Below are 71,805 nucleotides of genomic sequence, written 5' to 3' on the forward strand. Positions count from 1 at the left end.
ATGCTCAATCTTAGGGTATGGCTTGAAGGCACAAGGCGGTTTGGACCTAGTCAATGCTTGGATGAGTGGCTACTTTGGAACTCCCTATATTTTCACTTGAATTCCAGGAGAGAAAAGTGGGATATATATATGAATAAAATAAAAACATATGTGCAGGATTGATGCTGTTATTTTTGCAACATTGCACACAGTGTACTGAATTCCTGCATTGTGCAAAACAGCATCATACAATGTAGCATAAAGCAAGGCAGTGTTACTCAATGCAACCTTCTTCATGAGTTTTCCCTTAGCCTTCTTTGCCATTTCTTTTGTTTGTAGCACATGTAAAAATTCCAGACACAACCCCCATGTCAAAAGAAACCAACCGTATTTTCTCTGGCAAATTAGTCTATTGGATTTCATTGCAAATCCTGCCCTGCATGATCTTCCTGCTATAGGACAGAATGTAAATCCTCAGATGCCTTGCAAGGAAAGCAAACAAAAGCCAACGAGCTTTCAACGTGGGACAAATGAGAATGTGCGTGTTCCAGGGTCTGTTGCGCATTTCATCAAAACACAACTTTCAAGGTGAACAATCCTGACACCACTATGTCATGCATGAGGCAGTGCAATGCAGCACAGTAACAAGGCAGCAGTGCAGAGCATTACAGAATGCAACGTGGAGCACATATGGAATCACTGGATGTAACCCACGCCAGTTAATATTAGCCCATGCAACAAAGCACTGTTGTCAGGATGTTCAACATGGCGCAGTGCTGGGGAAGCCATGGAATTTAAAGCAACTATCATCCATTGTAAAAGGACAGTGCTCCGGAAAAACTGCAAATGTCTATTTATTTTTATAAAAAGGGAGAGGAACAGACCCTGTGAAGAGGCTGCTGCTGCACTGTTGTTGAGGCTGGTCAAGGGTAAACATGATCAGCTCTACTGAATGGAAGATTATTGGGAGGGGGAAGGGGAGGTACCCCTCCAAATAAAGGAGCCAAAATCAAAATGGTAGCCCAACAAAAATGACAGTAAAAGAGTATGCATGTGTATGTATGTATATACATTTGTATGTGTGTGTGGAGAGAGATGCTGAAGTGCATAAAAAAAAAAGATATTAAATCCAGTTCTAATCAAAAGAGGGAACTGTAAAACTACTAAACAGTTGTAATACAAAAGTTCTGATTGTCTAAAGGATATAATTATCCTCCTCTCTAATACACATAATACACTGGAGTGCATTGGAGCATGCTTATGGAGCATCATGTTTGAAGATAATGTTGTTGTCTTTTGGATACATTAGGCTGTCTGTAGTTTACCGGGTTCTTGTACCCTGCCAAATGTGCATTTACCTTTAAATGCATCCTAAAGTCAGTAGCCACAATGGATCCCATCTCTTTGGTCTGTCTTCCTTGCCTACCTGCAGTTGAGCCAATGTGAAGAAGGGGAAACAAAAGGACCAGGACAGGAATGGGTGTGAGCAGTCACATTTTCTTCACCTCCAACTTCATGGTTGCAGTTAAAGCTAAATATTAGGATCTCCAAGTTGCAACCTGGCAACCCCAGTCCTCAGAATTCACTCTGTGGTGAATTCAGAATATTTCTCAAGGCTTGTTTCCAGGGCTTTTCACTGAGGGCCCTTCCCAGCAACCCAAGGGAACAATCCCTTTACCTTTTAAAAACATTCTTATTTTAATTTTCTTCTCCTGGCTTTTCCCACATATTTCCCCTGGGGATGAGGCAGGATAGCTGGGGTGGGAATCTTTTTTTTTTTAGCAGAGGAGGAAAAGTTAAAAAGAGCCCGCAGCACATAAATTCGCAGCATGCTAGTTTTCTACTTTAGATTGCAGCCCCCACAGCTGCATATATAACTTGGCCATCAGCTTCTAGTCCTCATTTTTAAAGTTCTTAATTTCTCAGTAGTTTCCCATCACTTCTTACATCTATCACAAATTCCTTGTCCATACCGCTACAGTTCTTCACAGGCTTGCCTCCACCCTATCTTCCAGCCCTTATTTCTCATTATCACCCTGCCCCTTGCCTTTGCTCCTCCAAACTCTACCACCCTCTGTTGCCTAGAAGTGTTCTGCTTACCTACATGACTTCTCTCTTCTTCCCCCATGCCTGTAACTCCTTCCCAGAACACCAACATGATGCCACCTCTTCCTCTTCATTCAAATCCCTCAAGTCCCCCAACCCCCGCTACCAGGAAGCTTGTGTGCAACTACATTTGCTCATTTGCAAATGCAAGTGTACAAAGGTGCAAGTGTTCGATTGCATTTACTCATATCCATCCTTTTTACCCTTTCCTCTTTCTTTTGTTTTCACAGCTCTCAAAATTTTGATGGTAAGATCCTTGGGGAAAGGGAACTGTCTACTTCTTCTCACTCGCTTGTGGCTTATCTTACACGTGGGCACTTAAGAAATAAAGATACTAACTCTAAAAATAAAAACAATAATCTGCCCACCCCCTATGATGGATCACTCCCTTTTCATTCGATTGTGTTCTTGAACAAGTTCATCTGCTATCTGTCCCCTTTGTCTCATCCCACACCCACCTCTTGCCTTCTGCCAGGCTGGTGACTATGCCTGAAACAGCCTCCCCCTCTGTTTACAAAGCCCTGTTCCTCCAAGTCCCCCCCCTCCCCGCAAGACCTGTATAGTCTCTCCCAGCCCACTTTATTCACATGTTACCTAAATCTCAGTGGTCTCTTCTCTCTCTTTCTCCCCCCACCCCCTGCCTTTCCCAGGTCTTCCATAGATTTGTCAATCTTTTGTTCTCTGGCCTCCGTCTCTGCCTTGTCCATCTAACATAGATTGAAGGATCCTTGGGCAGGGACTTCTGGGCAATATCCGATGGTGTCAAATAGTGCTAGCAGATAGAGCCCTACCTAATCTTTCCATTGTGCAATCACTTGCATGTTACACTTGCGCAAGTGATTGTGAAATTGTTTGTGCAACCAAGTATGCAACCGGTTGCACAACTGCCTGCATAAACACACTTGCACCAACATAACTTGCTCATAGTTCAGGACCTCATTTCCGCTAGCACGTTATTTGCACTAGCAGAATGACACAGTTAGATACTGCTCTCCGTGTCAGCAGGCTGGTAGAATGGTTAAGAGTTAAGGACTGGAGAGACCCAGGTTTGAATCTCTGGTCAGCCATGAAACTCACTCAGCAACTTTGGGGCCTGTCACCATTTCTCAGCCCAACCTACCTTGCAGGGTTGTTGGATAAAAATGAGGGAGGACCATATATGCCGCTCTGATTGCTTTGGAGAAAAAGTGAGATAGAGATGTAATAATAAATATCTGTATACCAGTCCTCTGAGCTTCTCTCTGGACTCAGCTCTGAATCTTTGTGTTGGAGCTGGCTGGAGACACTTTATTAGAGAGCAAATGACTGTGATTTTAAACATCATGGGAAACTGTGTGGTTCTTATATCCTATTCAAATGAATGGGACATGCTGCGCTATCCCAAACACGTTTACTCAGAAATAAGCCTCACTGAATCCAATGGGACTTACTCTCCCGTGTGTTTAGCACTGCAGCCTTAGTGACAAATAACTTGTCTCATTCATTTCAGAGGGTCTTAAAACACAGCTTTCTCCAGATTATGGCCCAAATTCCCCCACCCTTCCGATGAGGAAGAGAGATGTCATGTTTTGTCATGTGATTTATGGATGTTAAAGTAATTATCACTGTCTATACTTTTTGCTTTTCAGTGCCTTCTGACCACACAGGTTAAATGCCTCCCTCCCCAGCATGTGTACATAAATCTAACACTTTGAAGTTAACACTTCATGCATTTGGTGAAGTGGATAGTGCCCACGAAAACTTATGGCTGAATCAATTTGTTTGTCTTTAAGGTACCGCAAGAGGCTTGATTTACTGAGCAATTCACATTTCTAAAGGGTGCTGAAATTGTGTTGAAAAGGTCCGTCAAATTTTGAATTCATCAGATTTGCAAGTCCTTGAAATTTCACAAAATAATGTTGCAGTTCCAAGGCAAGTGGCCAAAAAGTCAGCCCAGTCCTAGGTAGAGGAGACAGGGCCCAGGATGTCTGTACCCCCTTCCCCATAAGCTGTGTCAGGATGAAAAACGTAGTCATCTTAAGTTCCTTTGTTCAACACCACACCCTGAGCTAGCGCTCCATATGCACTGTGAAGCATGCATGGAGCTTCAGCAGGTGAAAGCAAAATATTCCTATTCAAATCAGTGGAAGGGGCAGCAGTCTCCAGGATGGTCAGAAAAGCCCTGTCTCTGGGTCAGGGCACAAATATTCCGAGTCTCCTTCATGCCAAAGGAGAGAGAGAGAGAGAGAGAGAGAGCCATGTCAGTGATGTCTGGCGGGATTTTCTGGGGGCTGCAATATTCCAAAGGGTAATGGTCAAATTCTTGAATTTCCCAAGTACTGAAATTCGATTTTTTCAAAAGCAGTCTGGCCAAATGAAACTGCAATCTGATCCAGCAAGACAGTTTTTTAAAAATGGCTTCTCTCCCCCCCCCCCCCCGGTCTCTATCTAGGAATCTCTCAGATGTGTCTGGCCGGGGGGAAAGGGGAGGAGGATGCTTGCCAGGGCACTTTTCACATTTCCCGGGGACTCTTTTTCTCCCCCCTCCACGTGGCTGAGGTCGGCCGACAGCGGAGTGGCGCAGCGGTTACGCACCTGCCCCTCGGTTTTCGCCCGCCGCCGGCCCGCCTCCGAGTCCCCCAGCCCCTCCCCAAACACAGAGCCAGGCATCCACCCGCTTCGCGTTCCCGCTCCTCTCCTCCCGAAATGTTTTATTTAACATGCTGTACCGGAAGGAGAAGCCATATTCCCTCTCCCCAGCCCTGAGACGCCGCCGCTGCCACCCAGGCTGCAGGGCGGCCCAGCCCCCGGCGCGCGGGGGTGGCCAGAGGAGGAGCGCGCGGGAGGGTGCGTAGGGGGGCGCCGGCCACCCCGTGCGGTGTGGGGCGCCCTGGGACAAAGCCCTGTTGCGTGCCGGGGCCGGCTGCATAAAGAGCCGAGCGGACGAGGGGCCGCAGCGGCAGCGGCGGCGCGATCGACCCCCCCGCCCGACACACGCGCGCAGTCCCCGATCAAGGCAGGCGGGGTTGGACCCGCCCGCGGGACTCGACCGCCTGAGCGAGCGGAGATGCGGCTTCCCCAGGCTCGGCGGCGCGGCTGCGGGAGGGAGCGGACATGCCCGTAGCTCTGCAGACAAAAGAGCCGCCTGCGATTGCAGCTGCCCAGCCAGACCCCCGAGGGGAGGCGGCGGCGCCGGAGGAGGAGGAGACGGGCCCTGGTGCCGCCGCGGGCGCTGCAGGTCCTGGACGCTCGTAGCCGCCACCCCCGGGCTTCTTTGTGGCCGGCAGGAGGGGGGGAAGACCGGGCAGAAGAGGCGCAGCCCGCTTTTGCAGCGCGGCGCCGGGCTCCTCCGCCCTCTCCCTCCGCGCGGGCGATCGCAGGCCCCGGCCGCCGGAAAAGCTCTCCTCCCCGCTGCTCCCTGCGCCCCCGGCTGATCGCAATGGCCCGAGGCGGAGATCGGGACGCGGACTCTCCGCGGCGGCGCCAGGAGGGACCCGCGCAACGCGCCGCGTCCTAGGGGAGAGCCACCGCACGCAGGGCGGGAGGGAGGTGAGCGCGCCGCTCCCGCCGCCGCCGCGCTCCCCGCTGCAGCCGCACCTGAGCCTCTGATCAGGTCCGCCGAGCGGCACCCCCTAATCGCCACCCTCGGACCGCTGGCTGTGTGACCCCGACCTCTCCCGTTAACCCCTTGCTGTCGCCTGTCTATACCGGCCCCCTCCCACTCCAAAGGGCCTGGATTTTCGCCATTCCGTTCCTGCACCCCTTCATCTCTTGCACCCCCCACCACACACACCTGTAAACACGCCGCCTTTCTTCCTTTCACCGCCGACTTTTCTTCCACCTTCACGGTTCGAAATGTGGGTCCCGGATCTGGCGCCCCGCGCGCCCCTCTGCGGCCCCCAGCGCTCCCCCTTGCGGCTCCCCTCCTCCCCGTCCCCCGATGCGGGCCAGGGGCACAGCTAAGCGCCCTGGCCCCCCTGCCCCACCTCTTCGCTCCCCCCCCACACCGAAAGCTAAACGCTGCCGTCGTTATCGCCGCCGCTGCTACTGCCGCCGCCCGGGGAGGTAAATGATGTTCAAGTACCGGATCCGCATGTTCTTCAACGAGCTGAAGCTGTTGGTGTTGATGCGGCGGGGCCGCCCGGAGCCCGAGCCTGGAGCCGGGGGCAGCCGGGGGGCGCTCGGAGGCAGCGGCTGCGGATGGCCCCCCTTCGCCGATTGCTCGGCCCGGCAGGACGATGAGGCTGAATATTACGGCGGGGGAGGCGCCGAGACCCGGCCCCGGAGCCTGGCCCTGGAAGAGAAGGACCCCCGACCTCAGCCCCCCGGGCACCAGCCAGGGCAGCAGCCCGGAGCGGCCGGGGCGGGAGGAGCTTTGGACTCGGTGTCGCTCAGCAGCAGCTTGGACAGTGGCATGAGGACCCCGCAGTGCCGGATTTGCTTCCAGGGACCCGAGCAGGTCAGTAGGCAGAAGCGCTGGGCAGGTGCGGGGGAAGGGTGGGTGGCAGTCGGGGATCTGGAGCAAGGCGCGCCGAGGGGCTTGGGGTGTGGCTGGACATCAGGGGAGAACCTCCTGCACCTGGTGGCCCCATGGTCAAGTGGTAACAACTGTTCAGGCATATGTGTGGCCGTGGGGCGCCACATTATCTGGGTGCCAGGGGAGGACAGGCTGGATGTCATTTGGCTGCCAAAGACTAGACTGTGTTGCCTCCTTGTCACTTAGCTGGGCTTATGGTTTCTGAGGCTCTGGGTATAAGGGGAGGTGGGAATTGAGGCTAAGGTGTGGCAGGGGTGTTGGATGTCAGCACAGCCAAGTAGCAGTGAAGTTACCAAGGTGTGGACCAGGCATTCAGCTTATAAACTGGTGGTCAAGACTGCAGGTGATTTGGGTGTAGGAGTGGTTGAGCCCAGGGAGGAGGATATTGCTGTTGGCAACATGCGTTGTATCCAGTATTAGTCCTACTTGGAATAGACCCATTGAAATGAATGGACTTAAATTAGACTAACGCTGGATACAACCCTATGCCTGGGTGTTCCGGAGGACCGTGGCTAGGTGTTGCTGAAGGTGCCAAGGGGTGGGCCTGGCCATCTACTTGCAACTTATCTGCCAGGATGTTCAGGGCTCTGGCCAGGAGAAAGTGTTGTGTGTGTGTGTGTGTGTGAGAGAGAGAGAGAGAGATTGGGCATCAGATGGTGCCTTATCTCACCTGGTAGCATGACCAAGGTGAGGCCCAAGACATCTCCTTGTAACTCAGTTTGCAAGATTCTAGGTGATTTTAGAGACAGACAGGGGCATAAACTGGGTGATGTGTGCCAAGATGTGTCCCAAACGGTTTGGAGTGTGCCATGGGGTGGGGTAGGATTGATGGTGCTATTGTAACATTGGCCAGAGAGACAATTTGTCTGGTGGCATTGCATCCTCTTAGGAAATGCTGTATACCCAGGTGATGAGGGTTCTTAACTGCTTGGGCACAGGATCTGTGTGTGTGGGGAACCTGGATACATGTAGAAGCTTCACCCTTTCCTGCCCTGCGCCCCAAGTCCCAGACATGTGTCTGCTTCCTCCATTCTCTTTTCAAGGGAAACAAATCTCGATGATAGAGCATTCCGTGGGAGTTGAGGAGGGACTAGATTATTTTGGTAGTGGGGATGCGGATGGCCTGTACATCCCCATGAGCGTACACCTACTTAGCAGACTACAGGAAAATGCCACCTGTGGAGATGGGTTGCATTGGCATTTGGGGAAGCGGAGGGGACTTTGAGTTTGTAAACAAGGCCTCTGTTTACATGAGCCATAGGATATGCTATTTGAGATGCTTGAAAAGATTGCCTCTCTGAGCAGGTAGGACCAGAGCTTGAGGCTACAATTTTAAATCCACTTCCCTGGGAGTAAGCCCCATTAAGTGCAGCAGGATATACTTCTTAGTAAACATGCATAGGATTGCACTGTGCATCTTTTTGCTTGCATGGAGCATGGACCTTTTATTGTGTCTTCTTTGCTTATGCTGAAGGGATGTCTCCAGGAATTTGTCCTCCCTCCTCCCCCAAGCAGCTGCCTTTGGGAGCTCAGAGTGATGGGGCTTTATGCTGTAAGATAAAGAAGGAGACTTAGCCTTCGAATAGTGCAAAGGAGAGTGGGGGTAGGGGTGCTAAAAAGACAAGACTGTAATTAGCTGCTGGAACAGCAGGATGGAGAATGTGGGGTTCCGGCAGACAAGAAGCGGCAGGGTGCTTATAGAAGCAGAACCTGGCAAAGGGCCCCTCCGAGTTGTATGTCAGTGGGAGGAAGACCACCCCTCCAGGAGTAGTCTGGTTGGCTCTGAGAAATGCTACCTATTGATCTCCGTTCCCACTTCTTACAGCAAAGTGGTGTTTTCCTGCAATCACCAGGCTCTTTCAGACATTCAGCAAGGGTCACCAATTGCCTGGGCTGAAGCTTCGAAATGCTCAAGCAAGGCATGGTTTGCAAAGGGACCAATTGTGCCTGCTTCTGCCCTCCCCACGCCCCCCTCCCTGTGCCTGAGATACCATAGCATAGACAATGGGCGTGTCTTCCTTAGGGTCCCTGTGTCCTCGTTAAAGGAGCTAGAATCTATGAAGCTGATACAGCTCAGAGCATTTTTGGCAGATAAAAGGAAGGTGGGCATTGTTCACCTTTGAAATCCTTAGGGGCTTCTGGATGTGCGAGGCAATACCCTATCCTCATGCTGGGCTGCCTTATCCTTCCCTCATGGGGACTCATTTAAATAAAGACAGACACTGGAGTGGAGATTAATTTTGTGTGTGTGTGTGTTGGAATCCGTAATTAATCATGTTCTTCGAGATCAGGCAGCCACAGTGTTTAATACTGGACAATTCCCCATGCAGGTTGCCTAGGACAAGGAAGGTGTATTCAGAATGTGTCTTGACTGCTTTGTCTGGAGAAGTCTGGGGAATTTGCGTTTTGAATTCTTAGTGCCAGAACTGGAGGTTAAAGTCCTTTTGGGAAGAAAAAGTAAAGCGAAGGGAGTGACTTCATGCACAATATCCTATAAGGAGATAATAGCCATGTTGGGGGAAACGTCATGTGTGAAGTCGCCTGAGAAATACACAAAACATGGCAACAGTGGAGATTATACCAGGGGAAGGTGAACTCTTTAGGCAAAAGGAGTAAAAAAAAGAAAGTAGTTATGGAGCCAGACAAAACTGCACTCTTTTTATCTCAGTTAATCTAGAACAACCATCACCCTGATTCCAAACTCGTGATTGCTAACGTAGAAGAGAATTGCAGTCCATTATGAGCAGTCATGGCAAGGGTTGATTTAGGAGTATGTAGGAACAAAGGCCCCTTCTGGGTTTGAGTATTTGTCCATCTAGTCCTGTGTTGCCTATTCTGATTGGCTGCGGCTCTCCAGGGTCTCTGGCAGAGACAAGTCTTCCCCCATCCCCTGCTACCTGATCCTGTTAAGTAGAGAAACCAGGGATTGAATTGGGGACCTTCTTTCTGCATGCAAAGCGGGTGCTCTGCCAATTAGCAATGGCCCTTCCCCAATAGGGTGGCTGAAGTGTGTTAAGAAGTTACTAAGCTGTGTTTAGTGATGTGTGTGTTCAAGAGAGAAGAGATGAAGCCCAGCAAGTGAACGGCTTGATGCTGTGTGCTGGAGAGAGGCAGCTGAATCTCCTTTATGTGGGATGTCTGTTTACACTTTGCAGCTGAGATGAAGAATCAGGGATTCTTCCTGGGGTGTTGGTGGGTGGCGCTGCATGCAGAAAACCATTGTTCAGATCCCGCACCTTGCACACCTGTGCCATACCAGGGTCTACTTTGACGAAGAGAGTCTATTGAAGGGGTCCCCAACCTTTCTGGACCCATGGGCACATTTTGCAGTTTGAGAAACTGCTGTGGGCACCATCACAAAATGGCTCCCATGGAGGATGTGAGTAATCACATAATGGCTGCTGTGGGGGCCTCCCTAGTCAAAAGTGAGCTAAAGGGGGGGGAGAGAAGGAGGAAGGCTGCGGGGGGAGAAACAGCAAGTTAAAGAGGTGGGGAGAGAAATAGAAGCTAGAGGCTGGAAGGGAGGGGAGACAGCAAAGTACAGGGGTAGAGAAAGAGCAAGGCTAGAGGCTAGGAGGGGGAGAAACAGTGAGCTAAAGAGGAGGGGGAAATAGTGAGGCTAGGGGCTGGAAGGGAAGGGGAAACAGCAAGGCAAAGGGGAAGAGGGGAGAGAAAGAGCAAGGCTAGAGGCTAGGAAGGGACAGAAAGACTTGCCCTAACATTTTCCAAGGTTGTTCTTAAAGCAATTTTTCTAAAAAGGGGCAGGGATGGGAGAGCTTTGTGGATGCAGTTGGAGGTATCCACGTGGGCCATGGCACCCAAGGGGAACCACGTTGGGGACCCCTGGTCTGTTGTGCAGAAGATGCATTGACTTAATATGCCATCAGCATATTGAGTGAATGGAAACTATGGAAAGCCAGATGACTGTGCTGGTGTGTTTGTAGGGTGTGGTTGGTTTTATGTTTCTGTGCTTATATACGCTTGTGAAAAAGTACCCAGATTTTTTTCAAATTGAAGGTAAATGAACAAATAGGTGTGTACGTATGACTCTGTGTGCATATTGTTCATACACATAGCGCTAAGTGAGCTTGTGCAAACATTTGCTTATGTTTGGAACTTTCTATCTATCCACAGGTTCCAAAAGGATGTTCATAAGGCTTTCATGCACCAAGGCATACATTTTCCTTTGTGTGCCCATTTGTGTGTGTCTAGATTTGGGAAATGTTTGAGTACTTGCACATCTGTATTTGTACTCATACAGATGCGTGCAAGTTTATATGCACACACGTACTATGCTCGTGGATGTGTGCGTGTTTATATGCGCATATGTACTGTGCTCATGTGGATGCATGCATGCTTATATGCAGACATGTACCGTGATCATGTGGAGACATATGTATTTATATGCACACATGTACTGTAGTGGTGGCTGTCACTTCATGCTTGCTTCTCTGTGTGTTGCACATTCACTCAAGCTGGTGCATATACATGTCTATATGTGTGTGTGTGCAGTTGAATTCACATTCGCACGCATATGTGTGCGTGTGTGTCCATTCCTATGTGTTACTTATGTAAAAATAGCCCTAACCTGGGGGAAGGGTGGAGAGTGTAGATGTGGTTTCTGATGAGTGTGTGTGTATACTATCAATCGACTTTTGTGTGTGTATCTCTGTGCGTGCTCATTCGCTCATACTTCCATGTCGCCATTTATTAGTATGAATATGCACTTATTGCGAACAAACTGTGAGTTGATACTCCCTTGCTCTTGGTCTGCGGTGACCTGGATGTCATCTCTGTGGCTTAATTTGAGACAGGATTAGCCCCTAGACCTATTAACAATGCTAAATCTATTACATGGGAAGTAATGATACAGGGTCAGTTCAAGACATTTTGGTGCATGAACTGGATAGGCACCAAGTGGCACCTTCTGCCTAACCCCTGTACACACATGTACACAAAGTAACAAGGAGTAGAATCAGTTGAAGGGGAGCTACACAAGGGAACAGTAGCACTCTTTTGCAGATCCCCTTCATTTCAATGGGGGTTGTGCAGGAGAACGTCCCTGATGGATTGTGCTACAGAGGTCAGAACGATCTGTCTCTAATTCTGTTACAGCCCAATCCTAATTATCTTTACAGCATAGAAAGTCCCAGGGTTCAGTTGGGCTTACTCCCCAGTAAGCATGGACAGGCTTGCACTGAAGTGGTCTTGCACGGTAGAGTTCATCGGTGTTGTTTTTATTTCACATATTACGTTATTTAGATGCACACCTAAATGTATAAAGTGTGAATGCAACAAACAGGTGTTTTGCAAACACACACACACGCGCACGCACAAAGACACACACACACACAGAGCCAGGCTTGTGAGGGAGCTGTGATTGGCTGCAGGCTCCCTGTCGAAGACACACTGAGCGGTGAACCTGGGTTTGCCTCTGCATAATGTGCAAACCATCACTCCCGCTTAGCAGTGAGGCTAAATGAAAGGGGGATGGGCCTGCCCTGAGCTCTAGGATTGACTGTGATTGGTTCAGGACAGGAGTTTGCAATAGGGGAGGCCTGCTGGCGTCATGGGAGGGCCAGAAGAGGGAGCGTATTGTGAGTAGCAAGTGGCAGGAGTGTTACAAATGGTTTGGAAGTTGATGTTTCTGAACAAACACCTTGTTCGCTGCACAGCTCAAAAGATGCGGCCTGAGGATGCTGAGGCCCTAGTTAGCTGGCTTGGACAGCAAAATAGATGGATTTGTTTTATATGGCAGCTACTTTTTTAGGATTATTATTATTATCGAATTAGGGACAGCTTAGAGACACATGGTGCATATTAGCACCCAGTACAGTTTAGGGGGGAGACCATCGCTCAGCATATCTCAGCTTCAGTCTTTGGCATTTCTAGTTAAAAGGGCCAAGTGGCAGTTGATGGGAAAGACCCCTCTTAGCCTGAGACCCTGGGGAGAGCCTTTGCCAGTCAGAGGAGACAATCCCCACACAACCTATTCCCAAAGAAATCACCCATCCCCTGCAAAGAAATAATTTATCCCCTACAGCCCTGCCTGCAAAGAAATCACTCATCCCCTGCACACCTCTCCTGCAAAGAAATCACCCATCCTTTGCACACTTGTGCCTACATTCGCACCAACCGTCTGTTTCCCCTTTCTGTCCAAGTTCTTCTTACTGATGGTGGAAATCTTTGTTTTTATTTTTATTTATTATTTTATTTATTATTGCATTTATATCCCGCTTTTTTTCCTCTTGCAAGGAACCCAAGGCGGCTTACATTATCCTCCTCCTCTCCATTGTATCCTCACAACAACAACCCTGTGAGGTAGGTTGGGCTGAGAGTCTGTGACTGGCCCAAAGTCACCCAGTGAGCTTCCATGGCCAAGTGGGGACTAGAACCCGGATCTCCCGGCTCCCAGTCTGTCACTCTCACCACTACAGCCTTCCCCAACTTGGGGCCCTCCAGATGTTTTTGCCTACAACTTGCATCAGCACTAGCCAGTGTGGCCATTGGAGCCACGGGCCACGCTGGCTGGGAATGATGGGGGCTGTAGGTCCAACACATCTGGATGGCATCCAGTTGGGGAAGGGTGCCACAGACGCAGGAATTGTGGCCCAAATGCTTGTGGCCATATGGGTTTTTGTTTGTGGGTTCTTGTTTTCCCCCAGTCACCAGAGCACTAGCAAAGGCCAGGCTTCCTCTGGTGTGGCTGTTGAGACCTTTCCAGTGGCCAGTGCTTTTCAGAGGTATTGGGATCAGGCAGGCTGCTAGTTTGGGGTCTGTCTGCCGCAGCCTTAAAACACCTTGGTTTGCCCAGTCGTTTCTCTGGCCGCTAGCGTTGTCAGCTCCCCATGGTTATTTTAATGAGATTTTATTCGCTTATCACTATTGTTTTAATGATTGGTTGTATTGTCTTTTATCATGGTTTCATCTTGTAAACTACTTTGGAGGGCTGGGTGTTTTTTCTCATCAGAAGTGGTATAGAAATACTCTGAAATAAAATAAATTTAAAAATAAAGAGGCGCAGGGCTCCTGAGGTATGAGTTAGGCACAATGTGGAGTCCAGGTTTCTGAGGGCCCTTGAGCAAGACACCCTCAATGGCCCCCTCCCTCAGCGAGTCTCCCTTCTCACCACCATTCTCACCGGCTGCTCTTGCCGCTCCTCCACTTTCTCAGCATTGCTCCCATGTGCTGGCTTGACAGGCAGAGAGCCAGGGAGCAAGGAAGCCGTGGTGTCTCCTGCTCCTCCTTCTCATCACCATCGTTGTCTGGGACAGAGCGAGAGGCAGGTGAGCAAGCGGGCTGCAATGGTGAAGAGGGGGAGCAACTCCATGGGGCTCTGGTGAGTGGGCCCCCAGCGAGTGCCCAACCATTCCTGTCCTTGATGCTGGCTCTGGTTAGGCACATCAGGGCTCTGCATGCCTCAAAATACTTATTGCGGCTCTGTGGTGCACCATCATTTTTAGTGCACTTTCAGTGTTCTCACTCAGAGTCTCTGATAGGGAAGAAGAGGAACCCTTTCCCGGCCTCCTCAGCCATTGCTCTTCAGAGTGTAGACTGCTTGGAGTTTCACTGCTTGTGTGTCCCGCTGAAAGTGTCTTGAACCACTGTTGGAGACATTTCCGGTCTGAAATGGGGCTCAAACCCTTGAACCTTTGGGGCTTGCCCGAAGCCAGCACCCATCCTCCCTCCCACCAGAGAATCCAGGTGGGGAAGGGCACCTGCCAATGGAGAGAGTGCTAGGAATGGGCAGAGCTATGTGCCTCCTTTCATAAGCTCCATCTTTGGCACCTGGAAGGAACGAGGAGAACATACCTTCATTTATTTATGACAAACATTTCTATCCTGCCATTCTAGAATCACAGAGATGGAAGGGGCCTTGCAGATCATCTTGTCCAACCCCCTGGCCAGTGCTGGATGCAACTACAGCAGCCTCCCCCAACCTGGTGCCTTGCAGATGTGTTGGATTACAACTCCCAGCACCCCAGCCAACATGGTCATGCTGGCTGGGGATGATTGGCATTGTAGTCCAAGTCCTGGCAGGCGCCCTGTTGGGTGAACTATAGCATCCCTGGCAGAGGGCCATCCAGCCTCTCCTTAAATACCTCCAGCAAAGGAGAACCCACCACTTCCCAAATCCACCTGTTCCATAGTTGAACGGCTCTTGCCATTAGGAAGTTCCTGCTAATGTTCAGCCAAAAGCGACTTCTCTGCAATTCTACATTGTTCTAAAAATGATAGAAATGCAGTTAAAACTAAAATACCACATATATTTTTTTTTTAAATATTGGGCTGGTAGAATAAATTGGCTATTAATATCTTGGCTGTTTTGTCAACTCTGAATATATTTTGATTTATTGTCTTTTTCTCTTTTTTAACCAAAGTTCATTAGCCATCTTGGGAGTGTGTGTCTGTCCTTAAAAAAAAAAAAAAAGACAGAAAGGTAGGATTTAAAGGTTTTTAAAAAAATCAATCAATATAAATATAAAGAAAATGTGGAATATCAGAGAGACTGAGGCTGCTGTCAGAGTTTGCATAATTATTTCTTTGTTCGCTGAGATTTCTACCAGACCCTGTTGGCAGCCATGATTTCTTTAACTCAGTCTTGGTCGGCAGCAGAACCTGGTGAGATAGGAAATCCCTTGCCTCCATTTTCCAGACGGAGTTTGAGAGATAGTGACTTGCTCAAGGCTGATAAGGGATCTTGTCTGAAGCTAGAGCTAGAACCGGGAACCTTTGTATTGCTGCCCCATGTGGTGAACCACCCAGACTGCATATGGGAGAGTTCTCTGAGCAGTGAAGTATTACTAGGCTCTGGCATGACGCTGCCTATCCAAGCCTGCCATTGGCTCCTCTTGACCTGAAAGGACTATAAGGAGTTCTAGGTCAACCCACAGCAACACCAGACTCCACTGTGCCCTACCTGGTTGCAAGACCTAATTCTTGACTCTTGTGGGGCCTTGCACAGTTCCTACTGAGCAGCGACAGATTTGAACCCAGGTCTCCCAGGCTGACATCGAACAAAGCGGCGTCTTCAAACTCACATTCAAAAGAAGGATAAAGTCTGGCCAGGACAGGTGCAGAGGAGAGCAACTAGAATGGTTAGAGGAATGATCAATTTATCTCAGAAGGAGAGATTAAATGAGGATGTTGTGTCTGAGAGAAGACACAAGTGCATCTATCAGAAAGGTTAAGACGGTCAAGGAAGAGTTGTTTAGATTAAAGAAAGCTGTGAATACAAGATACATTGAGGACAAAATGGACAGCAAATAAATTTAAATCCCCAATTCAGCACAAAACTAGGCCTATGAACAAACCTGAGCATGGCCTAAAGGTGGGAAATCAGAACTATAAAACCCTGCAAAGAATCATGGCTGCAGAGGACCTAATTGGTTCGGTTTATTTCTTCGTTACACTTGTGTTCTGCACTCCAAAAAGCCCAACATGGCTTATAAGTGGTTTCCAGGTGCTCTCCTTTCTAGGCAATGCTTAGAGACAGACCTGCTTAGCTTCTCATATGCCCATAAGAAGGTAAGAACATAAGGAGAGCCATGCTGGATCAGACCAACGTTCCACCTAGTCCAGTATTCTGTTCACACAGAAGCCAACCAGCTTCCTGTGGGAAACCCACAAGTAGGACATGAGTGCAATAGCACCCTCCTGGTCATGTTCCCCAGCAACTGGTGTACATGGGCATAGTGCCTCTGATATTGGAGGTGGCATATAGCCATCAGGACTAGTAGCCTTTGATAGCCTTATCTTCCATACGTGCTGGGTGAAGAAGTGCTTCCTTTTATCTGTCCTGACTCTCCCACCAATCAGCTTCATGGGATGACTCCAGGTTCTAGTATTATGAGCAAGGGAGAAAAATGTCTCCCTATCCACTTTCTTCACACCATGCATAATTTTGTACACCTCGATGATGTCCCCCCTTACTCACTTTATCTCTAAGCTGAACAGTCCCAGACATTTTAACCTTTCCTCATAGGGGAGTTGCTCCAGCCCCTTGATCATTTTACTTGCACCTTTTCCAACCCTACAATATCCCTTTTTAGGTACAGTGACCAGAACTGTACACTGTGCTCCAGACCAGGCCCATCAGACCATTTGCTGAATGCAGAGTCTTAAGGCATAACTGTGTACATGACTGATACGTTGTGCTTCCTGTTCTAGAGCTCTTTTATGGCCCATTGGGTCAAGGACCCAAGGGTTCCCCCACCCAAAGGTATGGTCCCTGTCACCCGCGCCCTCTGGAGGCATTGGGGAAGCACTGTGCTAAGGTGTGTAGTGGTTAGAGCTGCCTTCCTCAACTTGGTGCCCTCCAGATGTTTTGGACGTCAACTTCCATCAGCCCCAGCCAGCATGGCTAGTGGTCAAGGATGCTGGGAGTTGTGCTCCAAAACACCATGAGGGCACCAGGTTGGGGAAGGCTGGATTAGAGCATTGGGCTAGAACTGGGGAGACTCAGATTCAGATCCCTACTCAGCCATGAAGCTCACTGAGTGACCTGAAGCCACTCTCCATCTCTTAGCTTAATCTGCTATGAGGAACAGTTGAAAGGGCTGTGTATGTTTGACCTGGAGGAGAAGAGAAAAGAGAAAGAGGAGACTTGATAGCAGTTTTCAAATATCTGAAAGGTTGTAATGCAGAAGACAGAGCAGACTTTTTTCTCTTGCTTCAGAAGGTGGGGCTAGAACCAGTTGGGTGGAAATTGCAGGGAAGCAGATTTCGGCTAAACATTTGGAGAGCCTTCGGAACAGTAAGAGCTGTTTGACAGTGGTGGGTTCTCCTGTGCTGGAGATAGTTAAGCAGAAGTTGGGATGGCCATTTGCTACGGTTGTTGTAGCTACTACATGATCTTCAAGGTCCCTTCCAACCCTATGATTCTACCTCGCAGGGTTATTGTGATGATAGAGTGGGCAGGAGCAGAACCCCGTACAACACCCTGAGCTCCTTAGTTATTTTGCATTTATTTCAAATATTTCTCTCTTCTTTTAGCCATAAGCTCCCACTCCTAGGCCTTAATACAGGATCACTATCAATAACAATAAAACAGCAATCTAAAGGAGACCATAAGAGCCAGCTGACAAAAGTAGTCAAACAACAGAGAGTAAAAGCAATCATCCAAAATCAAAGGCACAGTCCTAAAAGCCAGAGAGGTAGGAGCTGATTGAACCTCCCTAGGGTGGTAGTTCCAGAATATCAGTGCTGCCACTTAAAAGGCCCTGCTCTGCATCCTAGCCAGCTAAACCTCAAAAGGTGATGGGACGTGAAGCAAGGCTTCAGCTGCTGATCACAGTTGGCAGGCAGGTTCATTGCAGGTCCTTCAGGTATCATGGTCCCAAACAGTTGGAAATATGGGATGAAATGTAATAACAAAACGGAAACAAACAATGGAACATCCATGTACCAAAGCAGTATGCGCCTTTTCCAGTGAGTTTCCAGAGGTATTTGGTTGGCTGGTGTTGGAAATAGCATGTTGATAAGATGGATCTTGGTGTGACCCAGCAAGATAATTCTTGTGACTCCAGGAAGAACAGACAGTATGTTCAGGGTTAAGGAGGGTTTTCCCTCACTAAAATTTCCCTTGGGGATGGGGGAAACTCTGGATAGGGGACTGTTTGTGCCCTGAATGATCACCATATTAGGAGTCGAGAGGGAAGTGTCTTCCAGGTGAAATTAGCTAGAGACACTGGTTTTTGTTGTTGTTTTAGCTCTTCACCCTTTCCTTCTCTAACATATGGCTGAGCTCACTTGCTGGAATAAGCTAGAGTTATTTGCAAGAGAATAATTTGGAGTAGGATGCACTGGCTCTCTTCTTAGGTTACACTTGGTATGAATTGAGCTGAGGTATATCAAAATGGGGACATCCCTGCCCTGGTTAGCTTCAGCCCTCCAACTGCAATATGGCGGATAATAATATTGGCCTACCTGACAGAATTCTTGTATGAATTAATGAGATAAGGTATATGAAGCCCTTTTTAACTGTTGAAGTTCTATATCTGGAGTCCTCAATGTGATGCCCGTGGGCACCTCTCTTGGTGTCTGCCAGGCTCCCTGCCTCTCCTGAATTTATTTTATTTCTTAGGATATTTATTTATTTATTTAAACTTGGGAGGCTGGCACACTGCAAAGCGAAGGGCTGCCCTCCAGTGCCATCTTCATTTGGGTCCAAAAGAGTGTTTTTGTATTTTGGAGCTCAAATCCTACTTCTACCTTAGGTTCTTGGGCAAGTTACTTTCCCTTTAGTCTCACCACTTTGCCTTCTGGGAAATGGGTGTTTTGTGACTGACCATGCAGCCATTTTATGAATGGGCAAGCCCCCTCCAGCAGCCATTTTGCAAAAGTGCCCGTGACACACTCTCAATATTCCAAATTATTCTTACTCACTCAAAAAAATTGGAGACTCCTGCTCTATATAAATGCTAAGTCATCTCCTCCTTCTCCTTCCTCTTCCTCTTCAGGATTATCTTTGTGGGGCATGGTATTGGAGAATGAATGTTCCTGCATCCCTGAGAATAATGCCTTGAGGAATGGTTTCCTGACACCAGAATCACAGCTAGTGACTGAGCAGAAGGGCTTCCCATTACCAGCATACACTCGACTGTAATTCACTTCCTGAATCATCATCCCCATAGATGCCCGAGACTCTAGCTGAGCTTTGGAGGGCTGGATTTAATGTCACAAGCGCCCTTCCAATGTTTTCTTCTGTAGTGCTAAAGAGGCCTTGGGCCCATAGATCAGAAAAGTCTCTCTGACATGCAACACAAAGCCACGAAAGGCAAGATTCCTGGGTTCTGCTCTCAGTAGGGTCATGCTGGAATAGTGTTTTAGATTCTTGGGTGCCAGAATCACATTTCTTAGGTTCCTGGGCAACCAGAGTGCCAAGCAGTGATGGGTGGGAGGTGTTGGCAAACTTTCCACTGCTGCCATTTTGCAGAGCCAGTTAGACACAAAGCAACTTAATGCTTACAGATGTTTCTAGATGGTGGAAATTAGTGTATGGAATTGACTATGACAAGATGCAGTGATGCTGGCCATTGGTGAGATGACCATTTTTTGGTAAGAACAGACAAATTCCTGGAGCGTAGATCTATCAACAATTATTAGCCCTGTAGTTAAATGGAACTTGCTGTCACCCATGGTGTGGCCATGTGGGTGAGAGCAAGTTCCTACTTTACAGAGGACACATTTCTATTTCAAGGCTGGGCAGAAGGTAGATCTGGATCTACTGGTAGGTCTCCGGGCAATTTGCTGTAGGTCAGCAAGGATTTCCAACTTCCAAGTTTTTAACAATAGCAGTCACAAAATGACTAGGTTCGTACAACACACTAACCCACACTCAGTGGTTGAGTGTGGGTTGTTTGTTGAACGCGTTGCCTGAACCTAGGACATTGTTTGCAGGGTGGCTGGTTAACCATGCAGTGTGGCTTATTTTTCTCGAACAAGCCACCTTGAGAACCTGTAGTTTGTTGTTGGGTTGTTCAGGGTAGTTAACAAGCCACCCTGTGGAAAATATCCTGGGTTCAGACTACACACTAACCCACGATTCAACAAACAAGCCATGGTTCAACAACAACCGACACTCAGCCGCTGAGTGTGGGTTAGCATGTTGTGTGAATGGCCCCAATGACTCCCCCCCCCCCCAATTATACTGTTGAAATGCAAAATTGGAGTAACCAGAAGTGGATTTTTGGGTGGAAGAAGTATGAGCTGCTCCATTCAGTTCTGGGATTCAAAACAGAATTCCGGGCTTAGAATTCTTTGATTCTAAAGCCCTATTCAGGCATTCTGAACCTGAATAGGAGAAACGCACAACGAGAGGGAGCTCATCAGTGCTTAGGCCTACTCCATCACAACTGTTGCCCTCTATCTGTGGGGGGTGGCTGTCTGAAGAGGAGAGCCTCCATGGATAGAGGGGGCTCTCCTCTTCAGAAAGTTGCCCTCCAGAAGTAGAGGATGACAAATGCAATGAGGGAGAGGGGCAGGTCTAGCATGCTCCCTCTTGTCATGTGTTTGCCCTCTTCAAGTACAGAACACCTGAATGTCCCACAATGTTGATACCCCTGTGAGCAGTCAGATATGAAGTTCAGGGCTTTTATATATATATATATATATATATATATATATATATATATATATATATATATATATATGAGATAGGTAGATTATATAATGATAAGTTTTTCTTACCTTTTTAATTTTTATGCTCTCCACTGCACATTTCATTCCAACCAGTTGTTGAAACTTCCGATGGCTTTCGAGTTTTTGTTATTATTTTAATGCATGGTGGGCCTAAGCACTGATGAGATACTTAAACTTCTTTTGCTGCTGTTGAACTTGGGCCCTGATCTAGGCATTTTGGCCCAGCCTGCTACATGTGGAGCAGCTTTGTACCCAGTAGGGGCCTTTCCCTTCGCACGCTGGATTGCACAGGCTGCTGTCAGCAGAGCCTTTGCAGAGAGCAGAGTCCAGCGAAGGAATGAGTCATCGGGGAGGCACCATGCACACTGAAATGTCACTTTAATTGTAGGCTTATCTTGCCATACTAGCTTCAGGCAATGGGAGAGACATTCCGTGTCCCATGCAGAGTTTCCTGTTGCAGGCTTGGCTAACCAACTGGTAGGCAGGGCCTATATTGAGCCGGGGTTCGGGCCCAGTTCATATTCTTGATGCCACGACTCAATCTAGGAAAAAAGTGGATGCCTTTGAGCATGTGCAGAGTTCCTCGTAACCATCATCTGCATTTCTAGGATGAGGGGGTAAGTTGCTTGCTGACAGAGAATTAGAATTACAGCAGGCCATTACTGGGGCTCATCTGAGGAAATGGGGCCCTGTGCCAAACTCTCAGGCATCATTCCCCTTCTAATGGTTACAGGCAGCTTCGCACTAACGAGTGTTCTCATTCATAGAAATAAAAGTATCCAAATGTCAGTCCTGTAGCCTGTTACTGATCCTATTCCTCGCCCATATTCACAAGTAGAACAAAGAGTCTTGGTTAAAATCTCCCCTGCCCCCCAGTTTTAGAACCCAGATTCTTCCCAGATGATAATCTAAGAAAACAACTCCAAAGTCCTGCCTCTAAATTTCTGTCCCACAACCCCACTATCCCTACTTTAGATTATGCTTAAGGATTTCCTGAGGATAGTGATTGGATAACTTGCCTTAATGTCATGGGGGCAGGGCGGGCGTATGCGTCTTTAGCTGCCATTGGCTCAGCTGCTCTGATCTCAGAGAGGGTCAGGACAGGCAGTATGAGCTAAGAAAGGAGAGGTAGGGAAAGGAGGTAGCACCAGGCAAGAAAGGCAGTAGCTGCACAGTGGTGGGGTGCTGATAAACAGTGGTGTAGTGGAACCAGGGCTCACAAGGATGCAGCACTACCACTTCTTGATTAACAGGGTTGCTGATGTCATCTGCCACCCCTTGCAGACTTCTCTGTTCCCTCGGCTGTCATTCTCCCAGTAGCTGGGGGTGGGGGATGAATTTTCCCAGCAGCAATATATTGTTCCTCATTGAATGCAAAGTGTTTGGAGGTGGCTTGGTCTTGAATAAGTAATTAAAACCTAGTAGCTTAAAGACCTGCTCCTGGTGGAGACGAAAAGTGCTAGAACTGGCTTGTTGATATGGATCACCACAGTTGTCTGCAATTTTTGGTCTCTCTGGTGTGTGTGTGTGTGCGCGGGGGGTTCTATGCAGACTGTCATGATGAACACCTGTACTTCCAAACTGATGACTACACCACTGCTGATAAAGGACTGAAAAAGGGAGTGGGTTAGTTGAATGAGGGGAAGGTCAGAAAGAACAATCTGAGAGAAGACAAAAAACTGGGAGAATGCCCAAAGAGGAGCTGCGGAAGTGAGGAAATGGTTAAAGACGGCTGGGGAAGCTTTTCTTAAAATGTAAATGGCTTGATTTCTGGGGCAGTGGGAGGGAATCTTGGGGGGTACAAATCTGGGGGGCAGAGCTGGCAACCACCCACCCATTTTCTTTTTGTCACCCCTTCTTTCTTTTTTCTCTCTCTCTCTCTTCTCTTTCTCTCTCCCCCACCCCTTTTCTCTCATTCTCACTCTCTCTCCATCTCTCTCTCCACTCTCTCTTTCCCCTTTTTCTCTGGGTTCAGCTCTTTGAGAATTTTGAGAAGGGTGATAAGGTTCCCTCAACTGCGACATGATCTCCCATCATTGCCGATGCCACAGTGCACTTTTCATTGTGGCCTACAGGGGCCCCAACAATAGACCAGGGGTCCGTAACATGGCTCCCATGGGGACCTCCAATGGTGTTCACAAAGCTCTCCCCTCCCTGCCCACTTCAAACATTTTAAGAAAAATCCTGGAAAATGCTACAACTGTCTTCTTTCTCTCCCTCTCTAGTCTCTAGCCTTGCTCTTTCTCTCCTCTCTCCCCTCTTTACCTTTTCCTTGCTGTTTCCCCCTCCTTCCCAGCCTTACTGTTTCTCTCCACTTCTTTAGCTCACTGTTTCTCCCACTCCTAGTCTCTAGTCCTGCTCTTGCTCTCTTTGCCTGACCTGGAATTGGATGTGTTATTTTATTTTTATTTTAGTAATGTATGTCCCACTTTTCTCACAAGATAAAATCGATAAAACATCACACAACAACAAATACAAAAACTTTCCCTGCAACCAAGGCCCAGAAGTGCTGACAAAAGGATTAAAGGACTGATGCTTCTTTCTTATGGGTTCATTGTGCTTAGGAGTGCCCCAAATTCTAAGGGTAACTATGGGAAACTTTGGGTTTTTAAATGTTAATTTTGCTCTGCCTTTTTTAGATATGTATTTATTACAACATTAATGCTGGAAAACGATGAGCAAGATACCCTTTTAGCTTGAGTTTTGTAGTTGTATTTTACCCTCTGTGAGCTGCCTTAGGGGGCCTTTTTGGCCAAAAGGCAGTATAGAAATACACTGCAACATGTTATATGTTATAAGTGATTTCTGTGCTGCCTTTTGGCCAAAGAACAATAGGAAACAAAATCCATTCCCATGAAGAGTTGAAACCCAGTTGATCCACAAATCAGTAAAGCGGGAATATTTGCATTTTAAGCCAATTAGTCAAGAGAGACTATGGCGGCTTACATCCAAATATTCTGTGTGTTTTCTTTTAGTTATGTAGCTTGTGATTCCAGCTTAGTTTGAATTTTCACATACAGAACAAGATTATGGGACACTATTACACTATTCTCAGAAGATGAAATCAGCACTGTTAAAGAGGCACTGTTAAAGAGGCACTGTTAAATCATGCTCCCCCAACTCCTGGGCCTTCCCTCTCTGAAGAACCAAAATGGCTGACTCCCATCTTCATTAGGCATACTGTTCCTTGGAGAACATAATTGCAGCCTCTGACTGAGGGCTTGCTTTACTACTGTTTAACATGTATTTAGTGCCAACAGCTTGCTAGGAGCTGTACAGAACATTGAAGTGACAGTTCCTTGCCTAAGGGTCTGACCGTATTATGGTTGTATGCGCATCACTACTCAAATTCTTGGTGAGGTATAACAAGCATGGCTGTCGAGTGGTCTAAGACAGTGGCCTGATTCTAAAGCTGTTGCCGTGGTGTGGTTGCTGCTGAAAAACACAACAACAACAACAACAACAAGCACCTGGGGCTAACCTTCTGTCCATTGCACCACGCTGACCTGATTCTCATGTTATTGGAGCCTTGTAAATAAGCCCACAGATGTTAACAGCCTGCAAAATAATTTACTGGCTTGCCCAGGGGTGGCAGTGGGAGGGATGGAGAGTTCTGTCCCTCCTCCTGCATTTTTACTGTGTTAGGTATGGAGGAGGGGCTTCCCTCCTCTCCTGCATGGAATTCCATGCACTCACCTGCACACAACTCCTTGTCACCTATGGCGAATGCTTAAATACAAGGCTGCTTTATTGCTGTACTGTGGTTGTCACCACAACCCTTTTCAGTATGGTATTCACCCTATGCTGCAATGATAATGTCTGTAGCCTGTTAAACATGTTGTTAAGGAAGAACACATTTAGTGGGACACCTTTATGCATGTGGCTGCCAGCAATGTGTGCTGGCATCTGGACATCCTTTTTCCTTATCCCATCTTTTTTCCTCTTGCAAGGAACTCAAGGCGGCATACATGGTTCTGCTCCTCTCCATTTTATCCTTACAACAACCCAATGATGTGGGGCAGAAATTTTTCCAAAACAGAAATTTTTCCAGTGCTTTATTTTTCCACAGAAAGTGTTCTATTTCATAAGTTCATTAGTAACAATGAATTGATGCCAATTGCAAATACAGTATTAGGCAAGCTTGGCAGTTTCAAAGTTGTAATTAATGTTTTTCAGGTGATTATCTCTAGAAAGTGTGTGAGAGAATGTATGTGTATATATATATATATTTATATTTATAAAATTGAAATACATATATGCGCAAATACATATAGTTGCAAAAGTTCTACACGGTGTGAAATGGAGCTAATAAATGGTGGCAGTGAAACTGAAGGTGCTCCAACAACCTCAGTGGAAGACAGTTGGACTCTGTCGAAATAGATGAGTGGTTGTCACCATATCATGCACAGTTCTTTGGGTTGCTAAAATTAATGCTGACTGAAGGATGCTGGGAGTTGTAGCCCAAACTATGTGCAGCACACTAGGTTAGGGAAGGCTGAATGAGTGTGTGAACAGTTTTCAGTACCTTTTGTTTCTCTCTTATATTTAACAATATAAGAGAAATCCATGCTGTTATCTTTAATTTTTTTTGCAGTTATTCCAATAAGAATATCTACATAATATAATATTTAAATCACATTAGGTGTGCTTTAATCTCCCCCCTCAAGTATTTCAAGTCAAATACTTCTAGTACTTTGGGACAAACAATTAACAAGGGGTACTTTTTAAGCTTTGTTGTTGATTTGTATTTAGTAAACATGCTAAATTAGATAACTCTGTAGGGATTTTCTGATGCAAACTGAAAATTTTCCAGTGGAAACGGAACATTTTCCGATGCAAATGACCCTATGCAGATTAGCCTAATCTGCACTGGAAAAATTTCCCAGTTTGGATTTCCCCAAATCCAATTCAGAATATTCTAGAAAACCCACACCACTGCAACAACCTGTGAGGCAAGTTCGGCTGAGAGTCTGCGATTGACCAAAAGTCACCCGATGAGTTTCATAGCCAAGTGGGGACTGGAACCCAGATCTCTCAAATCCCAGTCCAACATTCTTAACCACTACACCACACTGGCTCATCTTAATATGGTTGCTCGTTGACAGACTTTATCACTGTGGTGTTGTCGTGCCTATCACATTGAAGTGTTTTTTGCCAGCAACCACATCACAGCAATAATATGAGAACAATGGTGTGTTGTAGTGCAGGGATAGGCAGGAGGCAGAACAGGATCTACTGGTAGATCTGCCGTAGATGGGCAAGAGTTTCTGACTCCCAGTTGTCTAGGGATAAAAAGGTAAAGCTGTCCCCAACCAGTCGTGTCCGACTCTAGGGTGCGGTGCTCATCCCCGTTTCTAAGCCGAAGAGCCAGCGCTGTCCGAAGACGCTTCCGTGGTCATGTGGCCGGCATGACTGAACACCGAGGTGCACGGAACGCTGTTACCTTTCCCGCCGAGGCAGTACCTATTTATTTACTTGCAACAACCAAAAAGCCTCCCCGCCCCCCTGCCCCAAATTTCGTTGCTGAAAAAAGTGGATTTGTGTGTGGAACGCCTTGTGAATTTGGTACTGGTACTGGTCACAAATTCCGGGGCTGAGCATTTGCACGCAGGCACCCTGTTCCTCATTTCTTAATGTATGTCAGCCCACCTCAGCCAGCATTTTGCACCTGGCTCCAACCTGCTTCATAGAATTATTATTGGAATGAATGAGGTAAGTACTCTGAAGCATGTTGTGCACTAAAAAAGGATACAGAGATCATATTGGTAGTAGTAGTAGCAGAAGACAAAGACAAAGACACGGCTGTGTTTATTCTGCTGTTATGCCATTCAGTTCCAAAATATAGTACTGACAGGAGAATTCAGCATCCTGAGCATTTATTTTCCTAGGCTTTAAGACTGTGCCTTGGAATTCTGCTGAGTGAATGTTGTTTATTGTTTGTTTCTCTGTATATTTATTTAATTAACAGCCTTGGCAGATGTGTGTATGGGGGGGGGGTATGGATTTCAGAATCCAGAAGGCGAATTGAGCAGGGTTTCCAGCAGTCAGGTGGTGGGGCTTGTGAACCATGTATAGCTTTTTGCGCCTCCTTTTCTCCACCAGAGAAGCAAAATAAATTAAGGAAAATCAGCAGACACAGCATACCTCTGAATCCATATGTGCAGACATCCCTCCTGGCCTGCCTCACCTGTGTTGACTAGAGGTTTTGTGAGACCCTTGGGTAAGATGCCCTCCGCTGCCCATTTACTCAGGGCTGGTGTGAAGGGTTGGCATGGCTGGGCACCTGCCATGGGCCCACATCCCAGCAGGGACCCACTGACAAGAGCCCCCTGGAGTTGCTCCCCCTCTTCACCACTGGAAGCTGCTTGCTCACTTGCCTCTTGCTCTGGCCCAGACAACAACGGGGGTGAGGAGGACGAGCAGGAGACACCACGGCCTCCTCGCTCACTGGCTGTCTGCCTGCCAAGGAAGCACGTGGCAGCAATGAGGAAGAGGAAGAGGAGCAGAGACTCACTGAGGGAGGAAGGACATTGAGGGTGTCTTGCTCTAGGGCCCCCCAAAACCTGGAGCCAGCTCTCCATTCACTTGCCTTCCTCCTCTGGACTAAATGTGTACAACTGCCCAGAGGGAGAGCCCAAGGCAAGTGAAGGATGCTGCTGTATCTATCTTCTCAGGTCACCGCTTGCATGCCAGAAGAGGGCAGGCGAACAAGCAATGACAGAAAGAAACAGCAGCTGGGCCAGGAGGATTGGCAGTGGGGTCCCTGCAGGGGTGTGGCCTTGGCAGGTGCCCAGCCATGCCTCCCCCCCCCCCACACACACACACATCTTGGAGTGTGTGTGCCCTGACCCTGTGAGCTGGACCACGGGGCTTGCTGCCACTGGGACTGGGGCTGGAACAGCAGGAGAGTGAATGAGCAAGGGTGTAACAGCAAGGAAAAAGAGGCATCTCGCGAGAGGAACCTGCCCGAGTGTGAACTCTCTGGGCAATGAGCTGATGTGGCCGCAGTGACTGTCTTGACCTGGAGCTGAGCCTAGCGAGCTGCCTGGGGTTTTGCAGAGCCTCCGTCGGGTACGGCAGGGGAACAGGGGGCAGGCGACATTGGGCGCTGAGCTTGGCGGGGAGAGTGGATCCCGGGTCATCATTGGCCGGGCAGGGCTGGCTTGTGGTTGGCATGATCCGGTAGCTGCCGAGAGGTCGAGTGACTCAGGAGGGCCCGCTGGTGCTGAGGAGCACCAGCCACCTGAGCTCTGTCCCCTGTGGCTGCTCCTTGTGAGCAGGCAAGCAAGCCAGGACAGTAGCAAGGAGCAGCCTCTGCCTGCTTGCCTGCCTTTTCCGTCTCAGCCTAACCCCAGCCACTGGAGAGACAAAGAGTGGGCAGGTGAGCAAGCTTGGGCAAGCCGTTGCTCCTTGAAGCCAACTGTGCTGTTCACTTGCCTGTCTTCTCCCTCTGGGAGGCGAGGTGGGTGAGGAAGCAGGGGGGCAGAGGTCCCACCTAGGGCATGTTGTCAAGGGCCGCCCCCCAACCAGGAACTGGCCTGATAGCCTGGTAGTGGTATAAACACTGGGAACCTGGCCTTTTGGCCTTGCCCGGTGAATGGAGCAGTGCATTCTGCTGCGTGCTCAAGCTGAAGGTCTGCTTCCAGCTCATTTCCCCATTTCAGTCTCGGCAATGGATGGGAGGAGGACTGACGGCTGGCAGGCCCCAGTTGAAAAACAACCACTTTGGGTCTGAATTCATGTGCAATTGTCCACAGCCCCTGTTTGAACAGTGGCTAAAAGGTGGGTGCTGGGAAGTTCCCAGGATACGTGTTCTCTCAATGACGAACTCAGTAGGTGGCCTTAGGCAGGCCCCCTCGCCCTCTTCTCCGCCGGCAATGTGGGGACAGAAAAACTGGCCTGCCTTACTGGAGCTTGTAAGGATTGCTGAGAACTGGGGTGGATGTTATTTTGCCACAAGTGAAATCGATCTCTGTAATTATGCACCCACTGTTCTGGCCACATCTTGGCACTCGCTCCATGGGTAAGAGCGATCATGTAGCAACGTTTCCTGCCCCTGGGCGATGTGGCAAGGGGTAGATTTGGCTCTGACTCACCTCATAAATTCTACTCAACGATACACCAGGGTGGGAAATGCACTGCACGTATCAGCACTCCCATGGTGAACGTGATACCTGTGGCAGCTCTGGGGTGGAGCGCATTTTTCTGTTGTTATATTTTTGACCTACCTGTCCTTTCCAAGGCTGCTTCTTTGAGCATGTGGAGGAATTCTGTTGAGTACAGAAGTAGCAGTGTGGTGGTAGCAGGGAATTTGAGGCAGGGAGCTGAACTGAGCCAGGCCAGCGAGTATATGCACCATGTTGCAAGTCCCTGAAATGTTTCCACTGTGGCCTCCCACATCCCATGTGCAAGCAGCAGTCCTGTGGCTCTGTGGGCAAGGTTTGTACATGTGTGTGTGCGCGCGCGCGTGCGAACGCAGGACCAGCCTAAGACATTTTGCTGCCTGAGGCGGAGCAGCAAATGGTGCCCCTCCCTTCCTGAGGTCAAGGTACACAGTACCCAAGACTGGCTGGGTTTTTTGGGCACATGAGACAGAAAACCTCACTAGCACATCTCCCCATCCCTGGCAGTAAAAATGCAATAGCAACAAATTAAAAAACTATTTGGTGCCCTTTCATGACACCCCAAATATGCTTCCTGAGGCAGCTGCCTCACTCTGCCTTGTGGTAGGGCCAGTCGTGCATGTGTGTGTGTGTGTGTGAGAGAGAGAGAGAGAGAGAGAGAGAGAGCGCGCGCGCAGGGCAGCAGCAAACAGAATTAGCCAGCCGTGAAATTGCCGATTACCATATCCAGCCAAGCCAGTGGTATGTTCCTTCCTTGAGCTAGCAGATGAATCCCTGGCACACCTTCTTAGCAAGAGGCATTGTTGCTTGCACACTAGCTTCTGAAGAGGACCACGGAGGTCTAGGGCTTCCACCTTTAGAATGAGATCCAGCTGGCACTCAGTGGGCAGAGGGAACTAGCGGCCAGATCTCTGTATGAGAGCACACAGTGACTCTAAGCTTTGCAGAGAAAACTAAAGGGGAGTGGGGAAGAATGGTGGAAACGGGCAGTAATGCCCATTTTTGTATCTTTTTTTCCCCATAGTAGTAATTTTTCCTGATGAGTGAAATACACCCCATTATACCGCTGGAGCCCATGTCATGTAAAATCAAGTGAAGCTAAACGAGATGGTTATCATCACGTGGAAATCATAATCTGAGAATTGATTCAGATGAACAATTGATGGCATACTCATATTGTACTAAATGCATCACAGACAAGGTTTCCTCCCACCGACAGCTACTGCCTACTGATTATGTGGCTGTTGCAGGGTTGCTGTTATAAAAGCTCAGATCCATATACGTTTGGGAGAAAGGAGAAACATTTCTTTCCATTTCCCCGTGGCCTGGTTAGAAATAATGGAAAACTAAGTAATTAATGAAAGACCTTTTCATACATTGTTGCTGTTTTTGTAAGTCGAGAAACTGTTCTTTCTCTGGGTTTGGCATGGGCTGGTCATAGGTAGAGAGCAATGGACAATAATGGCTAGCTTGCTTTTCCAAGCATCTGGAAAGTGAGCCCGCAGCTCACAGTAGGGGGGCTGAACTTGCTCAATCTAAGCCTATAGTTTCCATGCAAGGAGAGATCAATAGCAGCAGTAGAATTAATTTGGCTGGTAAAGAGCTGGCATGAATTTTGGGAGCCAAGACTGAAACATCATTGGAGCTAGCAATGCCTGCCTGTGTGCTTGCTTCTGTGCCCTCATAATACCTGCTCATCGAGCACATTACAAGGACACTATTAGTAACCTTTCCCCAATGGCCATGTTGCCTGGGAATTATGGGAGTTGCAGTCCAACACATCCAGGGGGCACCAAGGTGGGGAAGGATGCTATACGTTGCGAGTGCTCTCTTCCCCCAAAAGAGAATTATGCTGTAAAGATAGCCTTGGACTTTCCCCACTGCTTGGGGCAAGAAGGAGCACAAAACAATATTACCCATCCTGTTCTCTGCAAACTTCAGTCTCTTGTGTACCTGCATGGTATGGTATAGTCAAGGCAGATCTCTGTTAGATAATTTTGAGCCTCAAGAATATACCAACATTTGGTATTGATTGTCAATTTGATTTCCCAATTTTTTAAAAACACCAACACACCTGTATTATCAGCAAAACTGAACATATGAGGCTAGGGACCATTGTTCAATGGTAGGACAAAAGCTTTATAAACGGAAAGTGCCAAGGTTCAATCACTCAGAGAGGATTTCAGGAAGGAAAACATTCCCCGCCTGTAGAAAACTAGATGTTACGGAGAAGGGTTCTAGCCTAGCCCTTTGTTAGGCTGGTTTTCTACATGGAGGGACTGTGTGTGTATGTGTGTGTGTGTATAGCTCAATGAAAGTGTTGACCCCATGTGCAGGTACTGTGAAAAAGGCAAATTCCATGTTGGGGATCATTAGGAAAGGAATCGAAAATAAAATTGCCCATATCATCATGTGTTTATACAAATCTATGATAGGAGCACACTTGGAATACTGTGCACAGTTCTGGTCACAGCACCTCAAAAGGATATTGTAGATCTGGAAGAGATGCAGAAAAAAATGATCAGGGGGTTGGAGCAACTCCTCTGTGAGGAAAGGTTGCAACATTTGGGCTTTTTAGCTTAGAAAAAGGGTGAGTGAGCAGGGACATGATAGAGGTATATAAAATTACACATACTGTGGAGAGAGAGAACTTTTTCTCCCTCTCATGATACTAGAATCCAGGGTCATCCATTGGAGCTGAACACTGGGAAATTCAAGTCAGGCAAAAGGAAGTACTTCTTCACAGGGCACATAGTTAAGTTATAAAATTCTCTTCCACAAGATGTAGTGATGGTTTCCAACTTGGATGGCTTTAAAAGGGGACTGGACAATTCATGGAGTGTAGGGCTTACAATAGCTCCTAGACATGCTAGCTATATATCACCTTCAGTATCACAGGCAGTATGCATCTGTATGCCAGTTGCTGGGAACACAAGCGAGAGCGTACTGTTGCACGCATATCCTGCTTGCGTGCTTCTCAAGGGCATCTGGTTGACCACTGTGAGAACAGAGTGTTGGGCTAGATAGGCCTGTGATCTGATCCAACAGGCTTTTAAAAGACACTCTTAAGCATTCATTCATGTGATCCCACCAAGACCTGTAATCCAAAATTGTAAAGCCCAGGCACAAGTTGATAACCTTAGGGTATAATCCTGTGCATATTTAGACAGCATTCCCTTAGTGACAAGTTAGGCCTGAGGTTGTGCAGCTGATCTGAGAGCTTTATATTAGCTAGTGCCATGGGATTGGCTCTTGGGAGTCACCTGATTTTCAGGACCAGGAGGATTTGTGGGCTGTGTTGCTAGTGTCCCGATAAACAGCCTGTAGTGCCATCCTCCACTCTATGGGCTGGTAGTGTAGGGAATAGGGGGTTGGTGCCAGTACTCATTATAAGTGTGGGACCAGAGGGGCTTGCTCCCTTTCTCTTTTGTGCTGGCTCCCTTAACTACTGTGTTTGTGGGTTTGTTTTTTAAAGAAGGCTGTTGGCGGGGTTGGGACACATAATATGTTTAACATTCAGGGAAGTCAGGAGTGGGCTTGTGCATTTCATGAAACCCGCCACTTTTCCTCCATAATTTGAGCCCTGACGGGTGCCTGACCCATCAAGCCCCAAAGCACCTGACACCCACTCCACGTTAAAACTGTGGTACTGGCGCACCACAGGAGGCAAGCAATAACTTGATTACAACAGTTTGGCCGACCTTTCGCTATCATTTCCATCCCCTTAACAAATTCTGGCAAGTTCTTGGTGGTATGGGGATACCAAGTCATCTTGTCTGCCTCCTGAGGAATCTGTATAACGACCAAGTAGCAACGGTAAGAACAGACCACGGAACAACGGACTGGTTTAAGATTGGGAAAGGAGTACGGCAGGGTTGTATACTCTCACCCTACCTATTCCACCTGTACGCAGAACACATCATGCGACGTGCTGGGCTTGATGAAGCCAAGGCTGGAGTTAAAATCGCTGGAAGAAACATTAACAATCTCCGATATGCAGATGATCCCACTTTGATGGCTGAAAGCGAGGAGGAGCTGAGGAACCTCATGACGAAGGTGAAAGAAGAAAGTGCAAAAGCTGGGTTGCAGTTAAATCTCAAAAAAACCAAGATTATGGCAACCAGCTTGATTGATAACTGGCAAATAGAGGGAGAAAATGTGGAGGCAGTGACAGACTTTGTCTTTCTAGGCGCAAAGATTACTGCAGACGCTGACTGCAGCCAGGAAATCAGAAGACGTTTACTTCTTGGGAGGACAGCAATGACAAATCTTGATCAAATAGTGAAGAGCAGAGACATCACACTGGCAACAAAGGTCCACATAGTTAAAGCAATGGTATTCCCCATAGTAACCTATGGCTGCGAGAGCTGGACCATAAGGAAGGCTGAGCGAAGGAAGATAGATGCTTTTGAACTGTGGTGCTGGAGGAAAATTCTGAGAGTGCCTTGGACTGCAAGAAGATCAAACCAGTCCATTCTCCAGGAAATAAAGCCAGACTGCTCACTTGAGGCAATGATATTAAAGGCAAAACTGAAGTACCTTGGCTACATAATGAGAAGACAGGACACCCTGGAGAAGATGCTGATGCTAGGGAAAGTGGAAGGCAAAAGGAAGAGGGGCCGACCAAGGGCTAGATGGATGGATGATATTGTGGAGGTGACGGACTCGACCTTGGGGGAGCTGGGGGTGGCGACGGCCGACAGGAAGCTCTGGCGTGGGCTGGTCCATGAAGTCACGAAGAGTCGGAAGCGACTGACCGAATAAACAAGAACAACAAAATCTTTGCAGTGCCCCCTCCCTTTCCAAGGAAGGGATTGCAAGTGGGGTGGAGAGCTCACTGCAAACCCTCCCAGGCTTTCTCGCCAGTCACTTCATTTACCGGTTAAACCTTGTAACCTCCCTCACCCATAAGGTGTAAGAACCCGCGCGGTCTTTTTAAATGACAACTTTTCTGGAATCTAGTGGATGCCCATCTTCATTGGCCCATCTATGGCATCCACTTAGTCTGAGTTTGCCCTGGTGAGCGGTGTGTGTGTGTGTGTGTGTGCAGGCAAAGTTAAATGCCTCTACAGACAGAGCCTTTTTCCTCCCCCACCCTCCTTCCTAAAGCCGCGGGGGATGCACTTGTGTCTTCTACCGCTTTGGAGCCTGCTCTTTCCAACCCACTCCTTGTGTGCCTTTTCCTGCAGCATCAGTAACCCTCCTCCCCTCCCCACAGTTAATTACATCCTCCAAATGGCCTCCCCAACTTGCTGCTTCTTGCATTGCTCAAGCATGACCCGAAATGTAACCATGGCTCTGTGCAAAAATGGAAGGCTGGGAGAGGTGTGTGTGTGTTGAATGGAGGGCAAAATACTTTGATGGCTGTGAAGCAGTTTAAAGGGGAAAGCCAGACTAATCCTACATTTTTCTCCCCTTGCCCTTTGTTGAGTACAGAGACCGAGTTTAGGAACTGCAGTCCCACCCACCCAGCTGCCATTTGATTCTGCATTGTACTTTAGTCCTTAAGGCTGCCTTCCCCAACCTGGTGCTCTCCAGAGGTGTTGGACTACAATTTCCAGTATGCCCTAGCTGGGGCATGCTGGGAGTTGTAGTCCATCACATCTGGAGGGCACCAGTTTTAGGACGGTTGCCTTCAGGTGTGTCACCGTCTTCCCTAGAAGTGGGTGACCAACCCAGGCTATGAGCGCAGGATTGTTTTAGTTAAGATTTTGTTTTTAACTTGTATGTTATTATTGTTAGCTGCCTTGAGCACCATTTTTGGCAGAAAGGCAGGATACAAATCAAATGATCAAACAAATAATAAATAAGATGGAACATCCATCCTAATTGTAGCTATGAAGCATAAGAACATAAGAAGAACCTTGCTGGATCAGACCAAGGGCCCATCTAGTCCATCATTCTGTTCACACAGTGGCCAACCAGCTGCCCACAGGAAACCCACAAGCAGGACATGAGTGCAACAGCCCCTTCTGGTCATGTTCCCCAGCAACTGATGTACACAGGCATACTGCCTCTGATACTAGAAGCAGCGTATAGCCATCAGGACTAATAGCCATAGATAGCCTTCTCCTCGTGAATTTGTCCAGTCCCCTTTTAAAGCCATCCAAATTGGTGGCCATCACTGCATCTTGTGGAAGTAAATTCCACAGTTTAACTATGCTCTGCATACACTTCTTTTTATCTATCCTGAATCTCCCACCAATCAGCTTCATTGGATGGCCCCGGGTTTTAGTATCACGAGAGAGGGAAAAAAATGTCTCCTATCCAATTTCTCCATAAAAGCATGGTTAAAATGCGCTAAGAGATCACCAGGGGCCAAATATAGAGGTAATGGTGGCCATGAGTAAAATGTAGATCGCTGGTATGTTATCTCTACATGCACATGGGGCGGGGGGAGGACACTCATGGTAAATTTATTTCTGATGGAGGGCCAGGCGCGGAGCAAGTGCTTTCCCGAAAGCCAGCGTTGTGTCTGTTTCAATCCTAACGCAAATCAAGTGACCATGAGTCTGAACCATACTGGGTGTGTTAATGGACTGATTCATGCATTTGGTGTATACCTAAGATGTTTTAAGTGTATACTTGAAAAGATGGTAGTGTGAAAAACAAATGGGGACAAAAGTTGTGTTTGCAAACATCTGCTCATCACACGCACTTATTAGGAAGCCAGGAATGACAACGACGTCTTGTCAAGTTTACTTTCAAGCAGCAAACCTGCATTATACTGCTGAAAAATGTGTGAAAAGTCTGTCCCTAGGTTTTGTATCAGAGCTTATAATGGTTTGAGCAGCAAGCAGAGGTGACGAAGGAAGTGCCGAAGGGTCTTGGTTTTCTGCCAGCCAAAAAGCTAAACTGGCCCCAGTCACACTGCTCCACTTGTTCATTGAACATCAGAATGGGGCTATTATGAAGGCAGGTTCCTGCAGTATGGGCTGCTGTTCCTGCTTGCTTCATCCCAGCCTTTCCGTAACAGAGGGATGGGGGAAGTAGGTGGGAGGGGTAGGATTGTATGGAAAGAGCCATGCCACCTCTCTGTGTGGTTTTGTGGTGGACTGAAGATCAGACGTGAATGACCAGGTGGTTTGGGCAATGTGGTTATGATGTGGAATGGAGGATGGGTGATTCTGCAGAGCTTTTAGATACAAGGCAGGTTCGGTTGAGAAACTGTGACTTTCCCAAGGCTGCTTAGAGCTGGTTCCCCTGCAGTCCTGTTCTTTTACATCAGGGGTGGGGAAACTCTTTCAGCCCGATGGCTGAATTCAATTTTGGAGAAGCTCTCAGGGGCCACATTCCAGTGGTGGGCGGGGCCAAAGGCAAAAGGGGTGGGACCAAAATCCCAGTGTATTTTACCTTAGGGCTTGTACTGGCAGTCACTAAGCCTTGGGAGAGGCATTTCAACCTTTTAGAATGGGAAAAAAACGCACAGAAGCCAGTAAACCACCAAACGATGGATAGTGGCGGCAGGGCAAGGGGTGTGGCCTCCTGAGGAAACCCTGGAGGGCTAGATTTGGCCCCCAGGCCTGAGATGCCCCACCCCTGCTTTACATAGAAAGCACTTCTGTATTGGAAAGAGCATGAAACCCGCATGTATATTGCCACATGTAGTGATCTCCTAGTTCTTTCTAAAATGTATATACCCCATGGTTATTCCTGTGGACTCTTGAAGCATCCCACAATTAAAACCTGAAATACAGTCAAAACCAGCGTAAAATATTGTGATTCCAATATAATGCAACAGAAACCAGAAAGGGGAAGTGAAAACAGATCTAAATAAATGCAGTGGAGGCTGGTGGCTCTGATTTCAGTGGGGCTGTGAATCCAGTCTGGGTTCCAGTCAGAGCTCTAGAGGAGCTATCCAAGGTGCTTAAACCAGTCCTCCAAATTGGTTCAGAACCTTGGATCGCTCCTTTGGAGTTCTGACTGGTTCTGACTGAAGCCCAGAGTGGTTCCACAGCCCCACCAACATTGGAGACACCAGCCTCCACTGACTAAAACCACTGTCAGTTGCCTACTAGTGTCCTAAAGGACTTCCTGAATAAAAAGTCTATCACTAGCTGGCTAAAATTCAGGAGCAAACGGCTATGGTGAGCTTCCTTTGGCAAGAAGATTTCAGAGGAAGAGGGCGCACCTTTGGAGAAAGCCCTGGACCACAAAACCACCTGCTCAGCCTCCAACTGCAGTGCAACCCAAAAATAGGGGGAGCTCAGCTGACAACCTTAAGATGCAAAGAGGAGTATGCAGGAGGAGGCATTTCTTCAGAAATGTGTATTACGTTATGAGTACATGTGGTATGTGCACATGATGGGAAGCTGCAGCGAATTACAGCTTCCTGATATCTGAACACAAGATGCAATAAGCATTTCTGTGCTTTCACGATGTATCATTTGCATATGGATTTCACGTTCTGTCCGGAAATCTGTTATGCTTTGCCTGTGCCTTTCTGGGGTGCTTTGAATACAGCAATATTGCGTGCCCCAAAACCGCAACTACAGTAACCAGGGACTCTTAGCTCTTTGCTCACATGACACACACACTCTCTCTCTAACCCTCCTCCATCACCTCTTTCCACATCTTCTTTCCCTTTTATCTCCTTTTATCCTGTCCCTCATCTTCTTACTTACCTAACTGAAAACAGAAGGCTGGATCTTCAATAATTTCTCAGAGGCCCCAGACTGTAACAAGGGGGATGTAATTCAATTATTCAAATCTGCTTTTCTTCCCAATAGTTTTGTACCACCCAAAGGGATGGCTTTTTCCTTCAAAACTGTAAGATGTATCGTTCTTCCACCTAACTTCTATTATTGATCGTCGTTGCGTTAGATCCTGACAAATCTTCATAAACTATTGATGGGGTGAGGGTAGGAGGGGGGAATGGGGAAATACCTGTGTACAGAAAAAGCATAACAGTGAAGCCAACCCCTAGTCAGGTTCATAGTTGGACAGAGATTTGACCATGGATCTTCTACATCCAAAACCAGCCCTCTGAATAAAGGCCAAACTACACATTACGTTAAAAACATTTTTTAAAAAACGTATGCTTAAACTGGCCACTTCATTTTGAAGGAAAGATAGCCATGTGGAATCCCAATCTGGATTGCACCATCACTCAGCATTTGGCAACCACATCTTGTCCCTGCTGGAAACCTGATTCCTATTTGCCCTGGAGGGTAAACAGCTACCTCCAGGAGCCGGGGAAAATAGTAGCTGCAGGAGTGGCTAATTTTCAGTGGGAAATCAATGCAGAGGTGCAGTCTGGAACCCCCATACGGCTGCTTTCCCTTCAGAATAAATGTGTCCAGCTTCAGCAAAAGCGGGTACAGTTTGGTCTTAATTTGCTTTACAAATGGGCTAATCCAATCTGTGACGACTGATCTCTCTCCTCCCTGCCCCTCTCCTCCCTTGTTGCTGTGACCTGAGCAATGGGATTGCCATATCTGGAACGTGATGAGAGACCTGGTGGTGACCCCTGTGCTCCAGCTGACAGGAATCCACAGCAATTTCCTTGTCCGATGCATATATCCATAACGCATCATTAATACTTCCTGCAAGTGGGTCTGAAATATTGATGCTAATTGCTCCTCTTGCTCTCCTGACAGCACATTAAGCAGGTAGAACTAACAAGCCAGTCTTTTTTCTTTTTTTTTTTAGAGGGGAGGACTAATGGACAGCAAGCCTAGAGATGCCCAATGTTGCCCAGAATCTTCTTGGTGGGCTTTGTGGGGATGGCTTGTCCTGATTGGTCCTGGATGCTCCTACAATGGTTGGTGGCTTCCAGGAAGTGTCATCCAGGAAGCATGAGAACGTTAGGGATTTAGACTTGCGGGATTTGCTTTGTTTTTGCTAGAATCCCAAGGTCTATCAGCCACGGCAAGGTGCAAAATAGTGGCTCAGGAAGGCAGACATAAAATTGCAGAACAAAGTGCCTCTGAGCACACGCTGGCCAGGAGGTCCTTTTCACTCATACAGAATTGATGCTCGCAAACAAACCTGCTCCCGTTTTCCCTCAAACCTCCTTGATTTTCGTAGACTAACTTAGGAGGGAGAAAGAGCTTTTGTAGTAGGGATATGGCTGTTCCCCCCATTCTTGTCATTCATGTGCTCATTATATACGTATTTATTTGTACAAGCTTTGAGGGAATAGGCAAGTGTTTTATCTGTTTTCTGGTGTCATAGTGATGGTTTGGCTGTGTTTTATTGTGGATTTGTAATTTTAGAGTTATAATTTCAGCGGTGCTCATGTGTTGCATTGTTCTTTATATGGGATGTTAACCACCCTGGGCTCCTTGCGAGGAAGGGCAGGATAAATACATAAGTAAATAGATAAATAAAATGTTGTTAAACCTTTGGGAGTCAGAAATCTTCTGAGCTACTGCAAATCACCTGTATGCCTACCAGCAGATCCTAATCTACCTTCTGCCCGCCCTGGGTTAGGGTATAGATATTAGATGAGCACCTGTTTTCACTCAGCCCCTGACTCTGCGACTGCCTTTCCTTGCAGGGGGAGCTGCTAAGCCCATGTCGCTGTGACGGGTCTGTCCGCTGCACCCACCAGCCCTGCCTGATTCGCTGGATCAGTGAGAGGGGTTCCTGGAGCTGTGAGCTGTGCTATTTCAAATACCAAGTCTTAGCCATCAGCACAAAGAATCCCTTGCAGGTAAGCCCCTCGTTGGCAACTTAGCTTTATCAGCTGGCCAGTTGCATTGTTTATTTATTTATTTAAAATATTTATTGGCTGCCTTTCAGGGCAGAAGCCCCCCCAAGGTGGCTTACAGCAATAAAATACATAAAAACAGTTAAAATATTAAAAGTGATAAAAACATAAAAATAATAAAAACAACAATAAAAGCCAACAATAAAACCAGCAACAATAGCAGTCATATCAAGAGAAGGCCAAGGTAAAATGTTTTCAAGGCCTTCTTAAAAGTCTGCAATGACAGAGTATGTTGGACCTCCAATGGCCGCTTGTTCCAAAGGTGTGGGGCCACTGCAGAGAAGGCCCTCTCACATGTGATCACCCAACTGACTGTTGTCATGGGTGGGCAAATGAGAAGGGCCTCTCTTTCTGATCTTAAAGTGCGGGCAGGCCGCCCAGTTTTTGGGGACGGGAGGGTCAACAGCAGAGGGCAGTCGGCAAAGCGCAATGTGCAAGTCTAACGACCATTCCACCTGTTCCTCCCTCCTATTCTCGAGGGTTATATGTTGTGGAGCAGGCAAGGCCAGCGCAAACCGAGAATGTGCCCCACAGATGTCTGTACCCCTGCCGAGGACACTGGGGCACATTTTCCATTTGAGCCTGCTCTGCCTCCCACCAAATCCTGTTGGAGATCTTGCCAAGAAATAGAGGGGTTGTTGACGATGGTGTCAGATGTCACCCACCAGGGAACCAAATCCTGCCATCATTCGCCACGTGCTAGTTCCCAGTGATGGTCAACATATTCATCCATAAAACTGAAAAAAAACAGGTGAGCATAAGTAATGCTTTAAGAGGTCGACACCCACTCAAGTAGATTAAATGCTCTGCACCAGCCTGTGTTAGAAGGCATCTTTTGCCAATCAAGCAAATACTTCAACACATTCATGTACATGCACTTCCCAATTGGCATTCACAGACAGATAAATGTTTTGGGTCTGATTCTCATACCATTTTCTGACATGATATAGTGACCTCTCCCCCCTCCCTTCACATACTTTTGGGTAGTGACTGTTTCTGTGTACAGGCTCCCACATTGCAGGCTCACCAGGTCCATGTTGTGGATGCATTGAGGGGAAAACGTCTGCTATGCAAAAACAGCAGGTGAACATCTCATGGTGGTGACTTTGCAGCGCCAAGAAACATTGTTCCTGAGTCACACACAGATGGACAGTTTCCTTGGCAATATCAGTCCTTGCCCTTAGCACAGGGGCCAAGCTGTTTAGTGGAAAAAGCAACTGAGCAGCTTCATCCCCTCTTTGCCAAGTCCCTTACCATGGGGGTGGAGTAGGGTGTCAGGGTGGACACTGAGCCCATAGAATCCCAGAGTAGTTCTGATTCTGAGGAAGAGCAGTCGCTCCTGGGAGAGGAGCGTGCTCCTCTTTCCCAGGGCCAACAGCTGACGGAGATTCCTCCCACCAGCATTCCTAGCTTAGATAGCAGTCCTGGGAGTGACAGAGCGCGGGAAGCAGACTTGATGGACGCGCGACGCTGACGCAGAGAGCGGCGCCAAATGGAGGGTGCAGAAAGGAGGCGTAGTGCCCGGTTGGCGCGCAAACAACGGCTGCGCCCAGAGGATCCAAGGGAAAAGGGGAGGGACTCTCCCTAGTCCTTAAGTTCAGGGGTCTGCCAGTAATTCCCTTTCAAACGGGGACCAACTGTTCCAACGTAGGGCATAGGTACTGTGCTGCTCAGATCTAGTTGCAAACGGCAGAGTTGTTAAGTTGTAAAAGAAGAATAAAGCTTTGAAAGGAATCCCTTTGTCTGTGTCTGGACTTGGCTACTGGATTAGACTGAGAGAGGAGCCCTTGACATAGGGATGTCAGCCCCTTTTAATATTTCCACAGCACCCCCAACTTAGCTTGCATTTGTGAGCCAAGTTGCGGGTTTTTCCCAAAATATGGGAATTTTTCTGTTTTTTAAAAAATTTTGTAAACAGAAATTCGTGCAAATTGCAGCCATAACGTGCATGATTTGCGCAAATTGCTGCCGTAACTTGTGTGATTTATGCAGATTGTGGCCATAATTTACACAAATGTGGGCCTAAATTTGTGTAAATTATGCAAATTGTAGCCACAGTTTGTGCAAATTTCCATTTATGCAATTTTTTAAAAAGCTCAAAAATTCATGAATTGGCCTAGCTCGATGCAGATCAAGTTGGGCCAGCTCGCAGGGAAATGAGCTGAAGTCCAGGGGGTTGAGCTGATGAAAGCTTGGCAAGCTCCACTCCCTGGATGGATTCCTCCAACATCCCTAGGGTGGAGGGAACCTTAAATGAAACAAAAAGGCTTAGAATTGGCAAAATGAGACGAACTATCAGCTTACATTGCAAAGATTATAGGGGAATGAGTGACAATCCAGGCAAATGTTCTGGGATAAATCTGGGAAAGGCTTATGCCTTTTCTAGCAACTGTATGCATGTACTCACACACACACACACACACACACACACACACACTTATTAAGGAAGGACCACTTTGCCCTTCAAGAATTAGTGCTCTAGCACAGTTTTTAAAACTTTTGGTCTATGGCAGCCTTCCCCAACTTGGTTCCTTCCAAATGTTTTAGATAACAACTCCCAACATTTTGGACCATTGGCAGGGGCTGATGGGAGCTGAAGTCTGAAACCTCTGGAGGGTGCCAGGTTGGGCAAGGCTGCTATACACACTCACCGGGGAGTAAGTCCTGCTGGTCCCAGTGAGAGTTGCGTCTGAGTTGACATGGACAGAACTGCACTGATTCATGGCTGAGTGGGGATTTGAACCCAAATCTCCCCAGTTCTAGGGCCTCTAAACATTAGGGAAAGAGGGGCTGTAGGGAACCACAGCACTTCACCATGGCTTCTAGCAGTGGAGGCTGGTGGCTCCGATTTTGGTGGGGCTGTGAATCCATTCTGGGTTTTAGTCAAAACCAGCCAGAGCTCTAAAGGAGCTATCCAAGATGCTGAGCCCTATCCCCCAAATGAGTTCAGCACCTTGGATAGCTCCTTTAGAGGTCAGGCTGGTTCTGACTGAAACCCAGAATGGGAGCACAGCCCCACCAAAACCGGAGCCACCAGTCTCCACTGTTTCTAGGGCATGTTCAGTGGCAGGCTTCCTCAACCCAATGCCCTCCTGATGCCCCTCAGTGGCTGGGAGCGATGGGAGAATAGCTCAGCACAAGTGGTGAGCACCAGGTTGGGAAAGGCTGCCTTACGTGATGCACGTTTCGCTTGGCCATCCTTTGGCCAGGCCCTTTCAGGGCCTCATCATTGCCCCGCTTGAACTGAGAGTGTAAACTGGGGCCCACCCCCCACCCAGTGCTGCACTGCAGCTGCACATCGTGGGGGTGAAGAGAGCAAGCCACCTTTGGAGGAAACCTGTCTGCCATTACTGATCGCCGTATTGAAGAATCCTTGGTACGTTGTCAAGGAACCTAAGGCTGCTTGGAACATATTTTTGTGAAACTCAGTGCGATAATTCTAAGACTAAAATGTTGCTCCTTCTGTTGGTGTTTCTTCTTCCTATGGCCCGTTTTCCGCAACCAAACCAGATCACTGAAAGGAAACAGGAAAAATGACCTAGAACGAGGCTGGGGAGCGTGTGGCTCTTCAGATGTCCTTGGACTGCAACTCCCATCAGACCGCGCCAACATGGCCAATGGTGAGGGCTGCTGGGAGTTGCAGTCCAGCAACATCTGAAGAGCCACACGCTCCCCGGCCTCGTTCTAGGTCATTTTTCCTGTTTCCTTTCAGTATGGTTGCAGGTTACGGAAAAGGGACCATAGGAAGAAGAATCAGCAACAGAAGGTGCAATATTTTATTCTTAGAATTATCTCACCGATCTCAAAGCTGTCCTCATTGCATCTGTTGTGTGTCGACCTCCAAAGATTCTGCACCCCTTGGCCCCATAGGTGAATCCTGCCTCAGTGCTCCCCCATCCTCTCCACAAAAGTACCCCACCAGCATTGACCTCCCTGCGCTGTTTTCCCTCCACAGTGGCAGGCAATTTCCCTGACAGTGATTGAAAAGGTGCAGATTGCGGCCATCATCCTGGGCTCTCTCTTCCTCATCGCCAGCATCTCGTGGCTCATCTGGTCATCCCTCAGCCCCTCGGCCAAGTGGCAGCGGCAGGATCTGCTCTTCCAGATCTGCTATGGGATGTACGGCTTCATGGACATCGTCTGCATAGGTGAGAGCTTCCTCCTTCCCAAGGCCTCTTTCATTGCTTAGCAAAGGAATGGGAAAGGCCGTGTTTAGCCTCCTGGATAGCATGAACCTAGATGCAGGCAAAATGAGGAAGGGCCGTAGCTCAGTGGCAGAGCACCTGTTTTGCATGCAGAAGACTCCAGGTTCATTCCCGGGTTTGTCCAGGTAGGGCTGGGGAAGACCCCCGCCTGAAACCCTGGAGAGCCGCTGCCAGTCACTGTAGACAATACTGAGTTAGATGGACCAAAAATCTGACCCGGTATAAGGCTGTTTCTTATGTTCCTATAAAAGGAAAGCAATTTTTCACTCACTCTGTGATTGCCATGTGGAATTCAGTGCAAAGGAATGTTATGGTGGATTTCAGAAGATTTCTAGCCATTAAAGAAGTCCAATTCTCAAGTATTGCCTTCTAGGAATAGTCTTGGGAGCACAGTAACACACTAGATGAAATTAGGATGGGTAGTGTATGTTTCCATTGGGGTCAGAAAGCCCTTCTCTATAGACCAATTTTATTACATCCTGATTTTGCTTGAGATTGTAACAATTTGCTGCTATGTGTTATGCTCTCTCTTTCCCCCCTCTGTGGCATTTTTAAATAGCTCTGCAAATAGTCTTTGAAAAACAAGGCTAGTTGTATTCCTGGACTTTAGGCAAGCACCAAACTGCATATTGCATTCAGAACTCAGCATCCTGAGAATCTAAGATCTTTTAAAAATGTATAAAACCACAAGTTTCTCGTCCTTCAGGATATAGAGATGGTGAATAATTAGCAATAGCTGATAAAATAATAGAAGCTGAGCTGGGAGAGGGGTGAACAAGATTTCCATTGGATAAGTGTTGGACTCTAGTTCCTTGCATGGGAAAGAAATTATGCAAAATAAACAAATGTATACAAATCTGTTTAATCCTGGATAATTTATACAGGGCACAGAATTTACTGTTCTTGATACAGAATTTTCACAGCTCTGAAATCTATATTCTGTGCCAGGGTCCAGCCCTGGAAGAAGATGGGAGTTCTTTATGAGCATTTGCAGAGTGCCTGGCTTTCTTGAGACTTCTGGGCTGTATTTAGCCCCAGCACTTTTTATTTTAGAAATGAAACACTGCTTTTGAGATTGCTTTATGTTTTTCTAGGATCAGGGTCAATTCTGCTTAGGATGATGAGGAGCATGTCAGCTGTGCACGTGGTTCCAGTTCCCCCTGCCCCAGATATCTGGAGGAGTTTTGGAATTTTGCTAGTGTCCTTTGGAAGCAAGAAAGACATACACACACACACACACACACACACACAGGGTCATATCCAATGTTCGTCTAACTTAAGACCCATTCATTTCAATGGGTCTGTTTTATGTAGGACTAACTTTGGATACAATCCACACTTAACATTTCAAAATGACAGGACGATTTAAGATGCGAGTCTTCAGGTTTGTGTGGATAAAATGTAATGTCAGAATTGGCCTTTAGTGCAGCCTTAAGACACAAACCTGTGAACAGTTAAATGTAAATAAAAGCCTCAGGAGATTACAGGCTCTCGTCGTAGCCCTTAGAATCCCAGCTTTCTTTTTCTCAAGTTTCTAGGCCTCAGGACTGCTGAGATAAGTCTTGAAAATGTGATGACACAAATGCTGAAGAATCAGAAGCAGGGAGGCAGTAGAAGCCCGAGTCCCTTGAGTAATTCAGCTTTGATTCATTCTTTGCTCATGAATCCCAGGGATGATAGCAGGGTTTTGTTTGAAGACAAAACGTATGATTTTCTGAACAGTACAAAATAGCCACAAATAGTAGCTCGATGCCCACCACATTTAGGAAAGTGAGAACAAACGTTATGATAATTACATGATTCCATAACATACAACATAGTCACAGGTTTCTCACTCATGAAATATTTCTGATGTGGCCCACAGAGCTAAACACATGGCCCACCCTTGGAGGAAGGAGGAGCCGTCTGTCATCTAGGCTGGCATATCATGGCATAGTTTACAAACCATCCAGGCCTCCTCCTCTGCCCACTGCTATCCTCAGCCCAACCTTCTGGTTCCATCTTCCCCCTCACTTCTGTTTCCCCCCAGTGTGCCAAGAAGTCCATTATGACATCAAGCACAAGTAAGCCAATCGCCTCCCTTTAAATCTCTGGCTGATTTATATGCTACAGTTCCCATTCCAGTACTTTTAAGCTAGTGAAATACCCTGTGTTGTGGTGAGTGTGAGGGCGGCAAGGGGAGAAAGAGACCTACATTTTGCAAGAACCCCTGGGTGGGGGCCCATGGAGAACGAAGCCTGCTTCAGTGTAATGGTGGCATGTTTAGGGCTGTGTAGAATGAATAACATTTAAGGGATTTGGAGGAAGAGCCACGTTCGTTTTGTGATGCCCATGTTCATTAAAAAATGTTTTGTTTTATTATATTCTGCTGTCACATTGGACTGCCAGTAGTAACCCATCCAAGGGACTGAACAGGCCCTTACCTGCTTAGTTTTAGCAATGCTTGCAGCCTCAGATGCTCCCAGGCCATTCTGTGATCCTGCGCATGCATTCATTTTATTGTATCCTACCATGGTCCCTGGCTGTTTGGACACATCTTTGTTTCTGGGTGGGGATGTTAATATCCAGATGAGATCTTCACATTGGGGGAGGCTGTCGTAGATGCATAAAGCCCCTAAATCTGCATAGCTAAATATGATCAAAACAGGTTGGCAGGTTTTCATAGTAGGGCTTCAATATGTACCCTAAAAAAGCTGGAACTAGCTAAGAGAATAAAAAGGGCCTGCTGGTCCAGACTTAAAATCCATCTTCTAGTCCATCATTCTGCTTCCCATAGTGGCCAACCATAGATGGCTCTGTTGAAGCCCAGAAACAGGACATGAAAGCAGTAACCCTCTCCCACTATTGGCCCCTCCCTCCCCACAACAGTAAGATATCCAGAGGCATTGTGCCGCTGAATCTGAGCAGACAGAGGACACGGTGCTTGCCCCTCAGATGGCAGCGGCAAAGACCCCGCATGGCATCAGAAGGCCTGCTGTAAAGCTGATATGAATTGAAACAGCTGATCAAAATTCATTGGCTGGGGAGCTCACTTGGCAAACGGCAGGGCCAAACTGGACATAATGGTAGCAGAAACAGTTGTTTAAACTAGGGGTGGTCAACTTGTGGCCCCTCAGATGCTTTGGCCTACAACTGCTATCAGTCCTAGCTAACACAGCCAATGGTGAGGGATCATGGGAGTTGTAGGAGGGCTACAAGTTGCCCAGCGCAGGTTTAAACCAGGATCTAGAGATAAAATGGGAGGAGAGGATGGTTCAGATTTTTAGAGCAAAGGGGGAGTGCTAGTGAGAAGAGGGAACCCTTTATTTTTATTTATTAAATTATTTATTTATTTATTAAATTATTAATCGCCCATCTGGCTGGTCACCCAGCCACTCCGGGCGATGTACAAGGTATATAATGATAATCCTCTTATCATTTTGGTAGCAGAACTCAGCTGAGGTGAATATTGCTGGGAGGGGAAAAAGGACAATGAGGAGGAGGGTTTATCACCCCCACCCATTTACCTGCCTGGTTCCATATATGGGACAACACACCCTGCTGGTAGACCTGAGTTTGTACAAATGAGCCTGCTGCACATCCAGTTTGGCCCTAAGAACACAAGTTAGTGCAGCCAGTTCAGAGATCTTTTACTTCTTGACTAGGCTTCCCCATTGTTTTTGTTGTTGTTGTTGTTGTTATTATTGATCCAACCTAAGCTAAGCACCATGATGTTTCCGTGATTATAACAGGAGAGTTAAGCATTTGCTTATGTTTTTCAGTCACTGGGTCTTAAAAGTGCTTAACTTTAGTTGGGCCTTGCCCAATATCATGATTGATTGCCCTTTCTATGAAATATTAACTGTGCCATTGCTTCTTCAGCTTGTCTGAAAGATGGTTGGAATTTAGGTGTATCATCCTACTCCTCTTTTATAAGTAAAGTGCCTATTTATATATAATTCACCAGACTTAAATAGCAACTCTGTTGTTGTCCTTTAACTAGAGACAACTTGGGGGTGGGGGGTGGGGTGTCTAGTCAAGAGAGAACCATGCCTGGCAGCGGTGTTGTCTGGCCACGGCCTGATGACTGCTCCAGAAGTGTTTAAACTTTGGCAACTTCAGCAGCATCAAATCAACTTATTAGCCTAGAACTCTGATGCTGGAACTGAGCCCCCCTGTAAGCTAGACTGGCAGGAAATCTAGGAAGCTGCCTTATACTGAGCCAGACCATTGGTCCATCTAGCTCAGTATGGTCTCGAACAGTTGTCTCCAACTTCCATGTGTGTTGGACTTCAACTCCTATCAGCCCCAGCTAGCATAGTCAATGGCCAGGAGTGCTGGGAGTTGTAGTCCAAAACATCTGAAGGGCACCAGATTGGGGAAGGCTGGTCTAGTGGCAATGACTAGCAGTGTCTCGCCAGGGTTTCGGGCAGGATTCTTTCCTAGCCCTACCTGGAGATGCTGGGGATTGAACCTGGGACCTTCTGCATGCAAAGCAGGGGCTCTGCCACCGAGCTATGGCCCCTCCCTTAAAAACAACTAGATTCTAGGAACCAAGGTCCCTGGTTCCCGGCCTGTGACCTAATGCTGTGTCACCATTTTATAGGCCAGAGATGAGCAACATTTGCAGGTTTGGGGGCACATTGCCCCCCTCCCCTGTATCGAGCAAGGCTGTACTTCAGCCTTGCTGCTGCTGAATTTGCTGCCACTGTGGCTGCTGAATTTGCTACTGCGGCAGCAGCAAAACTCATGGCAATTCTGGGGGGAAACAAGGTGCTCGAGGGAAACAAGGTGCTCAGAGAGCACCTGCTTATTTCCAAGCAAAAGCGCAATTCCAGGAGCACATTTCTCCCTACAAACAAGGCCCGCGCTCCCCACGTGCCTTGTTGCCCTTGAAAAGCGCAGTGATTTTTTTGCTGGCCCCACTGCTGCATTAGCAAATTTGGGCACTGTGGCTGTGGCAGTGGTGGCAGGGGGCTGCAAAACCGGCAATGGGAGCGACATGTGGGTCACATGTCACAGGCCACATTCTTTAATGACTCATTGACAAAGTCTCTCTAGGTGTTGTACAGATTAAAAAACAACAAAATTCCCGAATGATTGAAAACCAGCACAGATAAAAAGTCCAGCAGACACATACCAGCGTAATACCCCAGCGGTTACGAAAGCTAAAAGAGCCAATGGGTCTGGCAAGTCTGCTCAATGGGTAGTTGATCCTTTCCCCCCCATGGCGTGCCTGGCAGCTTTCATGTCCCATGTCTTTGACAATGGCCTCACACATAGCTGAAGGTAGGGTGGATGGGGTGGGGGTGGCATAATTAGGACTTGGTACACCCTGTGGCTGCCTTTGCCTGTGGGTTTTTTGGCAGACGGCTGGACCGTGTACCTCTAGTGCTATGCACCCTCAATGGGAGAGGAAGCCTTTTTTAATTGGAAGCCGATGACATTCACTAGAGAGGCCAGGCCACGTTTGTGGCACTGATGGATGAGCTCTGGCGAGACGGAAGGATAACAGCCAGGGAGCAGTGCGCTGTCATTGGGAAATGAATGAATGACTTTTCCATTTCCCATTGATTCAACGGAGACATGTGTCGAATGGTAACAACCCATGTTAGGGGACGGCAGGACCTCGATTGATTGTCACTGGGTGCCGTCCAGTTGGGAGAAGATATTTATAACCCAGAGGTGCACTCGGTGGGGTGGAGGTTGGATGAGGAGGGATTTTAAATTGAATTTAATTTTTTATGTTTTAATTTTAAAAAAATATTGGCCTTTAAAAAAATTTTTTTTAATGAAACATGTAGATGTAACGAAAAGATTCATAACAGACAGTCCAGCACATCGCTACACATGTTATGATATAGCATCCTGTTCTTCACTGCAAGGCCTTTGGCAGCTCCCAGTCGCCTCAAGGGCAGCTCTCCTCCTCTCTCTCTCTCTCTCTCTCTCTCTTGTTCTCTCTAGCTTTGCCTTGTTTGCCTTAGGGGTGGGCCGGCTGCTGTGATCTAGGCTATGGGGATGGAGGGAGTCAGGAGACCTGTTGCTGCTCTGCTCTAAGGCGGCTGTGAGGTGTGTGTGAGGAGAACACAGGAGCAATCAGCCAATTAGCTGTGGAAGAGGAGGAACCCAAGAGTCGAAGAACGTGACTGGCTAGCTGCAGTGTGTGCTAGCTCCAGGCACTGGCGATGGAGGGAAAATTGAATGTGCGCATGCACAAGAGAGAGTGATCAACATGGAGCTGCACTGGGAGATTTTTCAGCAGAGTAGAGCAGTGATGAGAAAAAGATCCATCCCAGTCCAAGGAAGGACCGAGTGAGCCTGTCAGAATTTGCCTGCCGGGTGACTTGGTGACTGACGGATGAGGCCTTGCTTGGATGACGGGGAGGGGGAGGAGAGGCCCCAAAAGGCCTCCGGCTGAGTCTGGTGCACAGCATCACCGCTTGACAGTGGGAGGGGGAGAGAGGAGGCCCTGACGGCTCAGAAAAGGACCCCAAGTGCCCTCGGCAGTGCCTGGAGCCAAAGTAGCTCCTGTGTGAAAAATAGTGAAGATCACTGATCTAATATATTAAACCCCCGTATCAATCAAGTTCTAAAATTTAATGAATGGATCCCACGCCTCTTGAAAAATGCTCATTAGACATCTAGATTCTTGTAATCTTTTCAACATTGTACATTTATTCAAATACATTGTTTACCAAGACTCATGGCTATGCACACTTAACTGGGAATAATCCCCATTAAAGTCAGTGGAACCTACTTCTGGGTAAGATCTTGCCATTTACCCTCCAATCCTATACATGTCTACTCAGAGGTAAGCTTCAATGAGTTCAGTGGGACTTACTCCCAGATGAGTGTGTATAGGATTAGCAGCATTAGTCAGTTTTTAATTGTAGATATTTCAGCAATTATTTTTTATTTCCCTGCAATACTTAATCTTGCAGAATTAAGTTTTATACCAGTTCTCTAAGAATGACATTAACATACTATTTTAAGAGGCCCAACAAATAGGTTGATGTAGAGACAGGTAGATATTGTACCTTATTGTCTTAAAAATAACTGTATTTACTTATTTCTAAAGGTTTTTAATGCTTTCACACTGCCACCAAATATATTTTGCATCTGCTAAGCCGTAGCCACAAAACCAATACTTCCCAGATGTTTTGTTCATGCACATTCCTGGACCTATAGGACATGTGAAGAAGGCCTATTTAACTTAAAACAATATGTTTACATCCTTTTGTCACCATAATCCACTCTATGCATTGTCATTGGAGAGAACATCTTTTTCCTGCAGACTAGTCATTACTACAATTTGTATATCACCATCAGTGTATATGGTACACTACAGAATAATATACGCAAAACTCAAGTCCCAAGGAACTGCACCAAGGAACTTACAGTTTAAATTTCAAGTTAAGGAAGACAATGGAGGGGAGGGTAAGAAGGGTTGAATATGCATAATGCAGTTAGGGGTGCCAGACAAAAAATGATTCTTGGTCTGAATAGCCATTCCATGAAATTGAAAGCATGCATATACAGCATGGGATAAGAGACAAATGGCACACAGTTTAATCAAATTATCCCTAAAAGGAGCCCAGTGGTTTTTTTTATGCCAAGGAAGTCCCAAAGTCCATGCTCAAAAAGAAATTATGCAAATCTATATAATGTATGCAAAGATGCTTAACTTGCATTTAAACTGCTCAATGTGCAAGAGTTATTTTGAGCATGATAGTCGGGTTGTTCTAGGTTTAAGAATGTTGGGGCAAAGAGCAGTATGAAGTCAGGAGAAAAGGAATAGGTAAATGCCTGGGGCAAAGGAGTAGATAGGAACTAATGTTCAAAGGCCAGGAGAAAGCCAGGTGGCAGTCTTCTAAGGCAAAGGATACTCCCTGCAGGTTTTTCAGATTTTGCTTTGCAATCATGAGGACTAGAAATAAATAGAATTACTTCAGCATGCTAATGATTATTCCAGGTAATCAGATTATTATTTCTTCATTTTTAATTTCTTCCCTGGCCTATTTTAAGGACTCCGTTTAGGTTACAGTGTATTCATATCACGTTGTCCTCACAAGAGCCCTACAAAATGGGTTAGTCTGAGTGATAGTAACTTGCCCAAGGCTACCCAGTAAGTTTTGTGGCTGAACAGGAGGCTTGAACCTGGATCTCCCACATCCAAACACAATTCACTGGCTCTCTGTGGAAATTGCTTGGACACAGAACTATAGAAGATAAACGACTCCCGTGATACGGGCACATTGTGGCAGAGTGATAAATTCAGGCTAAGTTGGAGGTGAAAGTGGATGGAGGTGCGACCCAGAAGCACAAGGCGTATCAGCCTTTAACAGTACTTCATTCATTCATTTAATTATCTAGTCCCACTATGTGCATGACACTTGGCAGAGTACAAATGGGCAGGTCCCTGCCCTGAGAACCTTACAATTTGAAACTAAACAGAGGAATTGGAGACAAGTGGCGGCTGAGGGAAACAATATGTGATTATTTCAGTTACATGCACTTAGGGTTAGTCGCAGGCTTAGTTAGAGTACAGCCAGGGAGCTAGGGGATTGTGCTAAAGCAGCCTTCCCCAACCTGCTGCCCTCCATATATTTTGGAATACAACTCCCATTAGCCCCAGCTAGCCTCACCAGTGGTTGGGAATGATAGTAGCTGTAGTCCAAGACATCTGGAGAGCAACAGCCTGGGAAAGGCTGTGCTAACGGCTTTGTAGAAATGGTGGTTTGGGGGAAGGGTTTGAAGGAAGCAGGAAAGATGGCATCATACAGGTGATCCATGAAGCAGTTCCAAGGACACAGGGGCAGCAAGAGAGAATGGACACAGCGTCACTTGAAGGGACCTTTGGACAGCTGAGGGTGGCAGAACTGGACAAGCAAGGTCAGGAGCAGGGATGTGGCAGGATATAAGAGCTGAGAGAGAAGAGAGAGAAAGGCCACGGAGGGCTTTGTAGGTTGGGATCATGAGCCTATGCTGGATACCGCAAATGAACAGGACACCAGCGTAGCTAATTTAAGGAGAGGCCCCACATAGACGGGGCGAGGGCAATGATTTTGGCAGCAGAGTGCTAGGCAGAAGTGAGGGGACCAAGGTGAGACCATGGAAGGCCAAAGAGCAGAAGTTTGCAGCAAAGGTAAGAGGTGACCAGCAGGGCGTGGGCCAGAGTTTTGGCTGAAGAGGCAGAGCAAGGGCTGTGTATTTGCAGTACTGTAAAGGGAGAAGCAACGTGACTTGGCTATAGGGCATAGCCTATTTGGCTATAGCCTGGATATAGGGAACAAAGGAGAGATAGGAGTCAAAGATAAAGCTGGCACTACAAGATGTTAAAAGAGACTGAGGTGTCTCGATAAACGCCATGTCCAGAGTTTTACTAGCTTTGCTTGCTGGTCACTGCATCCCTTGATAGGGCAACCACCCCATAGTGTGGTCATACTGCTTTCCACCCAGGCAACTGCCTTATCTCTCCCTCCTTCTCTCCACAGGTCTGATTATCCATGAGGGTTCCTCGGTGTATCGAATATTCAAGCGTTGGCAGGCGGTGAACCAGCAGTGGAAGGTGCTGAACTATGACAAGGCCAAGGACCTGGGGGAACCACTTGGCGGGAGCACAAAGCCCGGAGGGCGGAATTCACGGACGAACCCCTCCTCAGGGAGTGAGAGGACCTCCCAGCGGGGACAGCGGGTTAGGACTATTTTGAACCATCACTGTGGTTATACAATTCTGCACATTCTCAGCCACCTGCGGCCTAACGAACATCGTGGGGGCTCCAGTTCCAGCCGTGAGGTTGTCATGAGGGTGACGACTGTATAATAACAGCCTGCGGAGCCTTTGCCAAGAGGGAGAGGCTCCACAGTTCCCATGGAAGGAAGAAGCCGACGCCTTCACTTCCGATGCCTTCACAGGCTCCATTTTGAGCCCCTACGGGGTAGGCCACACGCTGTATACTGTCTGAAGCAGGAGGCACCTGGTTCTGTGTAGCGTTGCCACAGACCCCACCCACCTCTTCCTCGTTGAGCGTGGGGAGTGCCTCAACTTGGTTGCACCTTCCTACCCTCCCATCAATGTGAATTTTTTTTTTCCTCTCCAGCCTATGGTGAAAGGAGAGACCCCTCCTCGCAGCTTCCGTTGTTATGACTAAGCTCCTTGGAAGTGAGGTGGGGATTTATTTATTTAATTTTTTTTTTAAAAAAAAACAGCCCCCGCCAAGTTCCTTCTGGACGAGTCTTGGCGCCAACTGATCCAGAAATTTGAAAACATTTTTACCTCATCTTTCAAAGGAAATTCTGCCAGAAGACCCATGCCTTTCCACCCCATCCCATTGGTCTCTCTGCCCAGGAGATGCCAACCAGAGGTTCTGAACTTTTACCCATCCAAAAAAAAAATAATGGTGCAATAAACATGTTTCTTAAAGCAAAATGGCATTTCGCAATAAGATACCTGTACATTTCGTCTTTAATTTAATGCATGAAAATCTGTTTCTCTTCTTTCTTCCCTTCCCGCTCTTTATCTTCTCTCCAGCTGTGGAAGGATAAAGATTTGTTTATATACAAATAGGTGTCTTCCAAGTGCATTGTGCGCTTTCCTTCTAAAAGCTCTCAGCAAGGAGGGAGTTTGTGAAATAGGGTATCAAGTGAGTATGTAATGTTTAGGGATTACCATTGGGGGAGCGTGCAGGAAGGGACCTCTCATATTAGGGCAGCAGGCCCCAAACATTTGGGGTCAGTGGGCACATTTGGAATTTTGAGTGTCATGAGCACTCTCACAAAATGGTCACCATGGGAGGGAGGCTTGCCATTCATAAAATAGGAACTATGGTAGGCATGGGCATTCATTTCTCAGGAAGCAAACTGGTGAGACTAAAAGAAAAGTAACTTGCCCAAGAACCGAAATACAAGGCAGAGTTGAGGGGTCTGAGCCCAAAACACTAATTGGAGCCCAAATAAAGTTGGCGCTGGAGGGCAGCACTTTCCTTTGGAGCATGCCGATCCCCTAGTTTTTAAAAAAATGTTAACTAAACCCCCCTGCAAGAAATAAAATAAAACTCAGGAATGGTAGGAAGCCTGGCAGGAGCAAAAGAGGTGTCTGCAGGCACGTTGGTGCCCATGGGCTCCACATTGGAGACCCCCATTTGAGGGCCTGTTCTGGAAAGAAAGAGACTAACAGCACAATCCTATACATGTCTATTCAAACATAAGTCCCACTGAGCTCAATGGGGTTTACTCTCAGGTAAGTGGGTATAGGATTGCAGGCTGTAATCCTATGCTCACTTACCTGGGAGTAAGCCCCATTAAACAAAATAGGATTTATTTCTGAATGGACATGTATAGGATTGTGCTATAAAGCCTTATCCCTACAAAAGTTTAATTATGGTAAATTGGTACCTTGATTTTAACATGTCAGACTCATTTATAGCCTGATCCTAAGCTTGTTGACGTGAACCTCTTTAAGTTCAGTGCAGCTTACCACTGAGGAGGTGTGCATAGGATTGTAGCCTTCACTGTCACAGGCATCATGTTCTCATCTCCTGCTTGCCCTACCATACTAGGATGAAACTGTCCAGAAATTTGAAATGAACCATTGGGAGAATTCCTAGACACTTTCAAACCCACTTCGATATTTTGGGACTTCAGCTCTGCCCACAGAGGGGTTTGTATTCCATGGCTTCCTTGTGCAAATGTGGGATCTGGTGCTGAACTTGGCATCTTGAAATCTCTGCTTTTGCTTTTTAAAAGGCGATTGTTTTAGTCTGTGTGGTTGTGGAGAGAATATTGGCTGCCTTATTAACGTGGAAACCAAATGAAGTTTTGGAGAGGGCTGTAGTTGTCAGGAGCAGTGGAGCTTTGGTGCTCACTGTTCCTTTTACTGTGGCCACAATGATCAGCCCTTGTCATTCCTTCCACCCACATGCTTTCAATTTCCTTGCCTTTCCTGAGATCTGTCCACCCTCCCTTGTAGACTTCACCTCTATCAAAACGGGGCATTCTACTTCGGGTACATTCCTTCTAGGATAGTACCACTTCAGAATGTAAATGAGGAATACCTCTCTGCTGGTGGAAAGCTGACATATTAGAGAAAAGAATTCCAGCCTAACCTTCTTGACACGTTAGATTTGTACATGCAGGGAGGTGGTGCTTTTTATGGTTGTTTTAATATGCAGGGTCATTTTCATGCTGCAGCCCTGCATTCTGAAGTTGTACTGTCCCAAGTGTGTGTGTATGTGTGTGTGTTTTCTGTATCTCTCACATTATTTGAAGATACAAACCCTAAAAGCGATTCTACAATGTGAATACATACCCATAGGTATACTCTGCATAATTGATTCTGAATGTGTAATTGGAGTTGCATTAACACACAATGTATACATGTTAAATGCAGATTACACATTCAGCCCTATTTGAATGCCTGGAGTGATCCAAATTCTGCAACTAGGTGTGTATTTATGCAAATTAAGCATATTACACAAATATTTTTGTGATGTGGTTCGGATGGCAGCATTTGTCAAGGTTGGCATGGAATATGGATTCCCCCCCCCCCCAATAACAGATAAGGCTGTGGTTCTCAATGCAACAGGAATAATGAGGCAGTGGAAGAATGGAGCCAATGTAGGCCTTGTGCTATAAAACATGATGTCATGGCCACATCCCTACTTGCATTCTAAAACCATGTCAGAACGCAGCCACAAAACATCCCAAAATGGCATGTAGTAATGGGTGGATGTGAATGTGACATGATTGTCTCTTAGCTTCTAGGACTGTATCTGCAGTTTACATCTCTCATGCTCAGGTCTGAAATACAAAATAGGTAAGATTTTTTTAATTGGTCCAATTTAGAGATTGCAGCTAGAGGTGGCAATTGATCCTAATCCTAGACAATTGATCTGTTTCTTCAGGAAGCTTGTATCTGCAAGAGCCTCTGCAACTTGACTCCAAGTGCAAATGTCTATTCACAGAACAGGGGACAGGCCAGTCTATATAGTCCCAGGCAGGAGTTTCCAAACAGTAGACTCAGGATAAGATCAGTGAAAGCATTTGGACAGAAAAACCCCCAGACAGAAACAAAGCAATGAGGGATCTTGCAGAAACCCCATCACTGGAAGTTTTTTAAAAATAGGCCAGATCAAAACCTGTGAGGAATTGTTAGGTAGAATTAATACTCCTGGAATGTGGTGTGGAGAGATGATCCCTGTATGAACCAGTTCTTGAGTCATTTCTATGCCTGGGGTAAGCTTCCAATTCTACACTCCATAATGTGACCCAGCATCACAGGATTTTTTAAAATATAGATAAACTGAGGGATTATATATAATAGCTAAAGACATTACAATGGTCAAGCAAAAGTTTGCCCTGGACTCGGGGCCCACCACTAATGCCTGCTCTGGGACCCCTTAAATTGGTTCTCTAATCTGATGAATGCCAGGCAACTGAATCTGGGAGCTCTATTTTAACTACACACACACTCACACACACTCCATACCCCCGATGTATCATCACTCCAGAGCATTGTGAGAAATTAAAATGTCAGCTCCATCAGAGCACTGCCCCTGCTTCTTGCCACCACCAGCTCATGGTGCCATGGGGGTCCCTGAAGGGCATTTCAACAAGGGTCCTCTCAAACTTGGGGCTGGCCCTGCCTGGACAGATCCTTGCAGGGAGTGACTGATACACCCTAAAGTGAGTTAAGAATAGTTGTCAGCCTTTAAAGCAGAGGTGCAGAACACCTTTCAGCCTGAGGGTTGAATTCCATGTCAGAGAAGCTCTCGAGGGCCGCATTCCAGTGGTGGGCAGGGCAAAAGGGGCAGGGCCAAAAATACCTGTATATTTTAGTTTAAAGCTTCTACTACCAGCAACAAAGCCTTGGGAGAGGCATTTCAGCTCTTTAGAAAGGGGAAAATGTACAAAGGCCAGGAAACCACCAAATCTGTCACAGTCACACATCCGTCTTTGATTTTCTCCTCTCTTGCCAGCAGTATTCAGTGACTGAATGTACTCTGCTGTGTCAGGCTGACGGCACAGAGTCAATGAGAAGTGGCAGTGCCCAGCCTGCTACCCTTGCCAAGCATCTGCGCCAGCTGATACCTGCGTTTTCCTCTTCTGCCTTGAAAATGCACCTAATGATTCTAGGCTGAAAAGAATGCATGGCAGGGCTGAACATAATTATTATCGCTGCTGATATACTGCACGGCCTTTTTGCTGCCTATTTTGTGCCCCTGTTAAAGGGTACACATGGGGTAGGTCCCTTTACTGCCCCTGCCCCCCCCTGGTTACACAGCCATGGGTAATCTTTTGAGCCTGGGCATCCTGAGTGCTGCAGTTCCTGTGCTGTGACCATCAGAGACCAAGAGGGAGGGAGAGGCAGGAGGACTGAAAAATACTGACCCTGATTGAGTGCTGCCCTTTCAAAGAAAGGTCCACTAAACTCTGCAGACAGCCTAGGATGGTCTGAAGCACCGACAAAGGATTGGCTGCGGGGAGGGGAGAGCAGCGGAGGCCCATCGCAGCTCTCCGTCAGCTCAGCGCAAACGGTCAATACTCCCACTAGGGACAATCCTGACAGAGTGCCTGGAAATGCTGAGATGGTATTTGTGGCAGAGGAAAGCCGGAGCGGAGGGGAGGGGAGGAAGGAAGGAAGGAAGCAGCCTGGCTTTTCTCTTTTTACGCTAGCTACCTGGTGTGGGCCTTCTCTGTCCTCAGCACTTGGGGTGGGGTAGATTTTATAATAGGCTCCTGAGGCTCTACGTTCATGCACAGATCAGAAACTCCTTCTAGTGATGTTGCCACATGTTCAGAACTACCTGGCTCTGTCTGGCTCGTTAACATTTGGCTGTGTTACGAATTGAGCAATGTCTCATCAAGACATTCTTTCCCTGGCTCGGAATGTGAAAGGAGATTCTGGAACGTGTATGCTGGGTTGGGGGCCAGTATTCGGCCTCCAAAGCCTGCTGTTTTGCGGCATGCGCAAATTGAAGATGCTCTTGTTGATGGCTGTGAACTCTGTGGCCAGACCACCCGCATTTTCTTTGGTGGGAGTTTATTTACAACCCACTTTTCCTCCAAGGATGTCAAGGTTTTCTTTCCTCCATTTTCTCACAACAACCCTGTGAGGTAAGTTAGGCAGAGGGGGAGAGAGAGAGGCCCAAGGCCACCTAGGCTGCAATCCTGTACACCACCTTTCCCCAACCTGGTACCCTCCAGATGTTTTGGACTACAGCTCCCAGCATTCCGGGCCATGCTGGCTGATGGAGATTGAAATCCAACACATCTGGAGAGCACCAGATCGGGGAAGGCTGCTCCAACAGTTACATCACATTGGTTCTTCTCTAGTTGAATCAGTCAGTGCTCTTCATTTTGCTTCTTGCAAATGTTTTAGATGATGTCCTCCATCCAGAACTATATCTTCTCTCATTTCTGGGTGTATTTGGTTGAGATGGGTGGTAGAATTTCCAGGCAACTCTTACTTACTTACTTACTTGTTTGTGTGTTCATTTTGTACCCCATCTTTCAGCTTGCAATCACTGATAAATAAGCAAATAATAAGCAAATACATTAAAACACAATTAAAAACACAACAACAACATAGTAAAAACAGCACCCAGCTCAACAGACCTTCTTACACACCAAAGGCCTACTTGAATAAAGCAGTCTTTGCCTGCTGGCAGAAGGACAGCATAGAGGGAGAGATCCTAGCCTCTTGGCAGGGAGTTCCACAGCCAGGGAGCAGCCACTGAGAAGGCCCTTTTCCACATTGCCACCAAATGTGCCTCTGAAGGTGGCGGTCTCAAAATAAGGGCCTCTCCTGAAGAACTTAAGAACTAGGCAAGCTTGTATGGGAGAAAGCAGTCTTTCAGGTAACCTGGTCCCAAGCTATATATGGCTTTATTGGTCATAACCAGCACTTTGAATTGTGCCCAGAAACAGACCGGCAGCCAGGGAAGCTGTTGTAACAAGGGAGTCATGTGCTCCCTGTAATCAGCTCTGGCCAACAGTCTGGCTGCAGCATTCTGGACCAGCTGCAGTTTCTGAACAGTTTTTCAAGGCAGCCTCTTAGCCTTGACTGATGCTATGGGGAAGGTGCAGGGCAGGTGAAGCCAAGGATAATGCTCATGTGTACAGCACCATCAGCATCCCTGTGTTAACACTGCAAGGTGGGGGAGAACTCTCAGACACAGAAAGGTTTTTCCCAAGTGCTCACATAAGACAGCTTGAAAATCCTGAGTCAAATCCAAGCCATGCTGAAGTGAGTTTGCTCATCCCAAATTCCTGTAGAACTTTGAAACTGTGGCAACTACGAACCCATTTGGGACTGTATGGGGACAGCAGTGAGCCACGTTGTTTTGCTGGAAATATATATAGAGCCTAAGCTGTAGGAAGAGGGGTATGAGGGAATGACACATTGGGGCCATTTCCCAGTATGCAACCCCTGGTGTTGGCCGAAGCCACAATTATTCATCAGGCATGCAGCCTGTAAGTAAAACCAATTTAGCCTTTATTTGTGCTTGGAGAAAGAGCAATCTGTTCCACTGCAGTAGTGTGAGCTCGTCAATTGCCACTTGCCTAGCCATTTATGGGGAGTAGGAATAATCACCAGGTGTGGAAGCTTTCCAAAAGCTGGGGAGTTCCCCCACCGCTTTTAGGCCATTGACTACTAACCTAGTCAGGAGTGAGCAACTGGGCTAGAAAAATACTGTGGAATACTGTGGAATATTGGAATTGTGTGTACAGTTGGAATACTGTGTACAGTTCTGGTCACCACACCTCAAAAAAGATATTGTAGGGCAGGAAAGGGTGCAGAAAAGGGCAACCAAAATGATCAAAGGACTGGAGCAACTTCCCAATGAGGGAAAGGTAGAATATTTGGGGCTCTTTAGCTTAGAAGATGAGTAATTGTCCCTCTTTAATGAGGATTGTCCCTCTTTAATAAGCTTCCGCTGTGCATTAAAAATGTGGTTGTTCAGGCAGGCATTTGGGGTGGGTTAGGGTATTTTAGAAAATGTTTTTATTTTAGAATTTTATTGTTTTAAACTGTTTTATTATATGCTGTTCATCGCCCAGAGTGGCTGGGTGACCAGCCAGATGGACGATCAATAAATTTAATAAATAAGGGGGCATAAAAAGGTGTATAAAATTATGCATGGTGTGGAGAAAGTGGGTACGCCATCACAGATAAAAAGGAGTACTTCACACAGCGCATAGTTAAACTATGGAATTCACCACCACAAGATATAGTGATGGCCACCAATTTGGATGGCTTTAAAAGGGGATTAGACAAATTCATGGAGGGGAAAGCTAACAATGGCTACTAGTTAGGATGGCTATATATTACCTCAGAGACAGTATGCTTCTGAATAGTGGTTGCTGGGGTACATGAGTGTGTGTGTGTGTGGGGGGGTGCTGTTGTGCCATATCCTACTTGCAGGCTTTCTTTTGGGGCATCTGGTTGGCCACTTTGGGAACAGAATGCTTGATAGGCCTTTGGTCTGATCCAGCACAGTTGTTTTTATTGTTTTAAAAATGTGTGTGGGTCAGCCACTGGTATAGACTCCTTTGCAAGGCTGCATTTGAAAGGTGTTCAAGCATTTTCCAATGTTGTGACCATGAGGTTAGAATATATGGTAGTCCCAAAGGACAATTATACCAGAATAACAGTCCCTGTTGCAACCATGTTTAAGAGCCACTGGCATAGGAGCCAATTGATACAGCAGAAAAGGGGACATCATGCTACCATTTAAGCATGTACTTCTTTGCCCAGACAGAGCTAATTGCTTTAAATATTCTGCAGACCAACAGCTGACTAATTAGCAAAGAGTGGTGCCCTTTCTCCTTGCTCAATTCTGGGTTTATGACTTGCAGCAAGCAACTGTGTGTGCATTTTGTCAGCATGTGTCTTGGTGAGCTGGTTCCTAGCTATGCCATTGGTTGGTGGGATAGCCTGGAGAGAGAAAGTTCCCAGAAAACATTTACATAAGCAAGAGGCAAGGGATGAATGGATCATTGAGTTGATTGGCTCTGGCAAGTCCTAATTTCCTCCCTTTCATCTTAGCCTTAAACATCACGGAAGTTTTGCATTTCATGTGGCTTTTAATACCTAAGGCCCAAGGGTCAGTTTATTACCCTCTTCACCCTTGCCCAGTAGCTTTATTTCTCTTTGTGCTATTGCGAATCCCTGAAAAAGACAGAAGAAAAGGACCCGGGCTTGAGAATGCTTCCTTTCAGAGGTGCATGAAGCTGCTTTGAGGCCATTCAAGGCTTCAGTGTAAAAACGTATTTGGACTTCCTGTTTTCTTTTTTTTAAAGAATAACGTCAACAGGGATTGAGGAGCTATCTGCTATAAAGGCTGAGTTCTGTCCATGGTGCTGAAACAGCAGCTGAGCTCATGGGAAGAACACAAGTTAACTAGCTCCTGGGCAAAATGCAAGTCTTTCTCCATGAATGATTATCCCACCCATAATGGGAGTGGGTAGGTGGTTGGGTGGAGGGATACACTCTCAAGAACCAAGCTTTGGAACTATTGTGAGATAACGACAGCAGGGTTATGCCTGCTGGTATTGCACAACCTTCTTTGCACACCAGCTCTGATTGGCTGTATCTAGATGGTAGCCTCTCATAATTGTCCTGGATTTTAGTGGTGGCCATAATCCATTTCAGTGATAGATGCTCTTTAAGGCCATTGGTTTGAATGCTTAGACACATTAAGCACCTTAAAGAGGAACACTAATTAAGGAACTGTGCCTAACTCTGCATCAGAATGTGTTGAAAGCAGTACACACACAAGAGAGGTACCTATCTTTGCTGGCAGGAGTGGGGATTGTGTAATCATCTCTCATTTGAATTGTATCACTTTTGCAAATCTCCTGGACTGCTGTTTGGACTCACACAGAAGTGAGTGCAAATACAAACACATGTGTGAGCACACCGACACATACAGGTAAACATGTGTGAGTGAATACACACACCCTTTCCCCCCTCTCAAACACACACACACACACACTTCTAGACAATGATGGAAGAGTGCCCAAATTGGCCTACTTCATTGGACAGTACTGGAAAAAGATTCACATGTGTATGTTTTTCTTTTATGTTTTCCCAATTTATCAGTAAATTAATAGATTTATACACTGCCTTTAAGTCTATTCCAGACACCCCAGGGAACTCACAAGCAAAAGCAATAGAAAAACATCACCTGAAACAAAATGCCCAAGCAACAATAGTACAGCAAATCAGAAAATCTGAAACTAGCAGCATAACAAATAACAAACTACCTCAATGCTTTCAAAAAGCAAGTCAGTTTTAATATGTGGATCTTAAACACAGACATTTGCAATGCTCCTCCTGGTCCATTTCCCCAGTTACAGAAGTGAGTTCTTTAGTTGCTGAATTTTCATATTTGACCGTTCTTTGCACAGCTACCCAAATTACAAGCCCCACACACCTCCATAAATTTACCAATCAGAAGCCATGAGCAGGTATCTGTAGGGGACAGAACAATTGCCATTCCTGGGGTGTAAGTAACCCAGCTCTATGCACACATAGGAAATGATTCTAGGAGGGAGCACTGGAAACAGTAGATACAAAGGGAAGGAGCCATAGCTCAATAGTAGAGCACCTGCTTTGCACGCAAAAGGTCCCAGGTTCAATTCCTGGCATCTCCAGGTAGGGCAAGGAAAGAATCCTGCCCCAAACCCTGGAGAGCTGCTGCTAGTCAATGTCAACAATACTTGCTTAGAGGGACCAATGGGCTGCCTCAGTATAAGGCAGCTTCTTAAATGTGCTGCCACACAAAAGAGAAGCAAGCCTAATGTGGTGAACCAGCTATGCACAAAATGGAAAGCACTTTCAGGCTCCGTCTGTTGAATGGCTACTGGCGTTCACTGCTACAGTTGTACACTGCTTGGACAGGTAGGGCTTCCTCTGCCATTTATGCTGGGACCATTTATGTTCTGCAAGAGGCCTAGGGCCCGCCCACAAAAGTTCTCATTGCCCTTGCAAAAGTATAATTCCCAGCTTTCCTGACAAATGTAATGTGGATGTCCCTCACTTTTTTGATGCCGTTTTTGTCCTCTGCCTGGCCTTTCGCATCCCAGTCTCATGTAGCAACAAGAGGCCCACAGGCATTTACATCCAGAGACTGATGTAATGCTGGGGGGTGGGGGGATGCCAGCAGCGTAGGATGGAGTCATCTCGTGGCAGAGAAGCAGGAATCTGCTGATGTGGGAGGCAGCAGGTGGCTGAATGAAGTAAGGCCAGACAGGCTCATTAGAAACAGATGGATGGCTCATCTATCTACAGACTGAAGTTGCTGCAAAGGCCGGTGCTGAGGCTGAGCCATTCACCCTGGAAGGAAATGTATTATTGCCCCAAAAGACAAAGCAAGGTTATGGGCATTGCCCCTGAGTTGTGAAAGCAAAGACAGCCTCAGTAATGGGATGACAGGGATGGCCAGGTTTAAATGGAGTCAGGACTCTCTAGTGCTGGGGTTTCTTTCAGCTGCCAATGCTTGGCTTTGGGACATGTGAAATAATGAAAGTGCTTTGAACATGTGCAGAGTGCCTTCATAAATAACCACATCCTCATATAACTTCACCTGTGGACTGATAAGGCAAGGATTCCAAGTGGGACCAGTAGCATAGTTCTTAGAAAATAAACACTGAACGGCAAGTTCTGTAGTTTAAATACTTAATATTAAAAAGAGTGTTATTGTTAAAGTATAAGGTGAGCACCACCCCTGGTAAAGTGAATGTACATATTCCTATTCAGGGAATGGCTGACCCCTAGCTAGTGCTCTGTCTATCTGTCTTACTGACTGTATAGGGCCAAATTTTTCAAACATACATGAAAAGCAAGTGGTAGAATCCTTCCTGACTGCACAACTTCAGTCTGCAGCTGGGAGAATCATGTGATGAAATGCTCCACTGCATTAAAAGAAGAAGCAAATACCCACATTTTTGGCATTTGCTTTTTCTCACTGCATGTAGAAACCAAGTACACTAGGAGAAGATTCGGCGAAATACCTTCTTCTTGGGGTGCTAGTTCTATATTTGCAGAGAGTTTTTAATAAGGGGAAGTATTCAAACATGTCCAAAGTGGTACAATCCAGGAAGAATGCTACCAGGTGCTAATTTGCATCTTTGAATTGGCCCAAAGGTGAGGAGGTGGAATGCCACCCTTCAGCCCTTTAAATGAGGGCTGCCTGAACGTCAGGGCCATGGGCCGAATCTGGCCCACCTGAGCTCCTAGTCTGGCCCTCTGAGGTGCACTAGATGGCCATGCTGCCTTCCCCCAGCCCTTTCCCCAGACTGTCCATCATTGGTTGTTTCCCCAGCATCTGCAGTCCCCCCCCCCAATCCTTAAAGGTTGAAATGCCTCTGCTAAGGCTTAGTTACGGGCAGTAAGAGCTTTAAGCTACAATACACTGGTATTTGGGCTCCACTCCTTTTGCCTTAGGCCCTGCCCACCACTGGACCGCGGCTCCCGAGAGCTTCTCCAAAATGGAATGTGGTCCTTTGGTTCAGCTCCCTCACTGTAAACTCACACAGCATTCAGGGACATACAGAGGACATGTGGTGAAAGCCATGGCCAGCCTGATGAGTGTCCCTTGCATGTTTATTCACCTCTTCCCTTCACAAGCAATGATGTGCACCTGCAGAAAACATTGGTGTACACATGGCAAGCACAAGTGATGCATTTAGCAAATCAGTCGCTTAGACTCAGCGTGACTCAGCTCCTGAGAATCTCTGTCCTTAATAGCATATGGAAGAGGCAAAAGGAGCATCCTTCCAGCTCCCATCACTGCCTTCCAGCTCCCATCACTGCCCCCCAGCCACAAAGGGTCAGTCCCTGTAGTCCAGATCAGAGTGTGCTACAAAACCAGCTACATTTCTGAAAATGTGGCTACAGAACAAGTAGCTCTAGATGTTTCAAGCAAGCAAGCCAAGCTGCATGGCAATAAGATGGATGGATCAGACTGGAGAGAAAGATTTACAGATTCTAAATATGGCCACACAAACTGATTGTGAAAACTCACCCTCTCCCACCATTCTAATTCAACTACAGGATAAGCCAGGGATGGGCAGCTTCTGATCCTCCAGACATTGTTAGACTCCAGCTCCTGGCATCTGTGACTATTGGCTATGGTGGCTGGGGTTGCCAGGTGTTGGAGTCGAACAACATCTGGAAGGCTCCAGGTTGCCCACCCTGGTACAATAAGCCTTCAGGACCCATGATGCCTTGCTGTTTGGGCTGGACCGGAGGCATGAAGAGGAGTATAACTTGCAGTTGCTAGGCAACCATAAAATGCTTTACTGGTGAGGTGGTCAACAAATAGGTGGAAAGTAGGTTGCATAAGGATCAACAGTGGCTGCCTAGCAGGTTGGCGCCCCTTGCAAGTCTAGCACTTGGGAGAGATTAATTTCTCCCTTGTCCATTGGATGGATATTTAGTTCCTTCCCATCCGCTCCCATAGCCAGAGTGGTTCATACTCTGCACTGCCCAAAAGAGTGTGGCATTTTGCACTGAAGGAACACCCATTTAAAAAACGCTGGGTTTCAATAGAATTCAGCCCATCAACAAAATGTGTACACAGGTTTGCTTACTTTACATCCACCTTCCCCCAACCTGGTGTCCTCCAGATATGCTGGACTACAACTCCCAGCATCACCATCAACAGGGCTACTAGCTGAGGATGATAGGAACTGTAGCCCAAAACATCTGGAGAGCCCCAGGTTTGAGAAGGCTGCTTTACATGAACATGCTCAGCTGGAAGTGTAGTCACAAGGAGGAGGGAGAATGGGTATGGCGACTTCCCCAATCTGGTGCCCTCCAGATGAAGTCCAGATGGGACTTCAACTCCCATCAGCCCCAGCTAGCATCGCTAGTGGTTAGGAATTATGGAAGTTGTAGTCCAAAAAATCTGGAAGGCTGAGGTATGGCAATACTGAAAGGCATGAACAAGGGAAAGTAGTAGTCATGCAGGGTTTGGAAGATTCCTGAATGTTGGATCTATTCTGATACTTCCCATCTCTAGTGGTAGGAAATTTGAGAGACAACCTTTTCAGATATTGCTCGTACATTCACTTCCACAAGCTTGAAAGACATATGCTTAAAAAAAGTTAACCTGAGATTCTCAGGAATGCAATTTCTGCACCAGAGATCAGACTCCATGGGGAATTCTGTCCACACAGAATGGCAAAAGGCCACTACCACCACTTATGACCTCAGCTTCATTTCCCACTTGGTGTCTTTCTCAACCTGCTCCCCCCTTTTTGGCTCTTTGCTCAATGTAATGAATGAGAAGTGACCGTCTCCTAGAGACCATCTCCTTGTCTCCATGTAGGTTTCTAATGGCTAAATTCACATGTTCACTATTTAAGCATAGGAACAAGATGTCCCTGAGTTTAAATGGGAAGATACATGCCCAGTGCCAACAACTGTGTGAAGAGAAAACATGCATTTAAATGACTGTATTTCCATAAGAGAAATAGGGAGGCGTGGCCTCTATCCTTTACTCATCAACACTTATGTAACCTTGAAGCCTGGTAATTGAAATCTGTGTGCATCTTTCATAGAACGAATGATGCCATGAAATGAATGCGTTTTGCCACTTAAGCTCAGGTAATATTTGTATCTGAACTTTACAAATAAAGCCTAAAGGTAACACTTAAAGTTCAATGGATTTGAAGGGGAGAGTTAAGCATGTGCTTGAGTCTCTTCCACTTAAACCAACAGCATTTAAAAGTGCTTAACTTTGGATGGGCCGTAACCCAAAGTGCAAAAGACCCTGGAACTGATGGTCATATTGTAGAAAATGATAATACATTTTAAAAGTAAAAAAGAATACAATGAGCATCTGTAACTAGGTGCATGCCTGGTTGGCTGCCCCCTGACAATAAAATGGTTTTAAGAATAAGACAAAAGGATTCTGTCATGACCAGCATTAGCCCTGGCATATCCATGGCAGCCCAGGTGCTGACAGCTGTCATGGTGGGGGGGCAGTTGTGGGGCTCTGGACTTTTGGCCCCAAGTTCCAGCCCTAGCTAAACCACTGCAAAAGTGTAACTTCGCTCTAGGCCCCTAAGCTGTTTTCAAAAGGATTCTCTTTGGAAAGTCCCTAGAACTGTTTGGGAAAGCACATAGCTTCCTTCTGGGGTTGCCAAGTGAAAGGTATTTTACCTCTTCATTTGGTATTTTTGCTTCAGGAAAATTGTTGAAAAAGCAGGATATTTTGAGCTGAGGTGGAAGTGGGCATTTTATGGCCCCACCTCTTAATCCACTAGGCCTGCTGTGTCACATGCCAGGCCCCAGGTTCTACCCTGGTTCATCAAAACCCAGTAGGCCCCACTTCATGAACTGCCCAAATAGGGTCGCCACTTAGGAATCGCCAGAAAAGAGGACCTGTACTACCAAAAAAGAAGACAAGAAGACCACAATTTGCATAACATTTGCATACACTGATTTCTATGTATAGATGTACATTTAGAAATAATTATTATAATTTTAATAGAAATACAGTACATCTCACCATAGTGTGGAAGGCGGTGACCAGGTGACCTGTGTGCCTGCCTGTTTGGCCTGCTGTTCAGGGGCTCACAGTGGATGGGTTCTGATGGTTCTTTTCCTTTAATCCAGAATTGAACAGCAGCCCTTCAAATAGAGGACGACTTCAAATAGAGGACCGCCCTCTGTAAAAGAGGACACCTGGCCATCCCCTCACCTGTCAAAAACTCACCTGGAGGGGAGGACTAGTCCAAACTTTCCCTGGTTCCTCCACTAATCAGTAACGAGTTTTTTTAAAGTATCATCTGGCAGCCCAGCTTCCTTTCCCTTTGCTATCCACCTGCCCTCTGCAACAAGGAGATGTGGATGGTGAAAAAGCAGCCTGTATCTGTTCAGCTGTTGTCCTTTCTGCAGCCACCCCCTCAGAGGCAAGAGTTTCCATGTTATTCATCTTACTCATCTCTCACATTTGTACTGGGGTAGGTGGCAACAGCTTTCCATTTGCTAATAGAGAGGCCAGAGACCCACCAAGCCAGATCACGGACCAGGACTGAAAGGCAGGCAGTGCCAAACTGTCCATGAGGTTACAGGTGGCGGTGGGCTCCCGAAACTCCAGTCCAGAAACATTTTAGCTAAATCATGTCCCTCCCTTGAAGCCTTCTAGAACAGTCAATAAGGGGCCCATCACAAAAGGAGAAGGGGCTGGGTGACCTCTGCCTGCCTGCAATTCAAGCACTCAGTCTGAACCCCTTTAGCATAGTCAAACTTCCACACTCTTTTCTGTTGCCCCATTCTGCTTCTCTAGTAACTGATCAACCCCAAACCATCCTTTTTAGGCAGGAAAGTATCTGGTTGGTAAGGTACATATTGGAAAAGAGGCACAGAGTGGTTGAACTCTCAAGAAGCAGCCAGTACTACTCGGTCACTCAACCCTCCGGAGATTTGGAGGGCTGCAGGGGAGAGGAGAGGATGCAGGAAGCCCCCTTCCACAAGCAGGAGGCTCTGTGTGTGGAAGAACGTTCCATTTCTGGATCCAACTCCATATCTTTAGGCAGTCTACTGAGGGCATTTTACTAGAGAGCCTAGAAAAACCTAGCCCTGGTACCAAAAGGTTGAAGTGAGCGGAAACAAATCCCAACAACCCTCGGCATGATCAAGGAGTATTGACTAAGGATCCCTCTTTCATCTCCGGATTTGGGGCCAAAACAGACATTACTTTAAATCCGTATCTAGCTGCTACAGAGTTTTCATTTCTAGTAGTAGGCACAGGGGGCCTGATCTCGATCAGGAACCCAGTGGAGGGGATAGGGAGGCTTTTAAGATCTGGACTGGGGCTCCTGCACCTACTCTAGAGTAAAAACGGGGACAGGAAAGACAGAGCTGCTAAATACAGATTTAAAGTAATGTCTGTTTATGTCAGAATCACATTTCAGCCTAGATAGGGGGGGGGGGTGCGTGTGTGTGCGTGCGTGCGATCTTTCCTGTGATTGTGCTCTCCCGAAACCAAATTATTGGTCCTCCATCCATCACTTTTACCACACAGCTAGCTATCTTCTGGACAACACAGGTGGCAGAGTGTCAACATACTTCTTTCCCATGACTAGGAAGAGCAAAATGAAGTATGCAAAACAAAACAAAACAAAAAGAGTGGCTGGGTGACCAGCCAGATGGGTGATTAATAAATTTAATTAATAAATAATCAATTAATTAAATAAATAAATAAAAACCCAGGCACACAACCCACCCCTCCAAAATGTCAATATTTAATATACATTACACAATTTATGAAGGTTTGGGGATTCAGCTCTTCTTGGCACAGAGGGTCAGTTGCCTTGATGCAGTGTTTGGGTTTTTTAATGCAGAGTACACATGAGCCTTATGTAGGGCATCTTCATACTGCATCGACACCTTGCATATGTGAATGAACTAGCACAGAAGTAACACCCCACAGATAGAACTTCCATAATCATCTGATGTCACCTCCAATGCAATCAGGGACAACACAGTCATAAAGTAAAGCAGTGGTGCAGTTAGATAATTGTAGACTTTGGACTCAAGTCACTGCCCCCCACCCCCACAGCACACTTTAGATCATGGGTGGGCGACATGCAGCCCATGGGCCGCATGTGGAACCCCTGAACTTTTGGGGGGCTCAGCTGCCCCCCACTCCTGCTGTTGAATTTGTTGTGGTGGAAGCAGCAGCAGCAGCAAAAAAAAAGTGAGTGGCCACCAAAATTTGGCAGTGCAGGAGAGGCAAAAAAAAAGGGTCCATTTTATTTTAAAACTAGGCATCCTGGAAGCCTCCCTGGAACGCAACTTTGCTTGAAGATGAGGCACGGACTCGCTCTACACTGTGTTTAAAAGTAAAATCGGCTCTTTTTTTGCTACCACCATGCCACAAAATTTCAGGGGCACATCTAGTGGCAGGGGTGCAGCCCCTGGTGGGGTCCAGGGCGGCAAGGTGGCCCCCCCACCTCCAAATGTTGCCCACCCCTGTTTTATACGGTAAAGTTTATTACTTCAATTATTTCAAAATGCGGTAAGCTGGCTATATTGCATTCGCCCACCTCCCCGCAACACCCCGCTGAGTGAAGCCCTGGGCTTCAGCCCCAAAGTCCTGCCCAGACGGCACCGCTGGAGCAGAGCATGGCACTCTGCTTCAGGCAAATCGGGATGGGGGAAGAGATGAAGGCAAGAACTGGTATCTGAATGATACAGCAAGACTTTTAAAAGTACTGGCCGTTGCAGGGGTGTGTGCACGGACACGTGTGAAGGGGAAGCATTGGAGCACTGCTTCAGGCAGCAAAATGTCTTGAGCTGGCACTGAATGCAACACTTTTTAATGGAGTCAGTTCACAACAGCGAGTCCCATGATAACAGCTCAAGGGATATACAGGCATGTGCAAACCACTTCATAGGAGCCTCTTAGGGCCTGCCTTACACCTCCTTCCCATGACAGTTGCCTTCCCGGAGGGGAACCAGCTTAGCCCCATATTAGAAACATTAAAAGCTGAAATGCCTTCTGGATCTAAATCTGGGTCGCTGTCTTCTTCTCTGTGTTGCTGTTCACTCCTAATTTTCTGATGCTACAAGTCAGGTTAGCAGGGGGTGGGGGGGAAGGGGGTCAGGAAGACGATTAAATTACTATGCTATTATCTCCCCCTCATCAAGCTACACTAACCTCCCTTGCCTGGAAATTGAAGAGACAGAAACTGACTCAACTTAATGGACTCCCTGTTTCGGGGGGCGGGGGAGAGAGAAAGAGAGAGAGAGAGAGAGAATAGAGTGGAGTCCTTTGGGCAGTGGATAATTTCCCGCCCGCCCAGGCAGCACGAGCAGGTTCAGCGCCAGGGGCAGCGTCTCTGGTGCGTCTCCAATGCTTCTCCCTTTCGCTGAAATCCAATTATCTTCCAGATGATGAGAGGCTGCATGAGAGGTCCCTTGATCCCTAGGCAGAGATGTGAGCTTAGGGGGCTGAAAGGCTGCCAGAGCACAGGGGTAGATGGCAGGGTGGTGGCCTTCTTTTAACCTCTGAGATGAGA

General features: G+C 47.0%; 1 protein-coding gene across 1 annotated transcript; it reads left to right on the forward strand.

Annotated features, from left to right (window-relative positions):
* The first annotated feature begins 4,957 nt into the window (after nt 1–4,957).
* MARCHF9 (membrane associated ring-CH-type finger 9) lies at nt 4,958–54,326 on the forward strand. The gene is made up of 4 exons (XM_084836840.1): nt 4,958–6,523; nt 39,368–39,523; nt 43,536–43,728; nt 53,259–54,326. The coding sequence occupies exons 1-4, from the start codon at nt 6,134–6,136 to the stop codon at nt 53,585–53,587; spliced, it is 1,068 nt and encodes a 355-aa protein (XP_084692966.1). The 5' UTR covers nt 4,958–6,133; the 3' UTR covers nt 53,588–54,326.
* The last annotated feature ends 17,479 nt before the right edge of the window (nt 54,327–71,805 follow it).

This window comes from Heloderma suspectum, chromosome 2 (assembly GCF_057233095.1).
Source record: "Heloderma suspectum isolate Gila_16-S chromosome 2, 16-S_ref, whole genome shotgun sequence".
Classification (NCBI taxonomy): Eukaryota; Metazoa; Chordata; class Lepidosauria; order Squamata; family Helodermatidae; genus Heloderma; species Heloderma suspectum.

Bases quoted from the DNA above. Each gene is read 5' to 3' on its own strand.
- MARCHF9 (XM_084836840.1), top strand. From the start codon at position 6,134: ATGATGTTCAAGTACCGGATCCGCATGTTCTTCAACGAGCTGAAGCTG. The intron at 6,524-39,367 runs GTCAGTAGGCAG...CTTTCCTTGCAG, and splicing joins GCTTCCAGGGACCCGAGCAG to GGGGAGCTGCTAAGCCCATG. The intron at 43,729-53,258 runs GTGAGAGCTTCC...TTCTCTCCACAG, and splicing joins CATGGACATCGTCTGCATAG to GTCTGATTATCCATGAGGGT.